The sequence below is a fragment of the Lissotriton vulgaris genome, chromosome 4_1 (genome assembly GCF_964263255.1).
Source record: "Lissotriton vulgaris chromosome 4_1, aLisVul1.2, whole genome shotgun sequence".
In the NCBI taxonomy this organism is placed as follows: Eukaryota; Metazoa; Chordata; class Amphibia; order Caudata; family Salamandridae; genus Lissotriton; species Lissotriton vulgaris.
Window position 1 is genome coordinate 76,344,656 of NC_141691.1, and position 72,089 is coordinate 76,416,744.

The following is a 72,089-nucleotide window of genomic DNA, read 5'->3' on the forward strand; positions in this document are numbered from 1 at the left end:
CCTTGATTCAGTTGGCTCCTGTGGACTGCCCCACGCTCTCGGGCAGTGGTTGGGATATCCGTCGTTGAGCAGTCATCTCCCTGAAGTATCAGGCACTGCTTGTCCTCTTTTAGCTGGCCATTTCCAGACACCAGGCAGATCCACAGTCCTCACAGCAAGGTGGTGCAGATTTCAGGTGATTTATGGATGTTAGGATACAAGCCTGGATATGAGCCCTGGTTCTTAGTAGTTCTTTAAACACTCAGTAGAGCAGCCCCTTTCCAGGTCATAAAGTAACTAGACCCAAGTGGGACAGCTTATAGTTGTCTTCCATACAGTGGAAATGCAGAGAGTTCTGCAACCAGCTTGAAGCAGTTCCCTTTCCAAAGTACCTTATCCTTCTGAATGGCACACACAGTCTTTGTTGAAGGTGGTGGCTTTCACAGCAGGTGTTGAGGGAGGCTGCCTCCCACATGGAACACCCAAAAAATAAGCACAATCATGTGCGAGGTCTCTGCCCCTGGCTGTCATCAGCTTATTGGAGTACCACTGAAGCCCGAAAACAACTGCACTGGCTCCCCGTTGAATACCGGATCCTTTTCAAATCCATGTGCCTGGTGTATAAAGCTCTTGCTAAACCCAGCCTTACAAGTATGGGATCCATTCTTTCTCGGCACAACCCTAGTAGGAATCTTCGTTCCGGTCACAAACTCCTCCTCTCTGTACCCCGTGTCAGAAAAGCAAGATGGGGAGGTAAGGCCTTTTCCTTTCTGGCACCCAAGTGGTGGAATGCCCTCCCTCTCGAAGTAAAATCTAGCCCCTCTCTGCAAACTTTCAGATCTGCGCTTAAAACTCATCTTTTCACACTTGCATACCCCTAGTGGCATTCTGTATTTTCTGTTTATTGATTTTGATAGGCGCCTTGATACCTTCGGGTTTAGTCTGCGCAATACAAGTTGCTTAATAAATAAATAAATAAATAAATACCACCCTGGGAAGAGATAAGGGGAAGGCCCTGCCTAGAAGAATACTACTCCACAAGAAAGTACAGCCCTCTCGCCATCTACCCACAGCCCCCATCAGACACATAACGGTGCTCAGGAAGGGATGGAGAGCAGGCCCTTGTTAACAAGAGGCAGTTGCTACATTTCTGATTCAGCCTGTAACCACCCTCCCAAACTTCAGGGGCTACAACCTTCTACTATGGATGGGAAGCAAAACACTTCCGCAGTCTGGGAAGTGGTACCACAGCCGCCATCTTGTGCTGTTTTACCATGGGCATCCCAAATGGACACACTGGTCCCTGCAACCATACATGCATGCATGCTAGCAGTCAGCAAACATAGCATATGCATGACATAGACACAGGGATGTTAGAGCTGGAACTAGCCATTACTTTCAAGGGAAACTTTTGTCAATTGGCCCTTATAGGAGCGCACCTAAACAGGACAAAGATCAATTCAGTGTTATAAGTCAGAAAAATTGTATGCTGCTACTTGTGCTTAACCCCTTCGGTGCTCATGACGAGCCCAGCTCGTCATGAGGCACAGTGCTCGTGTGCTCATGACGAGCTGAGCTTGTCAGGACCACACCCATTTCTATTATGGTCCAGCACAGCAGGGGAATATTTTAAGCAGCCAAGGTGTTAAGGTATGTCTCCCAGGGCGTGGATAGTAGTCTTATGTCAACAACCGTCTACTTTAAGCACCCCCTGCAGATGTTAGCTTGGCCCTGGGTCTCATGGCGTGTTACAAAGCCTAGGCTTTAGCGATATGCAGGATTATCATGAGTGCTGGGCAAATATCCCTGGATACCATCTGGGGTCACCTGGTGCAGAGGTACATTTAGCACCACTGGTCTGGAGCCCCCAACCATCTCTGGTAACTGCCAGCCTACTGGCTCAGCATGAAAACTGTCAAGCAGTGTGAAGAACAGTCCTTGTTTTTAACCACTGTGGTTTGCATTGGCAATCCTTCTGTTTCAATGACTTAGCAGAAATAAAGGAGGGACTGACGATCTGCTCTCCCTTGTATTTTGCAGACCAGGACAACACACAAGGTTCCAAAGGCACTTTCGTGTTTCTTGCCTTGAATTGCACTCTCAGAACAGAAGTGGGCCTGGCAGACACTGGGAGGTCAAATTTACTATTCTAATAAGAGTCCTACAATACTTGGGAAAATGCAACTTTCACCCACTTTTTCCAGGAGGCTTATTTACTACTTTAACCCGAGTCCTGGAATATTATAGGGAACGTAATAAATTCCCCAAGTATGTTTAGGAAGGGTTGGAAGGTAGACATTGTGAATCACGGGAAGTGCTGCCCAGTGGGCAAAAACTAGTATGACAGTGCCAAAGAGTTCCTGTCCCTTGAAAAAAGTGCCAGTGTTGCCCACTGGCACTCACCAGCACAAATTAAGCACTGGTAACAAGTGTCCACTCCACATGAGGCTAGCCCTGCATTCAGGAAAGAGCTAAGACCCTCATGTTCAGCATCTGTCTCCCATCTTCCATCCTGACTGCTCACACAGGCAAGTAGGTGAATATTGTTAAAATATATGGATGAATAGCAGCCGCGGGCCCTGCAGGTAACAGCAGTGGGTCGTTGGGGTCGCTGAAGGGGGTATTTCGAGGGACGATGCAGAGGGAAAATTAAATAAATAATGTATTTTCCCTCGGCCTCGTCCCTCGAAATATCCCCTTACCTCGCCCACCGCCCTACCGCTGTAACCTGCATGGCCCTCGGCTGAAGAATTTGTCTACGGAATGTTAACTCCATCTCACCCACTGTACTCCTGCTCCTCTTCTGTAATATTTCACTGTTCCGATGAACCTATCACTAGTCTACAGATGATCAAAATATGACATGTTCACTTTTATAAATGTACGACAGGGAACTATACCCAGTATTCTGAGTTCCCTGTGACTTGGTCAGCAATACTTAAGCACCCATAATAATTATATTAAAATTCATGACTCCATCAGCAGGATACCTGCATTGAGGTTTGTGGACATTGTCACCTGGACCAGTTTCCAGAGAACAAGGGTCACCAGCTTTGCAGTACTGAGGTGGGGTGGGAGGGGAGAGATCTGCATCTCAATTTCACACTCTTGGGCAAATTGCTCATATCGCAAAATACAGCTTCAATACCAGACAATCTTTCCCAGTGCCTGATAATAAATTGTATATAGCACAGGGGTAAGGTATCCCAGGTATAAAACATCATCTAGTTGGTTTGCCCTGATCAACAACTTGCCCAAGAGGGCATGACAGTGTCTACATATTTTTGCAGCTTAAGTCCCCATAGGTTCCGGATTAGAACACTTTGATGTCTCTCCCAGGTTTACTGACCTATGTGAAGGGTACTGTAATTTTTGTGGATGTACGCAAAGGTATGTATATGTACAAATACTAAATCAAATCAGATCACTGCTGTCGAAATCCCCAGAGATGACCTCTCCATCAACCCTGAGTCAGAAATATGTGGTCAGGCACGCCCTGCACTTGAGGCTACTGATTGACAAATTACAGGTGGGGTGGCACGTAACCAGGAAAAATTCGCAAACAGGAAAAAACAGATTAGTTCCACAGATAGGCAGTGACACTACAATGGTCCTGGAAGATTGGCCCCAATAAAATGCACATTGTCAGGGGTAGCGCGTTCCCAAAACACCATAAAGTTAGATTCTACATAAAATTAGGAATACTCAGCCATTCAGGACACAGCACACATTACACACGCAGTGATCACATGCTCCCCATGTGGGACATCTGGACATGTTATCCACTGGCCCTCATGGTGTCCAAGCAAGGTTGAGATTCACCTGGATTTGTCATCAGGTTGTTGTAATTTATGGCTTCATGACAAGACCCATATTTCACTCCCAAAGCAGGATCTATGAATTGTTCACAATGCTTCAAGAATTGTATATAAAGCAATTCAAAACGATTGTAGTTTGAGTCAGTCCTCAGACCCTTTTATGTATGCTGCAGTCCCAGCCATAGTGTTTGATTGAATCAACTGTTCCTGTTCTGCCAAATGCCCCTCGTCTTTGTTTTTTCAAGGTAAATTCATTTCCAAGCAACTTTTTGTTAAGCCAGCCAGGTGAGATTGGTTTTTCAAACCCAGCTGCAGCCGAGGGAAAGGACCCAGCTCAGACGGATTCACATAAGCAACGTAAGGAAGGTGAGCACACACCACCATTGATTGAAAGCTCTGCTGAATCCATGGGGTGGAGGTCCGTACTGAAGCCGCCATCAAATTGGGTAAGAGGCTACATCTGATCCTTAGTCCCCAGCATTTGGCGTATGACAAACTAGGAAGAAATACAAAAATGTAACCTGAGCACCCTGCCAATAACAAAATCTGACATATTGCCGACTTCATGTATCCGAACTGAGTAGTCGCAAAGCGGCCTCAGAGGCGATCCCGCTGAGGCTACCTTTCTTCGATGTTATGTTATGTTACAATTTTGTTGAATCGCGCAGCTGCCCCAGCTAAGGGGTGTCCCGGTGCTGACTGTCAATTGTACAAAATAACAGTATAGGCTGAAAAGATGAAAGCCCTAGATCAGTGAAAAGAGAGAGGTCTTAATAGCTTTCCGGAATAACAGTAAGTCATCAATGCTACGAATGGCGACAGGCAAAGAATTCCACAATTTAGCCGCCAGGAGCCGAAAAGAACGGCCTCCGGCACGACAAAGTCTGGTCCTGGGTATGATCACCAGATGTTGACCCAAGGAACGCAGGCTGCGTTGGGGAATATAGGGAGTTAAAAGAGGGCGAAGTAGCTCAGGACTAGTACCTTTTAAGATTTTAAACGCCAAACAAAGCGTCTTAAACTGGATTCTTGCTTGAATCGGCAACCAATGTAGAGCTCTGATTGTGGCTCTGGTGGAACATCTACGTGGGAGTCCCACAAGAGCACGGGCTGCCGAGTTTTTAACTCGTTGGAGCCACAAAATCTCAGCTTTATTTGCGCCTAGAAATAAAACACTGGCATAGTCCAGGCGTGATAGAACTGTGGCCTGGATGATGAGCTGCCGAACAGGCGCGTTAAAGAACTTCAGGATAGGACGGAGGCCTCTCAACAGGCCCACACACGTCGCTGCTACCTTCTTTGTGTGGGACTGAAAATTGAGATCCGCGTCCAGCCAAACTCCCAGGTTCTTAACCACTGGCTTAGATTATGGGATAATGCCTAGCGAAGCTGGCCACCAGTGCTCATTCCAGAGGGAGGTGTTTTTCCCTACCAGCATCACTTCCGTTTTAGTGGCATTCAGTTGTAAACAGTTGTTAGCCATCCACAAAGAACTGCAGTCATCCCATCTCTGAACCTGGTGGCTACTGCAGAGGGGCCTTCGGCTAAGGTGATAACCAGCTGAGTATCGTCAGCATACGATACCAGCGTTAGGCCCCAATCTCTTGCCACAACCGCAAGTGGTTGTACACAGAGATTGAACAAAGTCGGGCTCAACGCAGAGCCCTGCGGAACCTCTTGGCCGATGGAATGGGCTTGAGATAGGAAAGGCGGTGCCGACACCCGAAAGGATCTGTCCGACAGGAATGCACAGAACCATTCCAAGGCCGGGCCCGTAAGCCCTATTGCCTCCAGGCGATACAACAAGATGTCATGCGACACCGTATCAAAGGCAGCGCTAAGATCTAATAATATAAGCGCTGCACTCTGACCGGCGTCGAGAATAGTTCTTAAATACTCAGTGGAGGCTAACAGGGCAGATTTGCTACTGTGGCCCGATCTAAAACCGTTTTGCGACGGGTCCAGAATGTTGTTAAGGGTCATGTGCGGAGATAACACCTCGTTCACATGTGCCTCTGCCAAGCAAGGAAATCGGCCTAAAGCTCTCAGGCAAAGAGGGATCAAGTGTGGGCTTTTTAATAATCGGCAAGACCCGAGCCTGTTTCCAGGCCAGGGGTACTATGGCCGTGGTGAAAGATAGGTTCAGTATGTGACCTAGTGGCTTCTGAACAAGCTCCATAGATTCCATAAACTGTGCCGGCCTCATTGGGTCAGATGGGGATCCCGATTTGACCTTTTTGCAAAGTTACACAAGTTCGTCAGAGGGGATCTCGGGTATAACAGTCAAAGTAGAGACCCCCTCCCTGACCGTAACAGAGCTTGGAACAGAAGAGAGCTGTGGGAATGTGGCATAAATTTCAGCAGGCTAAGAAAGGTGAATATTGGTTGTCGCTTGGACCGCTGGGTGTGATACAGATGGTACACTTGGCCCCCGGTGTGATACAGGGTCACTTCTTGGAGCGCTGGGCGTGATACAGATGGTACGCATTGGCCTTGGGTGTGATTTAGGGCCAGCACCTTGATCTTATTTTTTACTCTAAAAGGGCTCTCAGAGCTACTGGTTTCTTAACACTGTTAGTATCTGAAAGAAGTGAGTGGTGCTAATTGCTTGGACCGCTGGGCGTGATACAGATGGTACGCATGACCCCTGGGTGTGATATAGAGTGTAATTTGGACATTATGGAAAATTTGGACCTTGGAGATAAGGTGTAGCTTGTGCTTGGCCAAGGAGGACCTGTGGTTGTGAAATTGTTCCTCATTTCTGAGTAAATTGTTGTCATCTTTGTCTCATGGCTGATATTGACTATTCTCATTCAGTCCTGTGTACCGCGCAAAGCCTCCCATCGTCATCGAGTAGCATGCGCTAAGGAGCAGGCTAAGGTATTTTTTGACAAAGTCATCATTTTTTTCCTCTATCAGTTTTTTCTCTTTTTTCATTTTAGTTATTAAATGATGCATTCCCAATCTTGTGGTGCTGGTAAATTGTAGCAATTGAATGTCTTGTCTTGAGTGTTGCGTTTTGTTAATGAGAATGTGCTTATGAAGGCGTCCCTAATACCTACAGTCGTTTTTCCATATATGCTGTTTTTCTGATTAATTCACACGTTTTGAACTAACCATAGCATTTTCTTCCAGGTTGTGATCCTTCACATTAATTTTTTGTTTGTGTTTAATGTCTATCCTAATGCAGCTGTGTAAATAGTATTGAACTCATAGAAGTAGATGAAACCAGCAATCCCCTTGTATTTATTTCCCCAACGATCAGAGTGTAATCTATTATTACTTGATCGCGAGAAGCTAGAGTGTATCAGTCCCTTAATAAGTTCCCAGCTATCATGGAGTCGCCGCTAAAACACATGCAAACTAGATTCCCCAAACAGATCTAAAAACATAGCAAGTATTGCCATGAATAGCACGAACACACTAAGGCACATGAGTTCCCCTGGCTAGAGGGGGGAACCTTCGACACCAACATGCCAACAAACATTCAGGCCAAATATGTATGACAAAAGAAGACTAGGAGAGAGGCACTGCTAGAACCAAGGGCCTTCTTTGAGCAGGCCCAGACTAATAATCCTATCCTAAAACCCGCAAGCAAGGCGTCCTATCCTCCCCCACTGTATGTAGGAATGGAGGCCTCTCTCCAATGCCTGCATTCCCCCATTAGGTTATATCAATCCTTGGTCGAGGGAGCCAGGTGGCACCCACTGAACATCAAACTACTAGATCTAGACAAGGGAGGCCAAATGGCCCACAAGCCCAAGTAATCCCAGCATCACCCCAGTTCAGTGTTAGAGCCCCCCGAAGTGCAACCCTCCCAACCATCACGCTCGACTCATCAAACTCCAGCGAACTAGAGAGCATGCACTCCCACTCACCCAAATAAACGCATTTGGGTGACAGGGAGATTCATAGCAGTACTGGACAGCAATACACCCAGTGGAGGCGAAGAGAGGACCACAGTCCTACGGGATCAGACGATGAAGGGGGAGCAGCAGGGTTTGCTCAGGCATGGTGATCCATAGCCTGTCTTGTGAAGTCTTCTTTAATAATAAATTGATGCCAGACAGGGAATTTCAGTGTAGGTCCATACACCACGATCACATGAAAGGAAATGAGTCTTTTAGGGGAAGGTTAAATACCAACACAGATAACCCCTTTCAGAAAATATGGGGCACTGAGATAGACAGGAAGGAAAGGGGCAACCCCTATTTGTATTGATTCGTACACTGTATTCCTTGTGTTTCAGAGGTACAGGAATAATTCCACTCAGCACTAATGAGAACTGTGGCGCAATACTGCACTTACCGGACCTGCAATGGGGCACATCCATGCTGATGGATGTATACTGCCTCAGCCATGTTAGTGTTGTTGGCCTTGTCTGCCGCCTACTGGCTAGGCTTAAGTGGGCGGGAGTGAAGGGGATGGCGCTCACCTGGATAAAGTCCTATCTCAGTGATCGCACGCTAAGGGTCACTCTTCACTCTTTAAAATCAAAAGCCAAACCCTTATTGTGTGGGGAACCTCATGGGTCGGCATTGAGCCCTTACTTTTTAATATTTATCTGGCTCCACTATTTTCGCTCATTGTGAAATGGGGAATTAAAACCATCTCTTACGCGGACGACACCCAGGCCAGCTGGTGTCCTCCTTTAAGGACCAATCAGCAAATTCCTTTGCGAGGTTCAGGGGATGCCTGAGGGTTATATCCAGCTGGAAGAACAATAATAAGCTAAAGCTGAATGCAGAGAAAACCGGGGTCCTGTTTTTTGGCAACGATCCTCCACCAACAGCTGGACTGTTGTAAAACAGGAGCCCAGATTACTACCGATGCCCAGGCCGCTGGCGCAAACCGCCTCTTAGTTCCCATGTTGAACAGTTACCAAATAAAGAGACGGGCGCTGGAAGCAGGAATCAAGAACAGAGTTTATTTCTCATGAGGAGAGCCAGTCATTTCGGACACGAAACACAGTGTCTTTCGGGAGTTGCTCTAACAAGTGAGCTGAGACTCCGTCTTTTATACTTTACAAAACACTTGGCATTACAATCATGATATTGTGTAACAAGGAAAATACAACCCCATGATCCTAGTGTCAATCCTACCCCACATGTGTTCACAATAGGGACCCTTGACCTGCTGATAAGAGGGGAGGGCAATCACGCAGCTGAGTGTTCCGTCAACAGTTTAGGATGTGTGCGCCTGATCATAGCCCAGGGGGTGGGGTGGCCAGGATCAATAGTGGGTCCTTTGAAGAGGAGTGACTTCATACAATAAGGGCAGTAAATGGTATCTCCTGGTTTAGGCGATGGCCTCGGACATGTGTGGTCAACCGGACTCGGGGGGAAGGAGGTCACAAAAGGAGTGCTATTCATGCCGTGTGGACAATCGAGCGCGGAGGGAAGGCTTGTCAACAGAGGGGCATTCATGGAAGGGAAGGAGGTGTTGGTCAGGCGCGGCCGTGACTCCCAAGGACAGGGTCTTGCAGAAGAAGAAGGTTTATGACTTGCCCATGTGAGGAGAAGGGAGGGGGAGCCAGGGTGGACACAGGGACAGAGTCGCATAGAGAGAGAGATCTTATGACCCATACATGAGAGATCGGGGGCGGTCAGGTGCAGCTGGGGAGGGCTATGTCAGTTAAGGCGAAGGATGCCTCTTCAAGAGGGAATGGGGGGGTTTGCGTGGGTCAAGCAGAAGGGCTGCCTTTCAGGGCAGGGTCGCGCAGAGGGAGAGGGTTTCATGGTTTATGCATGTGAGAGAGAGGGAGAGGGGGTTTCAAATACGCGCAGAAGGGAAGCCGGTGATTCTAATCTTAGGCGGGCAAAAGGGCCAGGGTGCCTAAAATGGCTGTCATGTACACATGGGTACAGGCCTTTGCTGGCAGTGGGATGTAGTTAATGCTTTACGGTATTCATGGTACGCGCAGGGAGGGGAGTGGGAAAAGGGAAATGAACGTTGCTTATGTACATCGATATTTCTAATTTTCTACAGTCGCCCCTTTTTACATAGCAAAAGTTCATTTTCGCAATCGACGATGGTACATATAAACAGGCGCGGTCGCAAAATTAGCATTGTCAATATTAGCATATGGCATATAATCATGGACAGTTGATGTGTTTGGCAGAATGCAGCACATAGGAAATTGCATTTCGTTGAGTTCCTAACAATTAAGCGCACTACATAGCATAAATGTTTCTGACTTAAAAATGTGACCAATGAACAGTTTTGACCAAGCAGTTGAGAGCGGAATTCAGTTCAATACACAAGATTTCTTCGTCACAGTGTCTTTTTATCAGTGAGCCATCACTGGTAGGCTCTAGTCCGTGTACTTTCGTTGGCGCTGTTGAGCACCGGCGGTGGAGCTATAGGTCCAGCTCGGTTCTATCCTTACGCGTTGCAGGGTGCGGTCAGTCCCCTGCTGTTAGACCACAGTCCTGTTCCCTAAACAATCCGTTTGGCGGCGCCTTATGCTCGGCACCTATATTTCCGTGGCAACACCCTATTCCCACTTGAATGCAGTTCTTCCCTTTGGCAAAAAGTCACGTGGAAAAGAGGGCGAGTGTGGTTCAAATAGTCGATAGGAGAGAGAGCGGAGTTGGGTCAGAGTTCCTGGGACACACAAAAGGGACCAAGGGAGCAAAGGATAACAAGCAGGCAGGCCCATCAATCGGGCCCAAAGAAAGGGGACAGAGACTCCAGGCACACGTGGGTTAGCAGACGAAGGGCTTCAAGGCGGCCCATCATTTTTCATTTTCCACGTTGAAATTGCGGTCTCGTCCCATATCTTGTTGCTCTGCAGCTCCACCTTTGGTCGAGGTCACACGTGTCTCAAGATCTGCAGCCAGGCTGTACGTCACGTCTGACCCTTCTCCTGGTGATCGTGAATCTTTGAATAGGTACAAAACAAGGTTTTAGAGAAATGGCAGAAGAAGATATCTACGTATTGTGAACTCCTCCCTCAATCCTACATACTTGGGAGATACGCTCATCGGTCACAGTCAGAGGTCTATTACCAGGCAGTGCATATGTCGGCATTCTTATTGAGTTCATGCCAAGTTTATTCATCATCTATATATGCCACATATAGTGAAGAGTCAGACTCTTATCAACTGTTCATTTCATCAAATTCAACATTTCGGAACTTCCAGGGAGACTCGTCTTTCTAACCTTAGCCTTAACAGTTCTAGCATTTTCCTTCAAGGCTGGCTAACCTTTTCAAACAGGGCGGGGGTGCCATCATCGAGAGTCAGGTAAAACAAGGTTTTCTCGAGGGACAACAGTTACCCATGGTCATCATGTTTATATCCGGGACAGCAGCTGGGGTCTATCAAAAATGGGGCGGGGATGCTTCGGGCGCTCGCGCTTGGGTGAAGAAGGGGGTGGGGCAATCTGGGCGTTTGGGGGTCAATCTAGACGTTGGCGTTCGTCTCTTGAAGAACAGGAATGAGGTGCCATTGACATACAGTTCCCCTATAAATGGCCAGATCTGGGGGACCTTAGTCGTCTTACCTGTCCTTTCCTTCTCAGCCAATTCAAGTTCATTCATTTTGCAGAAAGGAGAGGTAGTAATATGGCGAGATACAATCATTTTAGTTTCGGTCAATTTCGCTGAACACCTTTGCGTTCAATAAGTATCCAATCAAAACTGGTGCCGGTGGGGCACAATTTTACCACAAAGAGGGAGAGAAAATAGGGAGACTCTCATAGAGAGTGAGAGTCGTCCGCAACCTAAACGAGCCATTCGGTACACGTATGACATGTAGAGAGAGAGAGAGAGAGAGAGAGAGAGAGAGAGAGATAAGGGGGTGGTGAGAGAGAGAGAGAGAGTGAGAGAGGGACGTGTACGAAAATAGGTCATTTAGTGCGCTCACAATCACAGAACAGTAGAGGTCAGGTAACACGCAAATACAGACAGAGGGAAGACATAAATCCGTACATCACATACACACAAACTCAGACAAGGAAGACAGCACATGTATTTACATATATATAAGACATTCACGACAAAACAGAAAACAACAGGTGGCCAACAAAATCCATATTATATCCTACGTATCTTTACTATCCTATTTATCTACGTGCTTAGCTCTTTCTACCCTTCCCTCCTTTTCCTTCTCGCCTGTTATCTCTGCGAGCGTTCTCAATTGCCAATACTTACACCTCGGTTAGTCAATCAGAAATTAACCTGGTCGCGCTATTTACCCATGGTTGGATCTTAAACCATTTTTCAGTTCCTTCCTTTGGTGGGAAGTTCTCCAGGCTGAGGCAACGGCAAGTATTGATCGGGAGAACAGTCGGACAGCTTGGCTATATTTATAAGAGTGCGAGAAAAGGGGGCAGTGCATTGAACATCAGCAACATTTCTAACTTCCCAGACGGGTGGTGCCGTGGTAACCCTTACCCACACACTTTTCCTTGTCCTTTCCCTACCTAGTCAAACGTCTAGTTACATTGTCTAACGTGTTATTTCTAGTCAATTTTCGTCATACAGTACCCGTCAAGTTTCTATGTCAGTCCATCCTCCCAGTCGCTATGTTCTTAAGGAGGAACAGTCATGTTTAAGTCTACGTCTTTTTGAAAACTTATCGTCATAACGACTACGCACATATTCCCTCCTTCCCTTTTCGTCGGTGGTTTGACCATCGCTCTCCCACACTTCAGCCGACGTTCTGACGCGACCTGCAGAAGGGAGGAGAAAGAAGGGGTGGGGGGGCAGCATTCAAAGCACATCAGCATGCAGTAGTCCGAAAATGTTTTACCTACCACATACTCGACCTATCTCCACGTACTGCATTTCTTTACCATCTCGGCGTTTAAGCCCAGAGGGACCAGTAATGTCAGATAGATAATCATTGACGATCTGCGTATCTACATGAGTTACTTGGTCGCAACCCCTTTTGTTGGGTGCAAGGGTGGCGGTCAGGTGGCATTTCTGTGGTGTCGTTTTAAGGGCGTCTAAAACACTTTTCCGGCTGCCTGTGACACATAATGTAGCTGCTAAATATCTGGTCCTTTTTAACCTTCATCTTTCATCATACTTATTCTTCGCTTACAGTAGCAAAACATCCAAAACTCATTAATGCAACCGCTACAACCATGCTTTCTTTTTCAAAATACTTTTAATAAAAAGTGTTGATGTATAAATACAGGCCTACAACCCAGTGGACCGGCCACGGAGCAGGTCGAAAACTGTACATAAGAAGAACGAAGTTGGTGGCAGTTCATTGCATAAAGTGCAGCAGTGCAATAAAATCGTATTAAACTTCCCTACAGAGCAAGCATGATGCATGTCAAGAATTCAGTTTTAATTAATTCATAAATTCATTATCCAATGCTCATTCATTACCTAAATTACACCAATTCATTTTCCAAATCATAATCAGTACCCACCCTAAGTCAGTTCTTTGTCCGAGCACATACTCAATATCCTTCATATCTACTTTCATTATCCAAAAAACTGCATACATATCTCGGGACAAAAAGCTGTGCGGTCAGGATGCAACAAAGTTTATTCAAAAAGTCTCATTTTGTGTCGGCGCCATTTTGGGCGAGGTCAGGCTGGTTCCAGCATAGTCAGAATGTCTCCAATTACTCGTGGTTGGACCAGAATCTTCCGTTGGTAGTTCAAAAAGTTTTTGCACAATGTGGTAACAGTCTAACAATAGTCAAAGAGTGGGGAGGGCGGCAACAATTTTTCCTACCGGGTTATTCTGGTGTTCCTCCGGAAATGAACAAGTCTGTGCCGTGGCTGCATTTTAACCATTTCCAAATCGAGGCTGGCGCCGGCAGGAGTGCACCGATGTCGCGGTTCCCAGCGAGGGGGGCGGGGGCGCCCATGCGGAGGGATCGGGGTGCCCCCCGGCTCTCATAGAATCTTCAAAGTTGAGGAGAGAAGGCATGGGGCGTGTGCCCGTCCTGGGCAAAAGACCGCTTTTCGATGTTGACCCTCTTTAAGTAAGAGCATTGGGGTGTCGCTGGAAGCCTCCACCTGGAGGGAGGTGGGGGAGGCTCGTTCGCGTCACCTCCCCCTTCCAGCGACCCCGCGCCGTTCTCCGGCTCCAGCGCTTCGGTATGGGCCGTGCCAGCCATTGAAGATGGGGGGGGGGGTCGGTGGCTGAGGCAAGACATCCCCCCCTTGACATGTGGCGGGACTACCTGCAACTATCCAGGCGTTGGCATGTGGCGGGACTACCTGCAACTGTCAGGCGTTGGGTGTAGTTGCGGCCATTATAGCACAAAGAAATGCCGCCATCCTCGCTTTGGCTTCGGCCTTCGACGAAAGCCGGATCAGGTGAGAGAGAGGGGTGGTCGGCGGCCGAGGCAAGACAGCCCCCTCTCTCCCCGTGGCCTGCAGGGCGGCAGAAGAGGGAAAGGTGGAGAGGTCCTTATTATTCTTTGGGCCGCCTGCCCAACAGCGTCTCCTTCTGACCGCGGCCAGGCGAGCCCCGCATGCCTCGAGGCCTCGCCCTCCGGATGGGCGTTACCGCGGACCTGTTGCACTTCGGGAGCTTCTGGAATGGGGGTAGGTACCTATTGAATTGTTTCTATTTCATGTGACCGTTATTTGGGCGTGGTGGGCAATGAGGCAGACATGTTTGGAGCAGGAGTAGGCAGCGTAACCTAGCTACCGCGTGGCTGTCTTGCTGTCAAATCTCCGCCATTTCATATTTCTTATTACGAACTGTTTCTAATGTTTCTTATTTTTAGTGAAGTCGAAAGCTCATCAGGGGGTTACTGACTTAGCCCGATTTCTTTTTATTTTACCTTCTTTTCCTTAGCGTGTTTCGAGCTAAAGTTTCTGTTAGTAGGGGACGGTGATCACTTCATATTTTTATGTGTCCTTTTCACTAGGGGGTACTTCTGGACGGACCAGACGAGTTCCCTCCAATAAATGGTCCGGGGTGGAACGAGATTATCGATCAAAAGGGGAACATATATTCCTTCATTAGGGTATCATCCTGGACAGACCAAGCGATGTACTTCCACTTACTAGGGTAGCCTCCTGGACGGACCAGATGGTCTACTTCCACTAAATGGCCCATGAGCGGGGAGCATATGTCCTCCATAAGGGTAGTCTCCTGGGCGGACCATGCTAGCTACCCCCCAAATAACCAATCAGTGGGGAGTGGGTAGGACTGACGAATTCACAAAGGGGCATAACCTACCCTTTACTACTTGCAAAGACTAGATAGAATATTTCTACTCCACGTTGTTTGCAGGCAGAAAATACCTCAAACGAAACAATTCCCGGAACAACAATGTCCAGGCAACCAATCAATCTGTGGGGAGAAAAACAGGCATGACGGATTACAACGGGGACAAATGTCTGCATTACCTGCCCTTCGCTATCCATAAAGGAAACAGAATATTCCTATTCGTCTCTGTTTGTGGACAGGGAAGATCTCAAAGAGCAACAATCGATTATTAATCGATTTCAAACAATCAGTGGGGAGAAAAGTAGGCATGACGGATTACAACGGGGACAAAAGTCTGCATTACCTACCCTTCTCTATCTGCAAAGAGGGACGACGTTCCTGTTCGCCGCTGTTTGCAAACAGAGAATGTCTCGTTCTCCAGAAGAGAACCAATATGTCAAGTAGCATTCAAAGCTAAATGAACCAATACCAACAATATCAGTATACAAATACCGATTCCAATACAATCAATCAATCAATCAGGTGGATAGAACCACCCTACCAATCAGGCGTAAAAACACCCTACTTAATCTTACCCGGACCGGACCATACGGACAGTTCTTCGTGTTCCTCCTCCAGCGCCCGATCGTTCTCTTACTCCGTGTAGCATTCCTGTGGGATTCCAGTCAGGTCAATAGGTCACTCAAGAGAGGTCCGTTCAGAATTGGTGAAGTTCTTTTGATCGGCAGCCGGGCGAGGGCCCTCTCAAGGCAGGTATACTCCAATCATTTTAGATGTTCACTTCTTCGTCTGGATCTCTCTTACCGGACCTTATGTCACTGATGGGCCCCACGTTGGGCGCCAATTGTAAAACAGGAGCCCAGATTACTACCGATGCCCAGGCCGCTGGCGCAAACCGCCTCTTAGTTCCCATGTTGAACAGTTACCAAATAAAGAGACGGGCGCTGGAAGCAGGAATCAAGAACAGAGTTTATTTCTCATGAGGAGAGCCAGTCATTTCGGACACGAAACACAGTGTCTTTCGGGAGTTGCTCTAACAAGTGAGCTGAGACTCCGTCTTTTATACTTTACAAAACACTTGGCATTACAATCATGATATTGTGTAACAAGGAAAATACAACCCCATGATCCTAGTGTCAATCCTACCCCACATGTGTTCACAATAGGGACCCTTGACCTGCTGATAAGAGGGGAGGGCAATCACGCAGCTGAGTGTTCCGTCAACAGTTTAGGATGTGTGCGCCTGATCATAGCCCAGGGGGTGGGGTGGCCAGGATCAATAGTGGGTCCTTTGAAGAGGAGTGACTTCATACAATAAGGGCAGTAAATGGTATCTCCTGGTTTAGGCGATGGCCTCGGACATGTGTGGTCAGCCGGACTCGGGGGGAAGGAGGTCACAAAAGGAGTGCTATTCATGCCGTGTGGACAATCGAGCGCGGAGGGAAGGCTTGTCAACAGAGGGGCATTCATGGAAGGGAAGGAGGTGTTGGTCAGGCGCGGCCGTGACTCCCAAGGACAGGGTCTTGCAGAAGAAGAAGGTTTATGACTTGCCCATGTGAGGAGAAGGGAGGGGGAGCCAGGGTGGACACAGGGACAGAGTCGCATAGAGAGAGAGATCTTATGACCCATACATGAGAGATCGGGGGCGGTCAGGTGCAGCTGGGGAGGGCTATGTCAGTTAAGGCGAAGGATGCCTCTTCAAGAGGGAATGGGGGGGTTTGCGTGGGTCAAGCAGAAGGGCTGCCTTTCAGGGCAGGGTCGCGCAGAGGGAGAGGGTTTCATGGTTTATGCATGTGAGAGAGAGGGAGAGGGGGTTTCAAATACGCGCAGAAGGGAAGCCGGTGATTCTAATCTTAGGCGGGCAAAAGGGCCAGGGTGCCTAAAATGGCTGTCATGTACACATGGGTACAGGCCTTTGCTGGCAGTGGGATGTAGTTAATGCTTTACGGTATTCATGGTACGCGCAGGGAGGGGAGTGGGAAAAGGGAAATGAACGTTGCTTATGTACATCGATATTTCTAATTTTCTACACTTTGGTGGCTGGAGGAAATAGGTCTCCCCCCCTGCCCCTTAACCAGATCAAAAAATCTGGGTGTAAAATGGGAACGACCTGACGTTCTCAACTAAAAAATATGCTGTATTGCATCCCCCTGCTTCGGCATATTGAGAGGTTTGAGGAAATGTCTACACTTACTTCCTGAGAGCTGTCGAAGATCGGTTGCTCATGCTACAGTGACCTCAAGGCTGGACTATGCAAATAGTCTATACATGGGGCTGCCTGCATATCTGATTAAGAGATTGCATATGGTGAAGAATGCGACTGCGAGATCAATCAAAGAGTACCTTTTAGACAATACATCTCTCCACATATCAAACAGCTCCATTGGTTGCCGGTCGCTAAACGGATAGAATTCAAGACCCTGACAATAGCTTGGGCCCAAAGAGGTATCTGCCCCAGCTACATTAGGAAACGTATTCGCCCCTATCAACAAAAACGCCCTTTAAGATCGAATTCCCAGAATCTGTTGTGCAGACCCCAATTCTCGAAGTCCTGCAAAGGAGGTAGAACTTTTACGGTGGTAATGACCAGATAATGGAACTCCCTCCCTGAGAGACAGCGAATAATCCAATCTGAATTGGAGTTCAGGAAAGCAATAAAGACATGGCTATTCAGCCAATGCTAGTTCCCTCACCTTCTACCTGACCTGCTTGACTGCATTAGCGCTGGGACACCGCTGTTTGAGGTAGCTGTTGCGCTTTATAAAACGTATTATTATTATTATTACACTGGTACCGCAGTGAATTTGCCTTAACCCAGCTTGTCCCTGGATGGTGAGGCATGTGATCCCTGATCACCATACACATCCCTACCCTGGTCACTCCGAGAGAAGATCTGTCAGAGATGTACCAACATCCACTATAGAATAAAACAACTCTATTGCATCAGGCTTGAGAAAAAAAACTGCTGATTATTTTGGCTGGGCTCAGTTCAAGGACATTCCAGAAGAATTCAGACTGTTTTGTGATACACAACTCAATGCGGGATGGTCCATACCCTTCTTCACAGTGCAGACAAAAGTTAACACCCGCTAGTTGCAAATAACGAGATGGGAGATAAAAATGATGAACAATATTGAGCTCGGCCTTAATGCAATCAAGAAAGACTAAGAGCCATCCGCCTCATGGTACTGCAACATCAGTATGTGTTGGACTTGATGACCACAATGGAGGGAGGGGTATGTGCCAAGATCAGTGTGTCCTGTTGCACGTCCATCCCAGGCAATGATATGAACAATGGGATTCTAACTCATGTCATCCAAGCACTGCATTGTTTACAAACCAACGTGCGTAAGGAGGGAGGTGCCCCTAAGCAGGACTGCCACTTCGGCTGGTGTTACTAGCTCCCGCAGTGGGTGACAGGGCTCTGCATGTTTTTTATTTTTTATTTTTGATAAAGATGGTACATAGATGGACACATTTCAGCAATTATTACATACATGATAAGAATTTGATTAATATTTGATATATTTACATACATTTTTAATTACATCTTGTTAGCGGGAACGAGAAAGATAAATAGATAAATAGGGTTAGGAATCAGTTTCAATTAAATGGAGACGAACAACATTTGTATCCATTTCTCTGCATGTCCTCGCTGCCTATTCTCATGTTTGTAAAGCTTTTGTGTGGTTTCCTACAAGTGGGGGTTTCCTGCTGTAAAAACGCATTGAGTAGAATGCAAGTAACTAGGAAAGTAGTAATAATTAAATCTGAAACATGACAAGCCCCCAACAATGTGATTGTAATGAAGTATGGGGCAAATTATGTAGTAGGAAAGTAAAGGAAGGAATATTAATATTGATGTCAATGTGTGCAATCATACGTGTATGCACAAAAACAAAATGGAATCACTGTTGTCGAAATCCCCCATATACCTTTCATGAGTAAACCATACAAAAGTAGTTTTTAATACAGAATACACCTAAAATATATACATGGAACATTCTTTTATGCACATGTAGAGTTCATTCTGAAATTTATGAGAATTTTACTAACAGACTATATATCTTTCTTAAGATAAATCATTTCCATTAGTTTCTTTTATGATCACTTACTTTGATGTTCATACATGCACATAAATAGAGGTACCGTAATCACAAGTATTTGAATGTCCAATTTATAAATTACCAGGATTAATTCACTCCTACTCCTGGAAAAAACCTTTGTGAATCGGGCCCTGTATTTTTATGATGTGCTAGGGAGATCCTGGGAAACCCAAGCAGATGTCTCTGTGTTCACTTCACTTATGCTTTTGGGGGCAGAAGTGAGCAGGACAAAATACACAACATATTATAGCTTTAATGTTTTATAGGTGAAAGTAGGAACTTTGTCCAGGGTTCTCCATATATCTGTTGTTGATTCCTAGAAAGACAACTCTGATTCTAAGACATAACGTTTGAAAAAGAATTTGAATATTACTTCTGCCTTCTTAAAAATTACTTTGGCTGAATGCTTGATGAAGACGTCCTTTTCTACTGTCGGTGGGTAGTGCAGGTGAACATGCAGTAAGTTAAATAGCCATAGATTCCTGAGTCCTGCCTCCCATCATTCTACCGGGTTCAAAGGTATTCATTTCACTCAATTTACAAGGATGAAAAGATGAGTTAATTCTGCTGACATTAAACCTGTTGTCTATATGGGTGCACAGTCAAAATATCGATTCCTAATTATCGACCTATATTAATATCGAGTTGAAAATATTGAAGGTGAAGAATATCAAGGTCAAGAATATCGTTGGACAGAATATCGACCCTAAGGTAAGTAATATCGATTTTTTTAATATCGATGTAAGTAATATCGAAGTTAGTAATATCGATATCAATTATATCTATGTTACTAATTTTGATGTTACTAATATCGATATGTGTTTGTTGTTATGTATTTATTATGAATTTTATATGTATGTGTTATGTATTCTTTTTTTAAGTATTTTATTTGTTTTAAATTATATGTGTATTATTTTTTGTATATTAAAAATGTTATGTTTAATTTAAGTTATGTTTTAGTACTGGAGCGGGTTGTGGGTTTATAGAGGAATAGGGTGGGAAGTAATTTAATTATAGTAAATTAATTATAAATTTTTAGTAATTGTAAATTAATTTTAATTATATTTTGCGTTTAAGATCTGTAGTTGGTTGTGGGTTTATAGGGGAATTGGGTGGGAAGTAATTTAATTGTAGTTAAGTAATTATTTATTTTTTATTGGTATTGATATTTTATTATTTTTAATTAATTATTACTTGGTAATTAATTATTTTAATTACTAATTAATTTTATAATTGGTAATTAAGGTTTGTAATTGGTAATTACATTTTTTAATTGGCAATTAATTTTTTTAATTGGTAATTAATTGTTTACAATTGGTAATTGATATTTTTAATTGTTATTTACTTTTTATTAAATGGAAATTTATTTTAATAATTGGCAATTCATTTTTCATATAAAAAATTGATTTAAAAATAAATTTATTGTTTAACATTTTTTAATTGTTAATCACTTTTTAATTATCAATATGTTTTTGTTTTGAAAAATATTTTAGTGTTCCAAATTTATTATTTGGTGATTTATATGTATTAATTAATATTTATTGGTATTTATTGTTTATTAATTATTCAATTGTAATTATGTTTTTAGTAATTATTAATGGGTATTTGCAAATGATGTAGAGTTATTTAAAAATTAAATTTTTTTATTATTTTATTTACAACAATTATTTATAAGTATGTTATATTTAACTTCTAGGCTATCCAATGCTTTTCCTTCTGTTGCACTCTCTGGAGTGGGAATAGTAATTTTTACCCCTTCGCTATCCATCGCTTTCCCTACAGTTGCTCTCTCTGGAGTGGGAATAGTAATTTTTACCCCTACGCTATCCAACGTTTTCTCTACTGTTGCACTCTCTGGAGTTGGAATAGTACTTTTTACCCCTACGCTATCCAACGCTTTCCCTACTGTTGCACTTTTTGGAGTTTGAATAGTAATTTTTACCCCTACGCTATCCAACGTTTTCCCTCCTGTTTCACTCTCTGGAGTTGGAATAGTAATTTTTACCCCTACGCTATCCATCGCTTTCCCTACTGTTGCACTCTCTGGAGTGGGAATAGTAATTTTTACCCCTACGCTATCCAACGCTTTCCTTACTGTTGCACTCTCTGGAGTTGGAATAGTAATTTTTACCCCTACGCTATCCAACATTTTCCCTACTGTTGCACTCTCTGGAGTTGGAATAGTAATTTTTACCCCTAAGCTATCCAACGCTTTCCCTACTGTTGCACTTTTTGGAGTTGGAATAGTAATGTTTACCCCTACGCTATCGAACGCTTTCCCTACTGTTTCACTCTCTGGAGTTGGAATAGTAATTTTTACCCCTACGCTATCCAACGCTTTCCCTACTGTTGCACTCTCTGGAGTGGGAATAGTAATTTTTACCCCTACGCTATCCAACGCGTTCCCTACTGTTGCACTCTCTGGAGTTGGAATAGGAATTTTTACCCCTACGCTATCCAACGCTTTCCCTACTGTTGCACTTTTTGGAGTTGGAATAGTAATTTTTACCCCTACGCTATCCAACGCTTTCCCTACTGTTGCACTTTTTTAGGAGTTGGAGTAGTAATTTTTACCCCTACGCTATCCATCGCTTTCCCTACTGTTGCACTCTATGGAGTGGGAATAGTAATTTTTACCCCAACACTATCCAACGCTTTCCTTACTGTTGCACTCTCTGGAGTTGGAATAGTAATTTTTACCCCTATGCTATCCAACGTTTTCCCTACTGTTGCACTCTCTGGAGTTGGAATAGTAATTTTTAACCCTACGCTATCCAACGCTTTCCCCACTGTTGCACTTTTTGGAGTGGGAATAGTAATGTTTACCCCTACGCTATCCAACGTTTTCCCTACTGTTTCACTGTCTGGAGTTGGAATAGTAATTTTTACCCCTACGCTATCCAACGCTTTCCCTACTGTTGCACTCTCTGGAGTGGGAATAGTAATTTTTACCCCTACACTATCCAACGCTTTCCCTACTGTTGCACTCTCTGGAGTTGGAATAGTAATTTTTACCCCTACGCTATCCAACGCTTTCCCTACTGTTGCACTTTTTGGAGTTGGAATAGTAATTTTTACCCCTACGCTATCCAACGTTTTCTCTACTGTTGCACTCTCTGGAGTTGGAATAGTACTTTTTACCCCTACGCTATCCAACGCTTTCCCTACTGTTGCACTTTTTGGAGTTTGAATAGTAATTTTTACCCCTACGCTATCCAACGTTTTCCCTCCTGTTTCACTCTCTGGAGTTGGAATAGTAATTTTTACCCCTACGCTATCCATCGCTTTCCCTACTGTTGCACTCTCTGGAGTGGGAATAGTAATTTTTACCCCTACGCTATCCAACGCTTTCCTTACTGTTGCACTCTCTGGAGTTGGAATAGTAATTTTTACCCCTACGCTATCCAACATTTTCCCTACTGTTGCACTCTCTGGAGTTGGAATAGTAATTTTTACCCCTAAGCTATCCAACGCTTTCCCTACTGTTGCACTTTTTGGAGTTGGAATAGTAATGTTTACCCCTACGCTATCGAACGCTTTCCCTACTGTTTCACTCTCTGGAGTTGGAATAGTAATTTTTACCCCTACGCTATCCAACGCTTTCCCTACTGTTGCACTCTCTGGAGTGGGAATAGTAATTTTTACCCCTACGCTATCCAACGCGTTCCCTACTGTTGCACTCTCTGGAGTTGGAATAGGAATTTTTACCCCTACGCTATCCAACGCTTTCCCTACTGTTGCACTTTTTGGAGTTGGAATAGTAATTTTTACCCCTACGCTATCCAACGCTTTCCCTACTGTTGCACTTTTTTAGGAGTTGGAGTAGTAATTTTTACCCCTACGCTATCCATCGCTTTCCCTACTGTTGCACTCTATGGAGTGGGAATAGTAATTTTTACCCCAACACTATCCAACGCTTTCCTTACTGTTGCACTCTCTGGAGTTGGAATAGTAATTTTTACCCCTATGCTATCCAACGTTTTCCCTACTGTTGCACTCTCTGGAGTTGGAATAGTAATTTTTAACCCTACGCTATCCAACGCTTTCCCCACTGTTGCACTTTTTGGAGTGGGAATAGTAATGTTTACCCCTACGCTATCCAACGTTTTCCCTACTGTTTCACTGTCTGGAGTTGGAATAGTAATTTTTACCCCTACGCTATCCAACGCTTTCCCTACTGTTGCACTCTCTGGAGTGGGAATAGTAATTTTTACCCCTACACTATCCAACGCTTTCCCTACTGTTGCACTCTCTGGAGTTGGAATAGTAATTTTTACCCCTACGCTATCCAACGCTTTCCCTACTGTTGCACTTTTTGGAGTTGGAATAGTAATTTTTACCCCTACGCTATCCAACGCTTTCCCTACTGTTGCACTTTTTTAGGAGTTGGAGTAGTAATTTTTACCTCTACGCTACACAACGGTTTCTCTACTGTTGAGCTCTCTGGAGTGGGAATGGTAATTTTAAGTTCTATGCTATCCAACATTTTTATTACTGTATTTTTTTACTTATGGATTTTGAATAGTTTAAATTTAGATAATGGAGTATATAATTATTTTTACAATATTAAAGGTATATTTAATTTTTTTAATTTATAAAACGTAATTCTTTACTTTTTATTTATGTTTTTGTTTTATGTTTGTAAATGTATTTGTAATTTATAATATTTTTTATTAATTTATAAATTATTAAAATAATTATTACAATTTATTGTTCAGTATGTATATATCATATATTTTCTGTATATGTGTATTTAATGTATTATTATATATGTATTATTTATTAATTTTAACCATGATTAGATATTTTTAATTATGTTTATTTTATTCATTAGTGTTATTTACTTTATTTTACATTAATATTTTTACAGAGAAAAAAAACGATATTTTTAACATCGATATTTTTAACATCTATATATTTTTTCGATATTTTTGTACTTACCATGTGGTAGATAGGATGTCGATATTCTTGCCTTCGATATTTCTGCATCGATATTCCTGTAGATCGATATTTTCTAGGTCGATATTTTGTCAGTGATTCGTCTAAACGTTACATAGATCACAAGGATACTCAATGACTACTTGCCACTGATGTCACACTCTTCCATTCCTGGGCTTTTTTTAACAATCTAACACACTTTGGGGCTTTTAAGAGTGCCTTTAGTGATTTTCAAAATGAGCAAACAGTCTACTACCATCATTTGACACACCTCCAGTAATCGGTCATTGGTTCTGTTTCAGAGGTATCAGGATGACACAACATCTCATCCCACCCACAAATCCAATCCTTACCCCATTCCTCTAAGGTGACATCCAGTCCCCGTTTTAACTAGGTCCATACCTCCTTAATCCTACCGGTGAAGTTCCATCAATACACTGGCTTTCTTGATCTCTTGTGAAATTCTACATTTGTTCACACAGAGTCCTTGCATCTCAGAGACATCCGTGGTTTAGAAGGCCTTGTGGCACGTATGCCAAAAGAGGCCCCCAAATTCCATTGGATCCTGTGTGCTCTCCCTGTAGGTTATCTATTAGTCCTTCCATCACCAGTATGTACCAGAGCCTCTGATGCCACTGAGTCAATGAGGGATGTTATTATCTCTTCCAGATTCAGGCAATATCTAGTTTTGATGCTTCAAGGTATTGCCAGAACAGGTTTCAGTCTGATCTTCCAATCTGTTGAGGAGGTGCTTTAAGTTCCAATAATCAATCCCTGGATGGAATGGGAGAGAAGTATCCTAATGTCTCTTTGATGAGCGTTTTTGCCTCTTCTGTCCAAAAAGGAGCCACACTAGGGCACGCCAGCCATACATTCAGTACTTTTATTACCACATCCCCTCCAGAAATTCAGGCTTGCACCCTGGATCACATGATACAGATTGTAGGGCATATGGTACCCATCAAATATAAATGATAGTGTCCCTCCTCGTTTGTGATCCATAGCAAGTATTTTATGAGTCTCTTTCATAAGGGTTCCCCACTCCTGAGATGTCATTTCTTTGTTCAGATCTCGCCATGAGATCATCAACCAATGGGCCAGAGTCTAACAATACAGATTTGAGATTAACCCATATCCCTTCGGAGTTTACTATGGAGGAGAAAAGATCCTCGAAAAGAATTGTTTTCCCCCAGGACATTTTGCAAAATACAATTTATTTAATTAGTGAACTTACCTACCCTTAAAGTCAGACATAAGTGTGTTTTGCACTGGGTTAGGTAAACAGAAAGACCCCTGAGATAATCTCCTCCCGCCTCCCCTCCCACCTGCCTCCTTTCTAGCTATGAATCGAACAAATCAACATTTTATACGTACTTTACGTTACGCTACGTTAAAAATTATTTGTAACGCGCACTATCACCGTAGGTTTCTTGGCGCTCAATGACAAATAACGTGATCCAGAGTGAGAGGGTTATTCATATGCGGATTGGAAGAGCAGAGTTTTCAACAGTCTGCGGAAACAGTCATAATTTTGGCAGAGACGGAGGGAAGGTGGCATCGAGTTCCAGGTGGAAGGAGCCAGGACAGAAAAGCTCAGGCCACCGTGCTTTTTTCTTTTAAATTTGGGAACAACGAGGAGATTTTGTGATGCTGAGCGAAGGCCTCTAGAAGGGAGGTGACGGGATAGGACCGAAGAGATGAAAGCAGGGGCTGCATCCGAGAGGGCCTTATAGGTTGTGCATGCCAATTTGAAGGTGCAGCGTTTAGAAACAGGGAGCCAATGTAGACTACGGAGGAGGGGAGTGACGTGCTGATGTTTGGGCTGGCGGAAGATCAGGCGGGCGGCCTGATTTTGCACCAGCTGCAGTCGGTGGAGGTGACATGCAGGGATTCCTGCATACAGAGTGTTGGCATAATCGAGCCTAGAGGTGATAAGCGCAATAACAACTTGGATCAACTTTCCTCCATGAGGACATGATCACATTACCCTTTTGCTTTTTTGATAATAGGTCCAGAATTCCCTGTACACCCTTTTCCATCAGCTAGACAATCAAAGTGATCTGAGTGTTTAGGACGGCACTTAACATTGCCCTTGTCTATTAAGGATTCCACCAGGATTTGTGACTGACAATCACATTTATGGTTCATCTCATTAAGTCCCAATATCAACTTTTCCATGGCCAGCCACGTCCAAGGTCTACTTGCACATTCTTGCACTGGTGGAATGGAAAGGACGTATATCTCAGATCTAGGAGTTGTTTGGTTGCCAGGAGCATGTTACCTATTAGACCAGTCATATTAATGATTTCTAATTTACACACAATGATCCGGCACTTCACTCAGTAATATATACATTTAAAATAAACACATTTTCAGAGATAGATCAGCAGGTCGTTGTGTAACTTCTTTATTCAATGTTCTTTTCTTTCTTTTAAAAATTATGACATAACAAAGGACATAATAAGTATAATTTTGCCCTGAAGAAGTCCATAAGGACGAAACGCATTGGCTACTCCATGTTATAATTTTTAAAAGAAAGAAAAGAACATTGAATAAAGAAGTTACACAACAACCTGCTGATCTATCTCTGAAAATGTGTTTATTATAAACTAGCTGTACCCGGCCACGTGTTGCTGTAGCTCAGTCTGGGTAAATGGAAGAGAAAGAAAAGAGTAAGCGCACATTTCTAATATGTTGAATTTCACAATGCTTGTGGGTATACAATATGTTTTTGTCCATCCTAATATATGTAGACTATTGTCTATATGCGTCCCTGTATTTGTTGCACAGCAACCAAATCGATAGGGTCTGTTCAGCCTTTCGATTAAAAACACGCGCATATTGGACACACATGTATTCGATTCCAACGTTGTGTATATATAAACATGCGCTAATGTTGCAAAGTTAACCAACTCCTCCCCCCTCCCTCCACCCACTTTCCGGTCTACCATCCTGACACCAACTGTCCATCCTAATATATGTAGACTATTGTCTCTATGCGTCGTTTCTTAATGTTGCCAAGTGAACCAACTCCTCCCCCCTCCATCCGCCCACTTCCCGGTCTGACGCACTAATGTTGCAAAGTCAACCAACTCCTCCCCCCTCCCTCCACCCACTTCCAGGTCTGCCATCCTGACACCAACTGTCCATCCTAATCTATTTAGACTATTGTCTCTATGCGTCCTTTCTGAATGTTGCAAAGTGAACCAACTCCTCCCCCCTCCCTCCACCCACTTACCGGTCTGCCATCCTGACACCAACTGTCCATCCTAATATATGTAGACAATTGTCTCTATGCGTCTATTGTAGTTGTTGCGCAGCAACCCAATCGAAAAGGTCTGTTCGTCCTTTAGATTAAAAACACGCGCGTATTTGACACACGCGTATTCGATTCCAATGTTGTGTATATATAAACACGCGCTTATTCGAATTCAACGACGTTGTCTCAAAATTTCAAATCAATCGGTGAAGAACTTTTGTAGATTTAGGATTTTTATCAAACGCACATTGACATTTTTATGTGTCTGTTTGTGCTTTCGATTAAAAACACGGGCGTATTCGACACACGCGTATTCAAATCCAACGTTGTGTATATAAAAACATGCGCGTATTCGAATGCATCGTTGTGTCAAAATTTCAAAGCAATCGATGAAGAACTTTCGGAGATTTGAGATTTTGAACAAACAAACAGTTAAATTTTTATTTATATAGATGTATACATTACTGAGTGGAGTGCCGGATCATTGTGTGTAAATTATTGTTTTTGTGGAGTGTTCCATAGGGGACGTAAGGGTATTGCGTCTCTGGTCCCTGGCACCTGAATATATAACTGTAACCCAATTAGAGGATAGTTGCAGTCATCTTTACCCCATACCATGTGAGCCTTTGCATTGTCATATTTATGATTTCTGTTTATCTAAAGCCAAGGATGATAGTCAAAGGGTTAGGCCAAGGTGGATATCCCACCAGGTCCATAATGTAGCTTACAAGTTCTTTCCCAAAAAATGGTCAACCTAGGGCACGTCCAACAAACGTGCTCTCCATCCCCCTCCTGTCAACATGCTCTGAAGCAAAACCTGTCTGCATTTCCATACATTCATTTCAATGCACCACTGGTAACTAGCCATGTCACCAGAAGCTTGTCCACCTGTTCTGCGTTCTGCACGCTCTTCTATATCGTGGGAATGTCAGACTAGAGTTTCCGCCATTGCCTCATAGAAATGTGGAATGACAAATTTTCACCAAGAGTTTTATCACTTGTAGCTTCTTCCTTTAAGGTGGTTTGTAATACCCAGTGACTTACTCGCGCGTAATGTAAGCCCTGCATCTCAATACAGTGGAGATCAGTTTCGCATTGTGCGAAGGATTTAATAAAGCATCAGGAAAAAGTTAGATCTGAATCTGCACCTCTTGCTGGTACTTGAAACAAAATGATCAGATTACTGGATTGAAATATTTTGTGACGCAATGCAACACCCCAACACAACCAGCAAGTGGGATCTCCTAACCCATCATTACAGAGGTGCATCAAACAAGGCTAGAGGCGCCTTGTTAGAGCCTCACCCTTCTCAGTACCTGATGTATTAGTGATTGGTGTAAATTGTAGTAGAAGTGGACAGTAAGAACCTCTCTGGACGCTGCAGCACTGTGCAGCTGGGGTTGAGGTGCACCCTGGGACATCTGCGGATGTCTCATCTCTGATGGACAATGCACACCGCGTGCCTGGACAGATGTGCGTCATTCACTGGTCACAGACCCTGGATAGGTGCACTACAACACATCTGGAGAACTCTCAGCTCTGGTGCACTAGCACATGATGCACCTCTGGAGGGAGGTGGTTGTGTGAACTCTCAGACGTGGGAAAGCTCTGCTTGTTGCACTATAGAATAGATGTGCCTCCTAGGAGCCTTGCAGTTGTCACATTATAGGGCCGCGGGGCCAAACTAGAGGAGCATTGTGGGAGCTCTGTGGCAATCATGTAGTAGTGAGCATGGTGGAGGTGAGCACTGAGATGCATTGTAAGAGCCCTGTGAATTGTCCTTTAAAAAAGTAGCTAAAAAATCAGCTAGCATCATCTCAGCGATAGAAGACAAGAAAGACCTAGCTAATAGAGCTCATGGATGGCTAACGGTGGGTGCCTATGATAAACTGCGGCCACAAGCGTACTTCAGCATCGGCATGAAAATAAACGTTAAAGAAAAATTCCTAAAACTACGGCTCGGGGTAATTCCTATACTTCCACATCTTCCACCTTGGGAGAGAAATAACCCCTCACAACAGTGTCGCATGTGCAAAACCGGCAAGGAGGACATAATTCATGTGATTTGCATCTGCCCTAGCATAAAGGACTTGAGGATCAATCTCTTACGTCCTTTTTTTAACCTTCACGCCGTTCGGACCTGTAGACAGGCAGCCATACTGTGCTTTTCTACTAGCGACACTAAACTGAACTGTCAAGTTGTGAAATTCTTTGACCTAATAAGAAAGAGACTTAACCATGCTAGATGAACTTTTTAAATCCTTTGATGGTAACCATAAAACTGTTAATAACACTGTAATTTTATGCATCCCATTTTATTGTTATGTTTAAGTAACAACAACTATGGACGTTTTTCAATTTTGTAAAAGATTTTAATTAATCATAAACAAATAAACACTTACTTACTTACTTACTTACCCTGTGAATTTATGTATATACGGATATCAGGACTGATTAGACTAGAGGTGCATTCAGTGAGGTCCCTTGAGGCACTCATAGTGTGATACCTGTGTATCTTGCAAGTAAGCTCAGGTGTTCATTGCATATTACATGAGGGGCCTGTGGGTGTCTCACTACTGGGATATCAGTGCAAGGAGCTGATTAGAATAGAAGTGCACGGTCATTAGTGAGACAGCCTGGCTCAGATGTTCATTACATATTACATGAGAGGGCTGTGGGGCTGCAGGAAGCTGAGCAGAATAGAGTGCCAGCGGCGGCACGTGCCCGCTGACGGAACGCAGGACTGCTAGGGCCACTGATTCCACCTCTCTGCAGCGAGGTGGCAAGAGTGCGTCACTAATTTATTCACCGCAAGGGCTTCGCCACACGGTCGCAGATGGTCATGTGTGCACCTAATGATGCGCAGCAGAACGAACATCTTTTCTTGCTTAATCAAGATGTGGTCATCCTTAACTTTTAATGGGAAAACCACAGTGTCAAATGCTAACTCTTACAAAGAGGAGCGCCTCATGGCAGCTACAAAATGCTTTTGGAGCTTAGATAAATGCTTCGATGCCGCATTTTATGAAAATAGCTACAGTGGGATGTGATGCACTACTTCTGAGCTCCTCTTGAAGGGATTGTGGGGGAGGTGAAACATACTATTTATATTCAAACAGTAAAAACAAATACATCAATATCTGTTTAACTGTTGAAATCTCATCTTAATAAGGTCGACATCTTTGCCCACTTTTAGAACCTCAATTGCCTCCCATTTGCTGATAAGGGGTCAACAGTGAGGGAAAAGGAGTGGGCGCCGCTCTGTACCTTCCACTAATCACATTCAGGGAATAATGTCTTTCATTGTCATTCAGCGCTGAATTAGAGCGCATAATGCCCATTTTATCAAATATACTTCACTGGAATTACGCTCATTGGCGCCCAAGGCCGATATGGGGATCAAGCCCAATATTAAACATAAACTAGAACGATATGGACTCCTAAACCTTTACCTGGTTGCACCTTTGCCCTTAATCGTATCTGAAACTGCGCATACCACGCAGCATGGACTGGTAGCCACTAAAATAAAGACCCCTGATACCAGAGCTTAATGTAGTTTACTTAAACACACGCTCCATGGTTAAGCACCAGTTAGAGATCTTATACCTTTTAGACACTGATGCCCCTGATATACTTCTGGTCACAGAAACATAGTTGATTAAGAAAATGGAGGTGCACTAAACATAAGATATAAAGTCCAAAGTCTTTCTTTTGACTTTTATTTCATAGATGATATAGATACAACGACAGCCAATAGCGTTTCGTTCCTGTATAAACAATTAACAGAACTTCTTCAGGGCTTTTTTAAAATAGTAATAAATTCAGAGCTCAAATGTTAAATCTTGATTATAACTTGGATGTCTTCTCGTATATAAGAGTCAGCTGACTCTAAAGATAAGTTAATGACTATTCGAAATTCAAGTAAGGCATCTTTTCATGAAGAGTCATTATCGCCATATAGCTCAGCAATCAGAAAATGTGTGGTTCAAAAGCGAATATGGCCTATTTGCAGTCCCACTAAAATTAATTTCAACACAGGTTTTCCATCAAAGATATATAGAGCCAAATTCCCGCATCCCCATACCATTCGAAAAGAGATTTATTACAATCTATATGTGGAATATAACAAGGCCATATTTAGATCTTTTCAAGCTAAGTCTTATGGCATAGGTAGGCCGATCATCACCGGCTCTATTCCGCAAGTAAATCTGGATAGAATGAATTTAGGTTGGTCGTCAGTCCAGTTTATGAGCACTTTAAGTGTCGAACGGCCACCTTAGTAAGTGGCTCCATCTGCCTCACTTGATCGGCAAAGAAACATGGTGGACCCTGGAATCCATGCCCGACATCTTAGCGGCCCTCCCAGGTAATTATTAATGATGATGGCCAATAGACCTCCTTTGAAATGAGCTCAGTGGATAGTCTCACATTAAAACTAACATTTCCCAAGTTACGTTAGTGTGTATACTGATCTATAGACCCCCTATCGCTATAGGAGGATTCGTCACTGATTTAGCTGACTATTTGACACCACTTACCATAGATCATGCAAAAATATTGCTAATTGGCAACTTGAATTGGTGGCCATCAGAGGAAGGGGAGAGTTGGGGTTTCAAAGAGCTTCCTTACCTAATAACCAATCTGAATCTAGAAGGACATATAATGGAGCCCACCCACATTAAAGGACACACATTAGATCAATTACAAACCTCTAACCTCCCAGTCCACAACCTATTGGTTCAGCCTTGCACGTCTCATTTATTTTTCTATAAATGGTCTATTTATAGTTAAATCACTGAGTGACACAAAACTATTGACCAGAAATTGGAACCGTGGTCCACTACCTGAGTTCCTCCACACGTTGCAAACTACTCTTCTGCCCATAACGAACAATGTTAACAAGCATGTGAGGTGCATGCCCCATTACAGAGGAAAGAAAGGTCCCTGAAGCGGCATGAAACCTCTAATTGGTTCACTGAGGAGTTACAACTTGTAAAACTTAAAACGCGCCAGGCGGAACGGAATTAACTGAGGTAGGCAATTCTACATGGTCCAAGTTCCACTGTGCCCCAAGTACAGCCCACATATGCCCTCATTGTGGGAGGCCTGTAATACCAGGTAATGTTTGTAACCCCGTTACCTCCAAATCAGGAAATATGAGGACAACCAAGGATTTGTCATATTTCATATTTCCACCAGGACTTTCAGCTGCCAGGAGCAGCTAAAATTCCGGGTGGTGATATTGGGGAATGAGAAATTACTACTGGAATCGTACCTGGTATTAGCCACCCCTGTACTTTCTCATTACCCTAGTGGTTTTCAAGACTCCTTCCTAAATGTGCATTAATTCTGGGGAGAAGTTATTCTCCTACAAAAAGGAAAATTTATGAAAAAGCGCTTACTGACTACAAGGCTGCTATAGTGGAGGCAAAAAAGGTTTTTTATTCTACCTGGGTACTTAGCTCCAGTAACAAATCCAAAGATATTTTTTTTAATTGTCAGAGAGCTTTCTAGCCCTGACTAAATTACTCTGGCCATTACCCCCTCCCAGGTCTTATGTGACGAGCTGAACACTTTCTTTATTGAAAAAATCAAGGCCATCCAGAACTCTATCTCCACTAGCCACCTGGAATGTAAATCACATAAGCAATACGATGTCCAGCTTTCAAAATATTACCTTAGATCGGCTGGAAGAACTCAGAAACAAAATACAATCTGGTTCCCCCAATGACCACTGTCCTGCAAGGATACAAAAATAACTGCTTTCTCATTTCCCAGCTACCTTTCTCTTCTAAACACCTCCTAGAGCAAGGGGTAGTCCCACGCGCCTTCAAAGAGACACTGTTAGCCCCATTACAAAAGAAGGTTGGAGTAGACCCCAGCCTCCTGAGCAATTACCGACCTATCTCGCTCCTCCCTTACCCGGCTAAATTGCTGGAGGCACATGTTGCAAAACTTCTTTGCCCCTTCATCAAAGAATCTAATTTCCTGGATTCTCATCAGGCAGGCTTCAGACCATCGCACTCTTCCGACTCAGTTATCTTGAGTGTCATGGACGATCTGAAGGAAGGAAGGAGCAGACAGGGATTGTATACAGGCCTTGGTACTACTAGACCTGTCCGCTGCATTCGATACCGTGGATCACCCCATCTTAGCGGACAGAATGGCGGCAGCAAGTCTGAGGGGCACGGCTCTGGATTGGATGCTCTAATTTTTTAGGGGAGCGCACCCAGTCTGTTAGACTGGCACCCTTCAATTCATCTCGGGTCAATACAACTTGTGGGGTACCTCAAGGGTCATCCCTTTCCCCCCATCTGTTCAATATATATATCTGTCCGCTGATTCGAGCCCTTCAAAAAAGGGGAGTGAAGGTATATAATTACGCAGATGACATGCAGCTGATTTTCCCGATTGATGAAACAAATGACTCCAATGATTTCTTCCAACACACTATGCTCTTCATCAAAAAGTGGATGACTCATAATTATCTAAAACTAAACTCTGACAAAACAGAGATAATTATCTCTGACAACAGAATAGAACAGTGGGCACCTGCACACTGGCCAGCGGCACTGGGTACCCCACATATACCCAAAAATTCTTTCAAAAGTCTCGGCATTAAGATTAATGCTAATCTATCCATGCAGGAACAGATTACCCTGGTTTCGTCCTTATGCGTTTATCAATTGAGGACCTTTAAGAAAATTAGGAAATTGTTCTCTAGGGAGGCAAGCATAGCTATCATGCTTGCCTCGATAATGTCCAGGCTGGACTATGCCAACACCGTCTACTTAGGGCTCCCTGCTAATGAAACTCATAGGTTACAGCTGATCCAAAATCAAGTGGTTAGGCTAGTCTTTCAGCAACCGAGACACTGCCACACTAAGCCACTAATGAAGCAGCTACATTGGCTTCCTGTGACTCAGCGGTCCATGTTTAAAACTGGGTGCATGTTTTTTAACACACTTCATGAAACAGGGCCCAAATTCATATCCACTCAGATTTCAAGATACTTATCCAAACGGAATCTCAGATCAGCCACTATGAATATGCTGACTATTCCGAGATTCAAGCGAAAGAGAATAGGTGGCTCTCGCTTTTCGGTACTTGGCCCCATACTCTGGAATTCCTCGCCAATAGAAATCAGATTAACACCTGAGTATACCAATTTTAGGAAAAAACTGAAAACAGGGTTATTCACTCTAGCCTACTGATAGAGCCCCGGAGGACAGCTCTCCCTCTCCTCATAGTGCCAAGAGACCGTTGGCATACACACGCTTAACCCTATCCATGCTGACGACGGAACCGCTCCGTCATCAGCCGCGGTGGCGCTATGCTGATGACGGAGCGATTCCGTCATGGCCTGCGCGGCGCGTTCTATTGAGCTGGCAGGGCCATGACGGAACCGCTCCGTCATGAGCACAGCTCAACTGCGGCTGGAGACGGAGCGGTTCCGTCACCAGCATGCGCCCGCCGCGCAGCCGCCCCGCCCCCTTACCACTGCGGCAGAATAGCCGCCGCAGTGAAGGGGTTAATAAATTCCCAAAACATAAACATAAACATGTGTTTTCTTGCTCTCTCTCTTGTATGCTGCTTCCCCCATAAACACCCATCCCAGCACTCCATGTTGCTCCCTCTGTGCTAGCCTGCCCATTGTTTCTCTAAACCCATCCATGTCATGAGTTTTTATCTTTTTTACCTCCTGTGCCCCGTTTCAAGCTCTATTCCATTGCTTCCCCACCCATACCAATGCAGTCTTTAAAAAAAATGTTTTTGACCCACCCTCCTTGCATTAATTACTTCCCCACCCACTTCTCCATTGCTTTTCAGCCCCTACCATCACCAGAGGAGTAGCTTGGTTAGTAAGATTGAGGGGGAGGTGAGCGTCAGATTTTCCAACAATCAGGCAGGCATATAATGTTAAGATACATTTTAAGATGAGCAGGGTTCATGAGAGGGGAACTAAGGGGCAGTGAAAAGGGAGAGGAATACAGATTGGTAGGACTATTAAGAGAGAAAACACAATGGGGCATATTACCAAGCAATAGCGATAGTTATCGCTATTGCTTGGCTAGAGACAAAAATTTACCGCTGAGCTGCGGCGATTTTTACCGCAAATAAACCTTGGTATCACCAAGGTTTATCGCAATAAAAATCGCCGCAATGCATGAATATCGCTGAAAAGTCAGCGATATTCATGCATTACCGAGCTAATGCTCTTAGCCATGTTATCCACCTCCCATTGGATAACATGGCTAAGAACTGCTCAGGGCAGGTGTTAGCTTTTGGAGATATTCGCGCTTAGCGCGAATATCTCCAAAAGTTGGTAATAGGAGATAGCGATGTTAGCGACTGTTTCCAGTCGCTAACATCTTGGCACGCCCACTTTGCATGTCATTAGTGATAAATATCACTGACATGCAAAGTGGGGCCCAAGATGGTCGCTATCTCCTACTAGCTGTCGCTAACTGGTGTTAGCGACAGCTAGGTAATAGGGAGATAATTTTATCTCCGCTTTCTTGGCTTTTAAAGCCAAAATAGCGGAGATAAACCCCCTTGAAAATATGCCCCAATGTTTTGTAAAATAACCAATATTTTTGGAGGATTTTCAAAACAGAGAGTAATAGAATTAGTGTTTTCTGTATGTAAAAATTATTGGTGAAATCTGACGACACATCGCCGTACCCGACCGAAAGTTTCTGTACCCAACTATTTATCAGAACATACATTTATTGGGGAGGGCGTAACACCCCAAACACCTATGCCCCTGCCCATCACAGTATTATTTTTAAAAGGCTTCTTTTAAATTTTTTAGAGGGCCTGGAAGCCACACTTTGCTCAGGCTCTGCTCCTTTGGAAAACTGTGCTTTCAGACTCTTTTAAATTAGGAATATTTTTTATTTACCACTCTAAGGTAGGCGTACACATCTCCTAATGATAATGGGGTGGGGGATACTGTCAGGGTTCAGGCTAGATGACAAACACACAGGGTCTGGAGGTGCTGGAGAACGGTTCGATGAAATCTGAAACGGGCAGGAACGCTAGACCGCTAACTGTCAGTGACTCACATGTACTCACATTCTGGGTTGGGTTTATTTCTGTGGTCAAGAGAGAGATCCTAGTTTAGAACTCATAGGAACTTATGCCAGATGTACAAATAAATCACGCAGCACAGTGCAGCAACTAAAGTTACTACTCAGCATGGCGTAAACGGGAGAGAAGGGGGCCATATCTACAAAGAAATAATGCTCTTCTGCCATGTCACTGTGCTAGTGCACTGTATGCTGCCATGTGCAAACACAGACAACTTTGCACCTAAGTGCACAGGTGTCTGTGTTGTGGTCAAGATAGTTTCTGTGTAGGTAGGGGTACTTTCCTGGATGAAAACTATATTGAAAGGCAGAATGCCGCACAAATGTAAAGACGAAAAAAAAGACATATACAAATATTTCTCCTTGTTATGCCAGCCTCAGGGAGGCACAAGATTTTGGCAGAAATCTGTGTCTCCAAGTCTTTGTTGATAGGGATTGTATGCACAGGAACGCCCATGCACCACCCATGCAAGTCCTCCTCAATGCAAAGTAACAAGGCTGTGCATTGCACTGTATTACATTACTGTGGGTTACAATCCAGCGCAAACAACAGCCCAACACTTTGCAACAGGTCTACATTTAAAAAGTAATGCAAACCCGATGCAAAGTGTTTATAAAGCTGGGCACTAGCCCTGCACATGCCAGCATGCTGCATTTGTTTTCCGATCCTCGTCTTTGTTCTCACCCATTTCGCATCACCTCACTGTTGTTTTTTTCCTTTAGAGTTCCCTTATACTTTATTAGTTCTCTTCTCTACTTTTTAGGTTTCGCCTGGCGTTACTGCGTAAGCAGTTCGCGCAGGCGAAATCTAATGTTTACTATATGGGCTATAGGAACGTCCCCCGGCTCCCATTGGCTAGCTCCATAAATGGAGGCTAGCCATTGGAAGCCGGATCTGTCCGTCAAGGCCGGACCAGATTCGGAGGCGTTCCCGTGATTTTTTCCCTCTGCCTTGTCATCGCGGCCGTGGGTGGGGTTTATTTTTTCTGACGTCGAAGTTTCATTTGGTCATTCCGCCGCCGGAGGAAGTCCAGGTGAGTGCCTTTCATTGTCGTTCCCTCCCCCCTCTCGCTGTCCGTGTGCCTGCCCGCCCCCCTCCTGCTGTCCGTGTGCTTGCCCGCCTCCTCCCTCTGTCCGTGTGCCTGCCCGCCCCCTCCCGCTGTCCGTGTGCCGTTAACCCACCCCCCTCCCGCTGTCCGTGTGTAATGCTTGTTTGGAGAGGTTTTCGGCTACAGAAGCACAAAGGGAACTCTGAAAAGAACTGAATCTATTTTTTTTTGTGCCAAGTGAATTTGGAAAGCTCTTCGTGATGGACTGTGTCCATTTTTGGAGAGCTACATTAGCTGCTGCTAGGGCATTGTTTTTGTTGACGCAGTGTATAGGTTGTGAGGCCGTGCAGCTGCCACCGCAGTGGGCGAGCAGAGGAAGGAAGAGTTCTGGCCTCCGTTTCCTGGCTGTGGCATTCGTGCCCTGGGAGCCTTTCTCCTGATAGCGACTATCGGAAGCTGGAGACGGCAGAGTCCCCATGTCTGAAAGGCTCGGTGGTTTCTGAAGCTGTCCAGAAGGCTCTCTCTTCTCAAAGTTTACTGAAAGGTGTACTCACGGTAGGTGGGCAATGCTTCTTAAACTGCCACCGCAGTGGGCGAGCAGAGGAAGGAAGAGTTCTGGCCTCCGTTTCCTGGCAGTGCCTTTCACACTCATGCTTCCTCGCAGCATCTCAACAGTACTTAGCAGGGCTGAAAGAATGTTAAAAGTGAATGGGAAAGGGAGAAGTGCTTATTTTGTGTGTGTGATTCTCTTCTTCCCCCCACCTCCTAAAGTTCAAGGGCTCAAAGATTGTTTGTAATGGCACAACTTCCAAATGCTGTGATTTTCGAAAAACAAGGCTGTGCAAACTCCATTCGACCCCATTCTAACACCTTGCAATTCCTTCATCTCACTTTTGCAGGTTCTGCCTCTTCATCACTGCTTTCTCCTTTTTATCACCATTTTCAGTTTTTCTCTGACCCCCCCGCCCCCTTCTATGTTTCTTTGATGTCTGTTTCTTTCTGTCGTTCAAGGCCGTCAATGAAAAGTAAGTCACAGTCCCTAAAATGACTGCCACTTTGCACGACAGTTTAGGCAATTCTGAATTGGTTTTAAGTAAGGCGATGTCTTTATTTATTTGTATTTTTCTGGAGCTACACCTTTACCGTGGAGTACCCTGGCACTCACTGGTTTTATAGACAATACATCTGCTGAAATCTTTTTAAAAATGGATAGACGAAACATGTTGTTGTTAACAAAAAAGACACCTGTTTAGAGATTTAGTGCAATTGGGGTGAAATGACGTTTGAGTGTTTTGTGGCTAGATAAGAAAAGAAGATCTTTCATGTCAAGTGACAGAAAGTCGCATTTGAAAAGGTTCTGTGTTAAGTGAGCAGGGAAAGGTGCTTTTGACACATTTTCAATAACTTCACACCCGAGGCCAGGCCTGATATTGGTATTCAGTTGGGCAGAGAGACTCTTTCTGATACGGACCTCTGCAGCTTGAAAATGTTTAGGGAACACATCGTCGCAATAGTGTTGATGAAGATGTGCATGAGGGCTTGCATATGTCAGTTTTAAACTGGTGAATTCGGTAGGGGAGGTATTTGTGCCAAGTGTTGATTATGCCACAAAACAAAATGAAGGTAGGTAGGTACAACGTAGTATAGTTTAAACCACACGAAAAATGGTGGAGGGAGGGGAAGAACTCTTTGTAGATTACTAAGAGTTCTTTGGTCTAGTTATTTATAAAGTTTTGTTGGCCTGTAAGATGTAGTAGCTAGAAGTTGAAGCCTGATTTGTTAATCAGTTGTGGACATGATTGTATATATGCACAGTAGTGGTTAAAGGGAGCAGTGGGCGTGTGTGTGACTGTTCCAGTGTGTGTGTATGTGACTGCTCCAGTATGTGTGTGTATGACTGCTCCAGTGTGTGTGTGTGTGTGTATGTGACTGCTCCAGAGTGTGTGTGTGACTGCTCCAGTGTGTGTGACTGCTCCAGTGTGTGTATGTGTGTGTGTATGTGACTGCTCCAGAATGTGTGCGTGTGTGACTGCTCCAGTGTGTGTGTGTATGTGACTGCTCCAAAGTGTGTGCGTGTGTCACTGCTCCAGTGTGTGTGTACGTCACTGCTCCAGTGTGTGTGTGTGCATGTGACTGCTCCAGAGTGTGTGTGTGTGTGTGTGTGCGACTGCTCCAGGGTGTGTGTGTATGTGACTGCTCCAGAGTGTGTGTGTATGTGACTGTAGATTACTAATAGTTCTTTGGTCTAGTTATTTATAAAGTTTTGTTGGCCTGTAAGATGTAGTAGCTAGAAGTTGAAGCCTGATTTGTTAATCAGATGTGGACATGATTGTATATATGCACAGTAGTGGTTAAAGGGAGCAGTGGGCGTGTGTGTGACTGTTCCAGTGTGTGTGTATGTGACTGCTCCAGTATGTGTGTGTATGACTGCTCCAGTGTGTGTGTGTGTGTGTATGTGACTGCTCCAGAGTGTGTGTGTGACTGCTCCAGTGTGTGTGACTGCTCCAGTGTGTGTATGTGTGTGTGTATGTGACTGCTCCAGAATGTGTGCGTGTGTGACTGCTCCAGTGTGTGTGTGTATGTGACTGCTCCAAAGTGTGTGCGTGTGTCACTGCTCCAGTGTGTGTGTACATCACTGCTCCAGTGTGTGTGTGTGCATGTGACTGCTCCAGAGTGTGTGTGTGTGTGTGTGTGCGACTGCTCCAGGGTGTGTGTGTATGTGACTGCTCCAGAGTGTGTGTGTATGTGACTGCTCCAGAGTGTGTGTATGTGACTGCTTCAGAGTGTGTGTGTGTGACTGCTCCAGTGTGTGTGTGGCTCTGGGTGTGGCTGGCTCTGGGTGTGTGTGGCTGGCTCTGGGTGTGTGTGTGTGGCTCTGGGTGTGTGTGTGTGTGTGTGGTAGTAATTGCTGTCTGCTGAGCTCGTCCGTAGGGTACAATAGGTCTCACATTTGCGAGAGATTAAGCTATTGGCAATGTAAATGACACTGCCATTTATTTATCTGTTTTCAAAACCAACACATAAATACAAATTTTGTCATTTACAATGCCAATAGCTCTAACTTTTCCAAAGGCGAAACCGTTGCATTGTAAATGCTTGTTAGTTTTGGTTGTTTCCCCTGTTGTTCTGTTTCTTGCAGATTCTTATCTGAGAGTAGTCGGCAACATCCAGGGGTCGAGGACAGATTCTATCTGATGCAGGAAACAGTAAGCCTTGTTTCAGTTGTTGTTTGTTTCTTGATGCTCAGATCCAGTAAGTTTAAATGTGATAGTATTACTAATATATGTCATCTGAGTGGCTGCGAGACTGTGTCAATCTGTTTGTGAATGTCCCTGTATTAGAGAGTGGCTGTGTGAGTGGCAGTATTTGAGAGAGCGCAAGTGTGTGAGTAGATGTATGGTGAGTGGATGTGTGAGTGGCTGTATTGAAGAGTGGACAGGTGTGTGAGTGGCTTTATAGGTGAATCAGTGGCCCTGCAAGTGTCTGCATGGGTGTGTGAGTGTGTGTGTGTTTGAGTAGCTGTATGGGTAACTTTCTGGCCGTCTGAGTGGCTGTATGGGTAAGGGACTGGGTATGTGAGTTGCTGTATAGGTTACTGATTAGTTGTTTTAATGTGTGTTTGGGTAAGTTAGTGGGTGTCAGTGCCTGTATTGGAGAGTTAATCTCTATGTGAGTGGGTATATGAGTGACTGGGTGGGTGTGTGAGTGGTTGTATGGATGTGTGAATGAGTATGTAAGTGGTTGTTTGAGTGAGTGAGCCGCTGCTTGAGTGTCTGTATTGATGAGTGTAAGGGTACGTGAATAGCTGAATGGTTGAATGAGTGGCTGTATGAGTGAGTGGGTGTGTGAGTGCCTCTATGGATGAGTGATAGGGTGTGTGACTGGCTGTATGATTGCCTGAGTGTGAGAGATGGTCTATCGGAGAGCATATGATTGTCTCAGTGACTGTTTAGGTTACTGAGTGCATGTGTTAGTATCTGTATGAGTAAGTGAGTGGTTGTGGGAGTATATGTATGGGTGAGTGCTCGCTCCCCTGCCCCCTTGTTGCTTGTGCTTGCTCCCCTGCCCCCTCGTTGCTTGTGCTTGCTGTCCTGCCCCCGCGTTGCTTGTGCTTGCTACCCTGCCCCCTCGTTGCTTGTACTTGCTCCCCTGCCCCCTCATTGCTTGTGCTTGCTGTCCTGCCCCCTCGTTGCTTGTGCTTGCTCCCCTGCCCCCTCGTTGCTTGTGCTTGCTGTCCTGCCCCCTGGTTGCTTGTGCTTGCTGTCCTGCCCCCTCATTGCTTGAGCTTTCTGTCCTGCCCCCTCGTTGCTTGTGCTTGCTGTCCTGCCCCCTCATTGCTTGTGCTTGCTGTCCTGCCCCCTCGTCGCTTGTGCTTGCTCCCCTGCCCCCCCTTGTTGGTTGTGCTTACTGTCCTGCCCACCCCTCATTGCTTGTGCTTGCTGTCCTGCCCACCCCTCGTTGCTTGTGCTTGCTGTCCTGCCCCCTCGTTGCTTGTGCTTGCTGGCCTGCCCCCTCGTTCGTTGTGCTTGCTGTCCTGCCCCCTCGTTCATTGTGCTTGCTCTCCTGCCCTGCTATTGACATTGTAAATGACAATGCAATTTATTTATGTTTTAAAAACAAAAACATAAATAAAAATAATGTCATGAGCAATGCCAATAGCTCTAACTTTAAGAATGCCGAGACCATTGCATTGTAAATGCTTGTTTAAATGTTGTTTCCTAACTACAACATCCCTGTAACATTTGGTTTTTTTATGTGAATTCTTTATTTCGTAACTGACACCCCAAACTCTTGGGGGCTGCTGGCCATTTGGAGCCTAGCACAGTAAGGGCTGCTGAGACCTTCACTCTTGGGAGCTGCTGACCAAATGGATCCTAGTGCAGTCAGAGTTACTAAGACTCTCACTCTCAGTGACCACTCACCGAATGAAGACTGTTGCACACAGAGCTGCCTAGAACATCCCTCTCAGGGCCTGCTTGCCTGTTACTTGCTATCTGCTTTACTGTAGAGTTAGAGACGTCAAATCTGACTCCCAGGAGCAGCGCTTACTCTCTGATGTGCATCCTCAAACCAAGCTGTCAACAGATTAAAGAGAATATGATGGCATTTCTAAGAGTTAATGCTACCAGGCACTTTACACTCAAACAACTATAATAGTACAGCTATTGCGTGTGTTTCCTGGAAACAATGGCAACTCAAAATAATTATTAGAATTGCAGAATTTCAAGGAAGACAGGCAACATCGAAAGAATAAACCCTGGAGCCTTATTTTGTGTTACTTCCTACTTCTCCATTTTACAAGCTGGAAAAGGTACCTCATTTCCTTATATCTTGGCTAACAAGATTTCAGACACTGCCTAAGTGTTAAAAAATAAAACAGCATATCATCTAGTAATTAACTATATGAAGATTTAACTTCTATACTGTAGCTACGCCGTGCAATCTGATCACAGTTGCCAATGTGGATATGGCCGTACTTGTGATTTTTCCTCTTGTTGTCTATAAAAGGCTCAAAGCACACACAGATGATTGACGGAATGCAGAGCAAAACAAACATTCTCACCCAGTCAATAGATCTGGGTTAAATCCATTGTTCTTTTGCTCACCATGCCACACAGTTTAGACCCAGCCATATGCAAATCAGTCTTGACCCAGTGGTGTAACAAAACTTGAGGGGGCCTCCCTGCAAAGTACATTCTATGCATCAGTCAAGAGTTCTCAGGCCAGCGACCTGCCATACTGCAGGGGCTCACCCTAGCCATAAAAAAGGATTCTGGTTCCTCCATTGGTCACATCAGCCCTTTCATCTGGCAATTTACATACATCAGTAAATACTGCTGCTGCGCCCTCCAGCAAAGTTACATACACTGCCTCCAGCCGTCCCACCAAACACATCCTCCTACTTGATGGGCCACCTTTAAGCTAAGCCCACTCAGTTAACCACCTCCAAACACAGACCACTGTCTTCGTGCCTGCTACTAACACATCCATTAACTCCACTCTCACCCCTACATAACCCGCAGTTATGTTTTTCCGCCTGCCTTGAAAACCACCCCTCGTATGTCACTGCGAACACGTGACCGCCGCCCACTGCTCCCCAGTCCACCACAGACAGAAAGACTGATGGCCGGTCCCCATCTAACCACTGCCTACCAGCAGGGACAGAGCCTTTCAGCTGCTGCCCTTCCCAATGCCACTGTAGTAGTTTAATCCATGTTAAACAATCTCTTCAACTGACCACCCCAAAACAGTTCTTCCTGCTAGCCTCTACAGCATCAAAGCTGTTCCTACTACTTTTCATCCAATGCATGTTGCACACAATAATATTAAATGTACAAAGGGGCTGAGTTTTTGTTTCCCCACACCAACATTAATTTACACTATGTACCCCACTAAACCATACCTCCTGTCAAAGGCAAACCTGATCCCATGTGTAGCACCAGTCAGCAAGAACCCCAAGGACAAACACCAGAGAGAATGCGCGATTCATGTAATTAAACCTAAAGTGACAACGTAGCATTTCCTCAACCACTGTCAGCCCAGCGAAGTATGCAACCGCACAGTAGCCATCTTTATGTTTGAGTTTGCTTCTCTCAGGAATTCAAGCAGGTCATCCCATGCATACTCAACACAACTGAATGTCAGAAACTAAGTAGGTGCTCCTAGGTTTCTCAACATGCATTTCAGCTCACCATGCTGACCCTGGATTTATTAGCAGCCTGCTTGTCAGTTACACTCCCTCTCGTGCTCTCCGCTCAGGTCAAAAGAACTTGTTAGTGGTGCCTCGGATCAGGAAACAACGCCAGGGAGGCGGATCTTTCCACTTCTTGGCCTCCTCCCTGTGGAACTCTCTGCCACTGACGCTAAGGCTTCATGAAGATCTGTTAGCCTTTAGACAGGCTTTTAAAACTTGGCTCTTTAAGCAAGCTTATCCTTAGTTAACTCCGTTTTTTTCTGTCACATGTTATGTTTTGCCAGTCTTCCACAGCGCCATGAAGCCTACGGGCGTACGTGCGCTTAATAAATTTAATTAAAAAAAAAAAATACAAATACTTGTAGGTACCACGTTGACACACCCTTAGATTTATCAAGTTGTATTTCACATTTTCATCTTTTCCTTGAACTTTATCAACATATTCCCTTGCTGTGAGATTTTTCAACTTCTGTCCTGTCTTGAGAATATGGTTTACTGCATAAGATAGGCCTGACACGCCGCTTTCGAATAGTAGATGAAATATGTAGGAAATACACTGGCCAAATCGAGGATCTTCTAATATAGTCTAGTTATCTGCACTCTGCTGCTGGTATTTGTTCAGGCCAGTCATCATATCTACCACCTCCTCCAGGAGGGAACAGATGCAGGGAACAGCGAGCTTCTAAACTTTTCTTCTGAATGCATAAAGGATCTCCTTCTGCTTTTTTAATTTGAAATATCATCACCAAGAATCTCTTTAGAATTGAGAGGATCAATACTGTAGTGTTCATACATTTCTTCTGATCGGGATTGATCCACCATTTCAATCTGACCTCTTGATGATGATGTGTCACCCTTCATATGTGTCCTATCTTGAAGAGTATGTACATTTTTATAACAGTATTATTTTGTACCAGATATAATGTTGCCTTCTTTACTTTACTAACATCTACTAATCCTTGCCATATTTGTGTACTCTTGGTAGGAAACCATTGACTAAAATAATAAGTGCTTCTTCCAAATCTCTCTGCACCCCAGCAGTTTCTATATTGTGCTTGAAATCTAATGTCAAGTGCACAACTCTACCTGTAATATCTTTTTGTAACTCTGTTGGAGGAACTTCCCTGTCTTTGGCTCCATATGGACTAATGCTTGGAATGGATGTATACACTGTATAAGAGTTGACTCACACATTTAGATCTTGGAAGTTGTTGGGGGATTGCAACTAATTCTAACTTGTTGTGGACTGCTCTAGCTGGCAATGTATTATCCTCCAAATTACATACAATTTGAAGTGTGGTACAATAAAAGCATTCCTCTACAAATAAAGAGGGGGCAATTTCTAAACACACACCTCTATTATCATTTTCGGTTTTTATAGACACAATAACATAATGAGTTACTGACTTGTAATGAATTTATCAACAACATATACAAACACAGTTCGGTTTCTCTGAACAGACTGTATTAAACTTTAAAATCTCTTTTTGAAAGTTATCAAGAGTAATACCTGTCTCTTGTTCTGATACACCTGTAGATACCAAGTAATAATTTTCAGTGATCTCTTCAGTACAAAAGAAACAAAACTAGACATCATCACAAACCTTCTCTACCGCTACTACTGTACCATGCAGAACAACTATATTCATTTCTTCTAAACAGAGTTTCAACATAGTAAATCCTCCTAACAAACATTTGAATTATAAAGTGGTTAACAGCTAGCATTCTGAAGTGATAAAAGGTGCTTTGGCACACTTTCTTTGCTAGGCATTCGAGGGAATGTCCCTGTGAATTAGAATTTTTCCTTACTTTGCATGGATCTAATCCTTGCAAAATTGCTATCTTCCGTTTCACACTTGAATAAAAAAATGTTGTTAAAAACTTCTCAATATACTACAGTTCCATTTGTATACAGGGGCTTGTCTACACCATCCCTGTACCTCTTCAGCTATCACTGCCTTAACATTTTTAACAACCATCTCCTTTTTTGCAATTGGAGTACACTACCATCCTTTAACTCATAACATCGCCCAGTAGTTTCTACTGCATGCACTAATGTGTTCTCTTGAAAGTAGATCTCTTAAATGAAGAAAGGCTCAGTACTGGAAGTATGCTTCCATTCACCACTAAATATTTTACAAATGTTTGTTTTATTGACACATATTTTTTCAGGATGTTTCTTCTCATAGACAGCACTGTTTTATCCATTGTTCTAATTCTTTTCAGAATTAAAAGAAATAGCTTTCGCTTCAGGGCAAGTGCCTTATCAACCACAGCCTCAACATGCTCATTTTTTTGTGTGTCTCATCTTCTTTTATACTGTTTCATAATTTGTAGAAGATTCTGAATTACTCTACTCCGAAACATTCTCACTCTTATTAACTTAAACTGCTTTTGTCTTCTTGTTAAAGTAATGCGTTTTTCAGATGATTTTATTTTATTTGTAAGTAGAAGTAGATATTTATCTGAAAAGAAAAAACAAATAAACCCATTTAGGTTTTCATACTATACTAACAAATAGCACATTTTAAACATTTAACTACATTTAAAAACAGTTTAGGTATTATATTACACCATGTCTAAGTTAGTAACTTTTCATAATTACACACCTATGCCCCTGCCTATATCAGCATACACATTACTGTATAACTTGGTTTATCACTATATCCATCAATGTATACCTGGGAGTATACCCACATAGATCAGTGTTTGACTGAAAATATTTGTATATGCAGAAGTGTCTGCCCGGTTGTCCTAGTGAATGTGTTAGTGAGTATTAGAGTATGCAACGGTGTGTGCACAAATGGCTCCAGGAGGCCTAGATTTATATGATGCATCTCTATAGCTGAGTGAATAGTTAGGTGTTATTGTGAATGTGTGTCTGGCTAAATAAGTGCTTGTATCATTTTGTAGATGGTGTTTGCGTTGCAGAATAGGTATGAGACTTCATGTAATGCTGGGCATGTGAGCCTGTAAGTGCACAAGAAAGACACCACAACTTGAAAGTATATGTTTTATGTTTCAAGCACAAATCTCATTGCCTGTGGCCTACTTACAACCTATCTTAGGGGTGACGTATATGTAGTAGAAGAGGGCTATTTAGACTTGAAAACATGTTGTAAATGTCAAGTCTGGCTAGTAGTAACACTGCACACATAGGCTGTCCATGACCAGGCCAGAGACATGTTGAAAGGAAAAGTGGTCATCATGGCTGATATTTTACTTTCAGTTTTGTCAGTACTTATCTGAATGAATGTGTCAGTCCCTACTTGGTTCTGTCTTTGCAAATTGAAGGAAATATGTTAGTATATGACTGCCTCTCTTACTGACTCTATGGCTCTGTAAACATGCATGGAGGAAGCTGCATGGATATGTTACTGGGTTACAGAGCATTTGGGTATGTAAGTCTGTCTGCAACTGCCTCCATTCAGCCTACTTACGTTAGAGCTGTGTGTGTCTGGGAGAAAATGTTACACCACTCCGATCTGCGCCACTTCACTCCACTCTGCGCCACTCCACTCTATGCAACTGCAATCTACTCTGCACCACTCTACTCTATGCCACTGCAATCTGCGCTACTCTATGTCACTGCACTCCACACCAATGCAGTCTACATTACTTTATTCAGAACCAATGCACTCTATGCCACCGCACTCAACGCCAATCTACTCTGCACCACTCTGCTTTACGCCAATTCACTCTAGGCCACTCACCCACACTACACTCTATGACACTCCACGATACTCCATTCTGTGATGCTTTGCTCCATCAAACTCTGCTCCAGTGACAATCTACTCCACTCCATGCTACTCCACTCTACAGCACTCTACTCCACTCTATTCCATTCTGCAACACTGCTTTACTCTACGCAACTCCTTCTATGCTACTCCATGCCACTTTACTCTAGAACACACTACTCAACTCTGTGCCACTCTACTCTATGACAATCTACTCTGCTGTGCACTACCCTACTCTACAACACTCTACTCCACTCTATGCAACACTCTCTATGCCACGAAACTCAACACCCGCTCCGCCACTCCACTGTGCTCTACACCACTCCACGACACTCTATGCAACTCCACTCTATGAAACTCTGTTCAACTCTGACCTCCATTCTGCGCCACTCAACTCTATTCCCTTCCACTCTACAACACTCTACTCCCTCCATGACACTTCACAATGCTGTATGCTACTCCGTGACACCCCACTTCACTCCACTTCATGCCATTCAACTCTACTGTACACCACTCCACGCCACTCTTCCCCACTCCATAATATTCCACTTTACTCCTCTTTACGACACTCCGCTACACACCACTGTCCTTTTCCCTACTAACATTCAGCCATGCTAAACAGCAGCAACTCTGGTATGCAACATTGCTGAAACATATTGGAAAAGCCAATAGCTCTTGCATAGGCGATACCTATTGGCTTTGCCAGTGCTTGTTGTCCTTCCTACCTCTATGTGTTGGCTCTTTTGATAGCAAAGTGGTGCAAAATCACACAGATTGATATGGTTTCACAATGTGTTTTTGTGATTATACAGTACTGCTTTTTCCGTTGTACGGATGCACCTCAACTTTTGGTTTGAGGACTACAAAAGTGAGCTCCATGGATTCCTTGTTTGCTGATGTGCTCCTCGCTATCACAGTTGTATTGCTGTGTTTCTGTTCAACTAAGCTGTTAATATCCAAGAACTGATGGCATAGGCACTGCCACCTAAGATGTGAGGAATAAATTAACAGATCAGTTTTGAGAAGTTGGTTGCACAATGGGCTGTCTTAGTAGGTGCAGGTCAAACTTGCCAAGTACCCACCCATCTCCAAGATCGCCTCTGCCAAAGCAGACATGCGGATTGCTGTGGGACATAAAATACATCTATTTCAGGAAATCGAGGCAAAAGCTTGCGAGAAGTAGGTAAAAAATGAGTGAAACAACAGAAAATAGGAGTGATTTCTCAAAAACCAGAACAGGATGGATGGAAAAGATTGCTACCAGGCATCTGGAGGCCGAAGAAGCAGAACGGGAGGTGAGGTCATGTTAGAGACAAGTGGAGGTTCAATAGGAAAAGATGAAGAGCTTGGTCAGCACTTCTGACCTAGCTTGAGAAGAGTGAGCAGCAGAAAACGTTGATCTGTAACTTCTTTCGCTGCAAGGTTTCCCACTGCAGATCGTTTCTTCACTTATTGGTATTTTCTTACTTTTTAGTTGTGTCTACCTTCTCTATCTTTCATGTCCTTTCCCTTTTCTCATCTTGTGACCTTTTACCTTTTTGAACTGTCCTTCCTTTGTTAACCACCAATCCAGTTGGTGTTCTGCAATGATGTCCACTACTGCTCCTCTCAAGTCTGTGGAGGATTGCTGGCACTCTCTGGGACCATCATCTGCTCCTTCCCAGGAACATCAGGTGAGTGTGAGATGTGATCTACTGCTTTGCTAAATGGGCCCTAGAGTGTGTGGCAAATGTTTAATGTTTGTTCCCTGTTTCTGTCCTAGAGCTGCCTATGTGAGAAGCCAATAGATAGCACGAGCCAATGGAGGAGGAGATTCATGGATGAATGCAGAGATAAGACAGACCAGACCAGTGGGGTCACCTTGAGTGTGCTCTCTGTCTCTTCCAATAGGCCAGTGGTTGATTTGCTTTGGCGGAAGTGCCATAATTTTGATCATCCAGCCGGGCTCACACATGGTGTAGCTCAAACAACAGATGTGGCATGGACCCTAAAGTTAATCAAATACCTTCTATGGCCCAAACATTAAGAAATGGGGTTTCTAGTTGGCAGTGGTTTTTAACCTGTGCAAGTAGGGACCCTCGCTCTAGTCAGGGTAAGTAAGTTACACCCTCAGAATAACCCATGCTCAACCCCTTGGTAGCTTGGCAAGAGCAGTCAGGCTTATCTCAGAGGTAATGTATTAAGTATTTGTACACAGACACAGTAACACTGTGAAGACACCACAAAATGACTCCACACTAGTTAGGAAAAATTGCCAGTATTTATCTGATTGAAACAAGACGTAATGACAAAAATCCAACATACACAAGTCAAAATCTGAATTTTCAAAAATTAAATAAAGTTCCAGTTCTTAAAAATCAAAGGTTGGGCTTGACCAGGTCAAAGTACCTTAGATACATTAAAAATTAAGGATGATGCTTGTCACAGGGGAGATGAGGCATCTGTTCCTTACAGCTGGGCAGGTTGTTGGCATGGGGATGTTGGGGGACAGTGCACTGCACAGAAGAGGTAATGTCTTGCTATAAACAGGGATGTGTTGGTTCCTTAATGTGGTTCAGGGTTGTTGAGCAGTTAACGCCCGGGATGTTGCAAGGTGCAGGGGAGGTGATGCGTCGTTGGCAGGCACAATACCTCGGTTCCTCACTGCAGTGCACTGCAGTGCTGTGGATAAACTCAGCACCCAAAGGTGATACGTTGATGCTGCTTTGAAAGTCAAGTCGCACTTCGCCGATTCCACAGCGTTGGAGCAGGCGCTATGTCGGAGTTAGAGCGGTGTGTCACAGACTTCGGTGATACGGGCCTCGGGACTCACATAGCTCTTGTTCTTCTGAGTTGCTGCGACAAAAACCTGGGGCCTGAATTGTAATCCACAGTCATTGTGCCACCCGAAGGACCACGTCCTGGTGCAGGCAGTGGTGATGGGTCGAGTTTCACAATGATGCACCGGTTCCGAGCGGACTCTTTGAATTGATACATGGAATTTCTTCTTTGTATCATGAGAACTCACTTCCAAGGGCCCAGGAACTGGACTTGACACCAATTGGCAGAGGTGGACTCTCAGCAGCAGAGTCCAGGGGACTGCAGGTGAAGTCTTTCATGGCCCTGAGACTTCTTAAGAGGAGGCAAGCTCGACTCAAGCCCTTGGAGAACCTTGGAAGTAGGAGGTAGAAAACAAAGTCCAATCCTTTCACTCCCAGGACAAGCAGCAAGCCAACACAGCAAAGCAAACAGTAAAGGTGCAGTCCCTCCTGACAGCAAAGCATGTTTTATCCTGGCAGAATGTCCTAAGTCCAGAGTGTTCTGAGTATCTGATGTCACAGGTCCAGTACTTATACCCAATTCAGCTACTAGGCAAACATTAAAGAAAGGACTTTGTATTGCAAAGACCCTACCCTGGCACCAGACACATTACAAGGGGGTGGAGACTTCTTTTTGTGGGATCAGACACAGCCCTATTCAGGTGTCAGTGTCAACTCATCCCACCACTCTAGCTCAGCCTGGTGAGGGGCCATCAGGATATGCAGGGCACACCTCAGCTCCATTTGTGTGACTGTCTAGAGTGAATGTACAAGAGCCCAACTGTCACCCTGCCCCAGTGTGCATTCAGAGGCAGGCAGGGGCACAGAATGGTTAAAGTAAGAAAATGCTGACTTTCTAAAAGTGATTCAAAGAGAGTGAGCAACCCAGTTAAACCCTTGAGGGCTTGGGTAGTTAAGTGAAAGGGTAGAGAGGCCTTCAAGGGATATAATTCAGGAAAGAAATCAGTTGTTCAATATACTTTTAGGATAAAGTTAATTAACCTAATGTATGAATCATATAGTTAAATACACAAAATCAATTTATAAAACACATAAAAACATGTAAACATATAAACAACAAAACACAAAGGTGTATCAAAAAAGAATTTTATCAAAAAGTTCATTGAGTCAGCAATAAATCAAAGAAGCAGGTAAGGAGATGCTGGTATGAATAGCCTGATAGCAAATGTTCAATAATACAGCAAAACCTAGAAAAAACATCTATCTCAGAAAACAAAGTGAATCAAACACTGTAGAGATAAGATGAAGGTCGACGTTTCGGTCTCTCTACAACAAAATTATCGAGACCATCCTCAGGACTGTTGTCATTAAAACACTGCTGTGAGCTGTGCTGTAATCTGTAACATAAATGTTAACAATTACAAATCTATTCTAAATAATTTGTAATTGTTAACATTTATGTTACAGATTACAGCACAGCTCACAGCAGTGTTTTAATGACAACAGTCCTGAGGATGGTCTCGATAATTTTGTTGTAGAGAGACCGAAACGTCGACCTTCATCTTATCTCTACAGTGTTTGATTCACTTTGTTTTCTGAGATAGATGTTTTTTCTAGGTTTTGCTGTATTATTGATCATTTGCTATCAGGCTATTCATACCAGCATCTCCTTACCTGCTTCTTTGATTTATTGCTGACTCAATGTTAATTAACTTTATCCTAAAAGTATATTGAACAACTGATTTCTTTCCTGAATTAACTTTATCCTAAAAGTATATTGAACAACTGATTTCTTTCCTGAATTATATCCCTTGAAGGCCTCTCTACCCTTCGACTTTCTAAAAGTGGCATTTTTAGACCTGCAATTTAAAAACCACCTTTACTAAAAGATGTACTTTTAAATTATGAGTCCAAAGACCTCAAACTTGAACTTTCTATCATTTCACAATTGGATGATACACTTTTAAGATGTTACAAGGCAGCTTCAATGTTAACCTATGGGTGAGATAGGCTTGCTGTAGTGAAAAAACACATTTAGAAGTTTTTGATTACCTGGACATGTAGAACACAACTGTACATGCCCTGCCTTTAAATACACAGCACCCTGCCCATGAGGCTAACTAGGGGTGCCTGTAAAAAAGTAAAGTTTGGGCCTGCCAATTGGGTGTACTTGCCAAGTTGAATTGACAGTTTAAAACTGCACACCTAGACACAGCTGTGGCAGGCCTGAGACAGGTTTGCAGGGCTACTCATACCTTCATGGGGTCCACAAATGACTTAATACAGGTCAGAAATATACAAAACAGATTCTATCTAACACGACTTAGACTAGGCATGCTCCACTACTTAACAGCCCTCCCCAAAAAAGGAAATGTGCTGCCATAAACTCCCGAACTGCCCATGTGATTGTAAAACACCACAATCCACAATGCATTTTATTCTCTTTTGTAGTTTTTATACGGACATCCGAAAATCAATTTTAAAACCTCAGTTTTTATCTAATATGCTTTTCCACTACAAAAATGCTTTTACTTTATATGTAGCTTGGGCAATGAAAAAGTTATTAATGCTTTTATCCTGTTTATACAATTGGCAATGAGGAGAAGAAAGGCCTATGCACTCCTGGATGCTCTGCAATATGAAAACCCTAATGATTAAATGTAGCGTGTTCTATACCGTTTTTTGATCAATGGCACTTTATTTATCTGTGTGAAACAGGTTATTTTGTTTTCATCCTGTCAGGATTCCGCACTTTACACTTTAACATTTATCTGATAATTTAGCTTTTAGCAATTTAGGCATCCATTGGTCATTTTGTTGTATGCATTATATAAACGTGTGCTATGTTGTGTTATATTGGTGGTCATGAAATATGTTCTTAGCTTTTTATTGTCTAAATTCGATAATTAACTGCAGCTTGTATCTGCTCCCCTCTGATTAGCATGCTTTTATGGTGACATAATCTCACCGAATAAAGTTGTTTTGACTTGACTGGACTACTCATGAGGGTGGCACAATCAGTGCTGGAGGCCCATGAGCAGCATTTGACTTACAGGCCATGGCACCTCTTGTGCACTGTACTGGGGACTTATTAGTAATGTCAAATAGGCCAATCATGGAGAAACCAGATACCAATACATATTAGACAGGTGGCACTTGCACTTTAACACTGGTCAGCAGTGGTAAAGTGCCCAGAGTCCTAACACCAGCAAAAACGGAATGCAGCACACAGTCAAAAACAGGAGGTCAGAGGCTAAAGGACAGGGGAAACCACACCAAAAGATGCCTGGCCTAACACAAGCCATTAGGATGATACAAGAAAATCAACTGGAGCATGCCATTTTGCACAATAGAGTAACCCAATTGTGGAACAGTGTTTCCCACACCTGCGGTGGCTTTACTGGATACAAATACCCCCTCTTTTAGTAGAGTGATAACTCCAGTTACTGTAGCAACTATGGGCTCCCCAGAGAAATATTCAGGAGAAGCTCTGTAGTTTCAGGCAGCTGCCTTGCCCTTCATGAAAAATATAATTAAAGGACTGCAGGAGGGATGTATGACATTACAACGCATGCTTTTACCACGCATGCTTTTACAACGCAAGTATTACAACGCAAACCTTTACAACACATAGCGCTTTGGGGTGCTGGATAGTGAATAGTTTAATTTACTATTCCAACTCCAGTCCCCGTGGACACTAGGGAAGGTGTTGGATAGTAAATTAAATCTATTCCCTATTCTAGAGCGCCCCCCAGTGCAATGCGTTGTAATGGTTTGCATTGTAATAGTTGCGACGTAAAGGCACTGCGTGGTAAAAGTGGCGTTGTAAAGGATGTTCCCCCTGCAGGAGTGATGGTGAGGGCCAGAGAGGAGTGGGTGAGGGTGCACAGGAAGGAAAAAACAGGAAGTGGGCGTGGTGTGAGAGCAAAGGAGCCCTGGGGAGGAACAAAGACTATTAAAAAGAAATCCAGGGAGGGGGAATAGAAAGTAATGCACAAGCTTGGTGGGGATGAGAGAGAAACACAAACTAAGGGGTCGATTTGGATGGCGGACGGACAAAGTCTGTCCGCCACCCCCGAGGTGGAGGGACCGTCCGCAGAGGCAGCGGCGGCTCCTCCATTGGAATTAGGATGTGACCGCCACCCTGGCAGTCACATCCTCTATATGTAACATTATGGCGTGTGCTGCTTTGAACAGCACCCGCCACAAAGTGAAAAATGCATGTTTTCCTTTGACATGCACAATGTGGCGGGCACCGCGTGGTACCTGCCAACTTGTGCATGCCAAAGCAGGGGTGCAACCCCCACCCCCAACACCCTGGGGGCCCGCAAGGGGCCCCCAGAGAAGCAAGGGTCCACATGCTTTTCCACGGCGGAAAAACCGCAGCGGAAAAGCATGTTTCCGCACCCATCCTAATGTGGCTGGCGGTGTCTTGCAGATACCGCCACCATATTGCGGTCCACACCCCGTGGTTCAGCGGCGGACGGACCTGCTGTCCGTCGATGATCCAACTGCCATCATAATCTGGCGGTGGGTGTTTTCTATGCCGCGGCGGTGAATCTGCATCCTCCGGGTCGGCGGTGGCTTCCACCGACCCGGAGGATGCGGATTCACCGCCATCGTAATCGACCCCTAAGTACGGAATGCAGGAGTTTGGCAGGGGGGATACGCAGCACTTACGAAGGAGACAGCCACAAAACACATGTACTCTCATGAAGTTCCGAAAGAAAACGAACAATAAAAGTGTGTTCCCTGAATGTGAACAGCGGAAGAATACAAATCATCCAATAAAAAGGCTATGATCCATGGGAGCGACAAACACGAGAGGAGAAAGGCAAGCTATTGAATAAAAAGCAAGCAAATGAGAGTGTCAAAGTGACAAACCCAACCAATTGTAAGCAACAGTACGTTTTTGGTATGGTCCACAGGGGCCTTTGCATATAGGCAAGACCGAAACTGGAGAATCTTCTGTGCTAAAACACTAGATAAAAGAGCCCCCAGATTAACAGATTGCTACAATGCTACATTAATAAAAAGTGGTATCAAAAATTGGCAACATAAGACATTCTGACATTTTCATCACTTTCAGAGAAAGTTGCTTTCTGAATTGGCTGGGAGGTAGCATGAGTGCTTGCTAAAATTCCGTTTAAATCCTTGATGATTTTCAAAGACGAATCTATATGCAGTTGACTTTTTGTAGGATTCTTAAAGGAAGTGGTATACATCCAGTTATCCTCTTAGATTAAATGTATGTGCCTCGTGTATCCCTGTGCAAGCTCAGGAGATCAGGCTTTCATAGTTTCTAGAGTCAGGCTATGAAATTTGCTACCTCATCATCTGTGGACCCAACCTTTCCCTAGAGTATTTAGGAAACATCTAAAGATCTTGCTATAGAACCTAGTGTCATCTTTTCCTTTCTAGCAGTAGACAATTAGCATTGACTCCACAGCGCCTTGAAGCTTTGGCGATAGATTACTCATTGAATAAATTAAAAGAGAACATTTTAAAGTAATATACAAGTTGGTGCATTGATAAATAAAGACATCAGTTTAATATGAGCTAATAGCCAGATGTGCCTCACTGGATTCTTCAGTCTTCCATAAGTGAGCGGGAACATCTCCCTTTAAATGAAGAGACATCTTGAGCTTTTTATAGAGGACACTCACCAGACAAATAGTAACAGGGCACACATGTAGGGAGGCAGAGTGACATCTAGTACTAATGGTCAAAAGCCTGAAATGGGTTTGTTTTAGATAATCAACAGAGACCCATAAAGCTTTTACAAAGGGTTACAGGCTTGCAGTACAAAACATCTTCTGAGAGAGTCTTTGAACAGCTAAACAGATATTCCATTAAGACTGCTACAAGTGAACTCAGAGTTCCCTAACAAATACACATTCAAATCAGATTAAGACAGAGGGGTCAGAGTGCTCAAGCCTGGGGCTTCACAAGTGTGAACTGGTGGAGGAGAGATAGTGCTAAGATGCAAACTTGTAGGGGCAGATTTACAAGCCCCGTGTGCCACTTTTGCGCTGCAGTTGCATCACTTCTGTGACGCAGCGGCGGCGTAAAGCTAGCGCCATGCTGCAACGGATTATAACGTGATGCATCTAGGGAGGTGCATCACATTGTAAAGCCCTGCGCCACATGATGCCTGCATCAGGTTTCATGTGGGCGTTCCGGCGCAGGGTGGGCGTTCCAGCGCAGGAACGCCCTGGAAAAGTGAAATCAACAAGATTTCACTCAGTCACTTTTCCAAGGCAGCTGCGTCAAAACCTTGCGCCTGCCTGAAGCAGGTGTAAGGATTGATGCACCACGTTGTGTATGGGCAGGCCATAGCAATGCGGCGCATTTGTGGTGGTGCAAGGGTAAACTTACATGACGCATCTTATCTGGAGCATCTCTGCTGATTTGCAGGGATGTGTCAGGCATCATAAATCTGCCCCCTAGTTTCTATCACATGCCGAAAAAGAGATTGAAATTCGGGGATGTATGGCGTAGGATATGCGATTTGCAGGTATTTCACACTAGTGACCTTATAACAAGAGGGGAACTAGAAATAAGGGGTAGATGTCTTTATACTTTTCCAAATCCCATTCCTCTATTCCCAACCTGCACTTTGTAATATGTTTAGTAGGACTTCAGTAGTACTACTCAAGTACTACAATATATTATTTACAAACTTGCCTGAACGGTTTTGTGGCAAACGTGGGAGGAACAGGGGTAGGTACTCGAAAATGGGGAATACTTACTCTCAATGGAAGAGGATTAGGAATGAGTGAAACGGGGTTAGGGAGGGACAAATAACCACCCACAAAAGAATGAGCCTGTTGCTATCACAAACTTCACTTCTAAAAGTACTACAGGCAATAATGGCCCAAAGCAAGAGTAAATGTTCACTAGCTCAACCTTGGAGTAAGTGCCACATGTAGCTATCCATTTGTACTGCAACACGCCCCTATATTAAAAATGGAGCAACCAAATAACAATAGAAATATACTGGAAAGTAAAGTAACAGTTTGTTTTGTATAATACAATTTTTTTCGTAAAGAACATCCTGCTGAATTTTATAACAAGGCTTTTAAACTTCCCTAGTCTTTTTTTCCTTTCAAACAAATCCTGTCGAATTTTATAACAAGGCTTACACCACTTGCAACACATCTGGTAGAACAAGGAGTACTTGTTCTGAACGCCACTACCCATGTACTGTTGAAACTCATTTCAACAAAAGCCAAATACATTCAGACTGACAACATAAAAGTTAACTCCAACACAGGACAACTTTTTCTGCCTCCAATATGTTGTTGAATGTGTTTATTGATTTGCCCTTCATTTTGAGGAATAACTCTTTGAGGCAGAGAGAAAGGGTTTAGTGGCATAACAAGTGCCCCCCTGTGTGCACGCACACCAGTTCCTGCACGGCATGGGCTTCCGAGTCCATGCCGTTTAGGAACCTTGTTGTGCGGTCCTCTTGCGGTGCTTTTTACAAAGACACCACCGCCTTTGAAAGAGGCACTGCCGCGGGACCACCACTCTGCCACTTTTAAGTCGTAATCTGTTGGGCGGCAATGAGTCTCGGCAGTGCAGGGTGCGGCGGTGTGGTACCGCCTGCTCCTGCACCACCAAATTTTGTAAATGGGCCCTTAGTCTTTCACGTCCCAGCCAACAACTGGAGTATACTTGTAGAGCCCACCTAGTATATCAAAAGAGGCCAAGTTGTCAGGCAGAGGCCCACAGCAGGGTCCAGTTCAGGTCCAGAAGCCACTGGTCAGGTGGGTACTTACAGAAAAAGGCCTCTTGTGTCTTGTTGTCTCTCCATAGACACAAAGAAGGTCAGCCAACAGACCCATGGAGTTCACTTCTCTGTCCTGGGTATGAGGGAGTAGTGCCAGACTTCCAGGGCTTCTCTCAGGTCTCAGACAGCAGATCCAGTCCTGTTCTGATCTTGCACAGGTTCAGAAAGTGCTGTGAAGTGGGTGTCTGGAGATGTCATATTCATGCCTGGCACTAACAATTGGGTGGGGGTGACTCATGCCCCTTCCTAACCAATGGGTAAAGGTTCACAAAGCCAGCCCTACCCACTTCATCAATAGCTCCTGTTTGCCTTACTTGAAACAGGCCAGAAATTAGGCCATCCGAATTTAGCATAATTTGCATTCGTATAATTATGCAAAATTACAGCAACAATACATGAAATGCGAATCCATCATTTTGCGCTATAATGTAGAGTGAGAATCATACTCCTGTGAAAATTTTTGCCGGAACATGCATTGAAACAATTGCACAGCAATTGGCACTATTTGTGGTCAATGTTTACTGCGAATGGTGCGTAAGTAAGCAAAGTAACATAACAGCATATCTTGTGGATTTTTGTGTACAAAGCGAAACACAAAAATCACAAAATTACACCGCTGTAATTGAAATTTTACCCAGACGAACCCAAAAATGCTATGTGTCAGGGCATTTTCAAAATGTGGAAACTCTTTAGCCACACTAAACTGGAGCTATGAGGCTGGATGTGTGAGTGGAGATTGTACTATGGTAATCTTTGTGTCCTAAAATCCACTAAACATGAACATCCAGCTTGAGGCAGGCACTATACCCACAACAAACCCAGAGACTGAAATCTGGTAGGACAAATGTTGTGTCCTTCAGCAGACAGACAGGGGATCCACAAGTATTGTCTTGGCATCTTATTCTCTCCCTTTTAAGTGTGCCCCAAGTGTTACATGTAGCTCAACAGGCCTCTCAAACATGATTTGCCACTGTGGCACGCAGCCACCACCCTGCATTTTCCGTTGAACTCTGAGATCTCTTCCCATTTGTTGGAACCGGGACCTCCGGCCCACTTAGGGTAGCATGGCTCCGAGTAGAACGGCTAAATCTTGAAGGCAATTATGTTGTGCTTGCACCACACACACTACAACACCCCAGCGCAGACCCACCAAAAATGACACCACACCGTAGTAGTTGAGTTGGAAATGATGTATCTTTATCTCTTTGTTTTGTAAGAAAAACAAAAGGAAGGAATTGAAGGTTCCAATGCTTATTAGATTAACTCGTTGGACATTTCACCTTTATATCTCAATGCATTTACTAAACAGTGCTTTACAATTTTCCACACTAGCCAATACAGTATATTTTAGATACACTTAGCTAGGCCCGCAACAGGTAGCACATCACACATGGGCCTCTTTGAAAACAGGCTGCCGATGAAATCAATTAAGTAGGTACATCATAAATCTCTACTATAAAGATACAAGTCTGTTTGGAGCAAGCATAGACAATTGAAATTCTATTATGGCAGTTCTCCCGCAATAAATTGGGTCACATTGAAAAAGGCAATTGGTGTGAATCACATCGGTTTCTCTTTCAAGTTGGGCTGTCTCTCCCTCACTCCTGCGTAGGAAAATATGCTGTGAGAAGTCTTATCCCCGAGAGGGAATGGAAGTCTGACACCCACTCTTAGAATTTGAGTTAATCACTTTACTGTCAGGGTGTGGTTCTCCTTTGAGAATTATCATTTGGCACTCCTACATCTGTTTAGCTCTCCTCCTCCCCTCCCGGTACAGCTTCTCTCCTACCGTTCCACCCTCCGCTGTGTGATCCCAAATACCTCTGCGTTCGTTCAGGGCCGGTGACTCAACATCCTTGGAGCGTATTTGCGGCTCGGTCCTCCCCCTTCCTCCCACTCAGGTCTCGATACTTCTCCTGATGCGGGCAGGGGTCTCTGTCAAACCACGACGTCTTGAAACGCAAGGACCTCCTTGCGCTCTTACTCCCGCTACACTGGGGAGTCAACTGTGATTCACCTCGGCCTTCCAGATGATCGCGGCCGCGTCTGTCACAGCAGGAAGCTCCGGCTCGTCGGAGAGAGAGGCAACGCGCTAGGCGGGAGTCTGGTTGTAAGCGACCCCACCTGAAGAACCGGGTTCTAGAACCCAGCGGCGCCAGGGGCACGCCCAAAGTCTTCGGGTTCACCTGTCTTAGAATACAGAGACACAGGATACTTCTTGGTGACGTCAAAGATCAAATTTATTGGCTGCAACCAGGAACAGAAGTCTACGAAGTACGACACGAGTAGGTTCGTCAGAGACTGCTCAATTTTCGTATAGCGAGACATCGTCTTTTATGCCAAAAATCACATTCCGGACAAACACCCACTAGTTAAAATTTGTCCAATCATAGGCATCATTACAAGAGGTATCGCATGACGACAAACCCACTTTTCAGTTGTCCAGCCCACCATCAATTACACGGGAAAGCCCAACATTCTTTCTCGAACAGGCCGAACAAACCCATAATAAAGGACCACAACCCATATCATAAAGAAGCCATAAAAGAAGGAACAGAAACAGATGAGAAGTAGGATAAGGGGTGTGTGCGTGCATACCAAACTTTACAATCTCCTGTGCTCTGATCCTTAATCTTGATCAGCTACCGGACAAGGAACTGGCTTAGCAAGGTCAGCTTCAGGCAACGAGGTCAGTTCACTCGGGTCATCTAGGAGTCAGCACAAACTCAAGCTAACGTGTACGTGTACTAAAGACTCGTTCGGCAGAAGTCATCGGCCTATGTGAGGGCAATCACAAAATGGCTGCCATGCACAAAATGGAACCCGAGGGTTCAGAACGAAATCCCTACATACGTAGTGAATCCATCAGTCTAACATGACGAAAACACTCGTACTTGCCGCACTCACTAGTTACGGTTCGCTACTATCAAATTCGTAACAAAATCATGACCTTTATGAAACGGGTTCAGAATTCACAGAACCTCACACCCAGTGTCTCTCTCCGAGCCGGCGTCGCCTCACCTCTCCTCACGCCTGACGCGGAAACCACCCTGCTTTTCTCCTCACTCAGGCCAACGAAATGACTGGAGTTTTACATCAGCCTCGGCACAAAGAGTCTCAGTGAGGGTACGAAGAGCGAAACAAAATGGGGGGAAAGGAAGGTACCACCCATTGTAGCTGTGGGGGAAACTAGGTAATAAGCGCTCCCAACCAGGTTTGCTCTCATCAATTGGGAAAAGCAGTAAGCACGAGCAAAAATGAAGATCCTGCTTCACCTCAGGGGTCGTAGTTGAAGTTGCCTTAATGACCCACAGCTCCCCTCCTTTCTGAAGTTCTCTGGGGCTGTGGTGAATCCACTCTCACCAACTGAGGCAATTAGATAAACCTCTTAATGAGTGGCCAAATGGGGATGTAAATCTCGCAGTTCTTCCCTCAGGTAGGGTCAGGTAAACAGGGAAGGAGGTCAGCACCCACAACCAATTCGCAACCCCTAGGAGCAGTCAGATCAGCCAGTGATACCATCCCCCGAACTCTATCGCCTGCACTCCAGCAAGCCCAGTAAAGACAAAATGGCCGCCCAGTGTCCTCCCTTATATAGCCTAGGCCTGGGTCACTAGAGTGGACTGGAAGGTTCTGGAACCCTCTAATGTAATCCTATGGGCCAGAGCTCTGAGGTAATTCCTATCAGGCGTCCATCTTAGGAAGTCTCTCTATCCACCATTTTAGGAAGGCGCACCTGTACCTCAGCACTGGTTAGCAGTGGTGGGGCACCCGGAGACCTAAGGCTACATAAAAAAGGTTGGTGGAAAAAATAATGAGAGGCAGAAAGGGACAAAAATAAGGGGAGACCATCCAAAAAGCTGACAGGTCTGACACCATTCAGGTCAGCTCATTGTTTGCTCTTGGGAGGCATTTCACACCTATTGATGTTATTCACTGGCTGGGAGTTGGCAGAGGCGTATGCTAATAAGCCTTCTGACAATTTAGGTAAGTAAATCATGCAGTTATAAAAGTATTATTTTCTTAACATACATTAAAAATACGATTTAACCATTGAATTGGATTCTTAATACTTATTAAAAAGTATTCTTTAATAATATTTTGAGCTAGTACCTTCCCTGATTTAGCAGTATTAGTATTTTAAGCTGCACTCTGAATTCTAGATAGGACAGCTAGCCATGTCGCAGTGAAAATAGGTTTTTGGGCCTTGTCATTGTAGGGACATGGTAATATTAATTTTCTACATGCCCCATTTTTAAATACCATGCACCTACCTTGTGGGCTATCAAGGCCACATAAAAGTGACTTGTTAATATTTAAAAGAGACCTTTTCTGAATCAATCAATAAACTTTTATTCGATTTTCAAGGAAAAGTGTACAGTTAAAAATGTGTCCCTTTAAAACATACAAGATAAAAATAATTAACTATCAATTTGACACATAAAATGTATACAAACATCAATCATGTTAATACAGTAGATTTTTACAAGCACTAAAAACCTGCGTAGGATCCTGGAACAAAATGCAGTACTGGCGAGATGCACATAGGACCCCAGATAAACAAAATGGGAAACAAAAAAACAGTTTGTGGTGACTAGGAGTTACTGATATAGATAGGCCAGCTAATTTGTCTAAATCCTTGCACGGCTAAAATGGGCCTTAAAGATTTCTATCACATGGGTGAGATTTTAGGGCAAAGCAAAACTATATGCCAAGAAAAGAAAATAGAGGCATTGTCACAGGTACAAGGGGGTAAACCAAACACCCTTTGGGTTTAACAACTGATGAAAGATGCCCAGTCTCAGGAATGTTAAGAGATGCCCAGTGATAACTAGATATATCCAGAAAAGGGTAGGGATCCATTCCCGAGACTGATTTAACCAGGACATAGCCTCAGAATGACTGTTTTGCTAAGGCAGAATTCTACCTCTCAGAAGCCACTCTCTGGGCAAAAGCCTGCTTCACTCAGGTTAGGTCTTTTACTGTATAACTGGGGGATCAAGAAGCAGTTCTGGGTGGCTCAGTTCGAAGAAAGATTTCTTGATGTATGAGATCCACGGGATCTGAGTGGAATTGTCCAGTGTGAGACAGACCTGGAGGATAAATCTGTTTAGATTATGATCCTCTTTATTCAAGACAAAACACCAGGGCCCTTATTTATGAGGCCTTGCGTCAGTTTTGCGCCGCCTGTGCGTCACTTTTTGTGACGCACCAGCGGCGTAAAATATGCGCCTTGTTGCGCCATATTTAAAAAGTGACCATCTAGGTAGATGCGTCACTTTTTAAACCCCTGCACCACATTATACCTGCGTCAGGTATAATGTATGCAGAGGGGGCGTTCCCCCGCAAAAAGCCTCGTAATAGTGACGCAGTGAAATCTATGAGATTTCACTGCGTCACTTTTAGGATGCTGTTGCGTCAAAATCTTGCGCCTGCCTCACAGCAGGCGTAAGACTGATGCAAGCCCTTTCACATGGGGCTTTCCACATGTGAAAGGACGCATTGCTGGAGTTGCGTTACTTTTGTGACACACTCCAGCAATGCGTCACTTTTGCGCTTACAGATACGTCAGAAATACTGACGTATCTGTAAGTCCTTGCGACATGATGCGTCATACATTAAATATGACGCATCATTGGTGTCGCAAGGAGTGCGCAGTGAAAAGTGACGCATCGCTGTTATCACGCAGCGATGCGTCACTTTTCATAAATGAGGCCCCAGATGAGCAATGGACGGATGCGGATTAAAACAGAGATAAAGTCCAAACCGAGTTCCTCATGGACAATATCCGCAGAGGTGCACTGGTTGACAGCCAGAAGATTTCTCAGAAACCTATTTTCGATTACCTGGATGGAATACATTTCGACATGGCCCCAGATTTCACTCCCAAAAGTGGCCATCAGGATACATTTAGTCTTGTAGACTTCTAGGACAAGTTTAGTGGGCTTGTGCCCGATTGACCTGGCAAAATCGTGCACACCAGATACAGCTCTTTGCAATGCATTCCCATTTTTCTTTATTAATACGGTCCAGCTAAGGCCAGAGTACAAAAGAAGGCCCGAGTAAGTAAAATAATCCATCCTGGATAAAACCTGGGGGCATATTACCAAGCAATAGCGATAATTATCGCTATTGCTTGGTTAGAGGCAAAAATTTACCGCTGAGCTGCGGCGATTGTTACCGCAAATAAACCTTGGTATTACCAAGGTATATCGCAAATGCGATAAAAATCGCCGCAATGTATGAATATCGCTGAAAAGTCAACGATATTCATGCATTACCGAGCTAATGCTCTTAGCCATGTTATCCACCTCCCATTGGATAACATGGCTAAGAACTGCTCAGGGCAGGTGTTAGCTTTTGGAGATATTCGTGCTTAGCGCGAATATCTCCAAAAGTTGGTAATAGGAGATAGCGATGTTAGAGACTGTTTTCAGTCGCTAACATCTCGGCACGCCCACTTTGCATGTCATTAGTGATAAATATCACTGACATGCAAAGTGGGGCCCAAGATGGTCGCTATCTCCTACAAGCTGTTGCTAACTGGTGTTAGCGACAGCTAGGTAATAGGGAGATAATTTTATCTCCGCTTTCTTGGCTTTTAAAGCCAAAAAAGCGGAGATAAACCCCCTTGATAATATGCCCCCTGGACCTTTTCCCATTTCAAAAAGGGCTATTTGGACAGGTCTGGCTGCAGGTTACACTGCAGCAGTCAGAATACACAAGATAGGCCTGAAGCCATGTTAGCACTTCTACTGTAGCGAATGGCACAATAGGTGCTGCAGTCCCAAACAGGAGGCATTTTAATTTCCAGACCCGGGTGATCTTTCTACGCCATATACTAGGGACTTATAGGTAAGATAAAGGTCCCCTTTAGGAATAAGTCAGTTTAACCATGTTTAAAGTGGGGACGCGGGCACTTTACTACTAGTTAGCAGGGTTAAAGTGCACAGAGTTCTAAAGCCAGCAAAAATATAGAGCCCAGCTAAAGGTTAAAAATCTGGGGTGACCACACAGAAAAGGTAGATTTACAATAGTGAGCTACCTACAAATATTTTAGTTTTACTGTCACTTCCTGCTGATTTGTGACTCTCCTAGTAGGCCATACTACCTCACACAAGATTATTTTGCATAGCCCTAGACTTTGCAACTTCCTGAATTATTTTATTAGCTCAGCAGACTGAAAAACAGATGGCGTAAAAAAAGAGTCCCCCAACTGCAGGTGGAGTCTTCTTGCTGCCACACAGGGCTGGGAGTGCACCACAGGGCAGCTGCTTACATGTTTGCCTCTGTCTGCTGCACAACTGCATCTCCTTTCCTGCTGCCGAAAGTTCCAGGGCGGGACTTCCTGTAATAGAAATAATGCAGCTGAATATTGTTTGTGTTTCCACGCTGCCACTCAGGTGACAGCAAGGAAGAATATCTCCCTGCAGCATGATGTTCCATCAGTGTTGGGCAGTACATCCTGATGCAGATCAGAAATGAGACGGATCATGTAACTTCTTCTCAAGGTGCAAAATTTCCTGACTTTGCCCGATTACGCCCATGCAGGAAATTAGTTTGCCAAGCTTAGCAAGCACCACATGAAGTGCCCTTTTAGCATTCCCTTTTAGCCTTTTCCTACTCTTCGCTACTACCTTTGTCGCCCTGCCTGTTTTTACCTGACTTTGTTACCATGATCTATCCAGTTGTAATTGCTAACTGGCCAATGTTATGGTCAAGTCCAATTTGTCACTGCTGTAACTGATGTAGACTGACCTAAAGTGATCCCATAGCGTTCGATCTATGTCTCCAGCAACCCTTATGTAAAGCACTCCGATACCCTCCTGGGTCATGTTCGCGCCGTACAACACTTTAAATAAATAAATATTAAATATTGTTCTTGTAAGAATCCCTTAGCAAGTCATAAGGAATAGTTTTGGAATCACTTTGGAAAGTTCTTACAGCTTCCTTATGAGGTTTCTGCAATAATTCATATCTAGCAACTGCATCTAAGGCTGCCTACTGGTCCAGGAACCAATGTACACACCTCTCTTCTTCGTTGTAGAGTAGGAGACCACAGATGCGTACAGACAGGATCAATGCTCCACTGTACACAGCCCGTCAACAAACAACCCGAAGTTCAGAACAGATGTGTTGCCCAAGCTACTCAGTTGTTCAAGCAATGTAAGAGTATATATGTCTTATTTACTCAAAATATCTGGTATTGGGTATCATCACAGGGGCAATAAATATCAAACCTGAGCAGTCCCTTCCCCGACCAGACTAAGGTAGGGCAAATATAATTTACAAACCAAAATGTCCCTTTTCATTCGCCATTCCCTAAATGGCCTTTCTCCTCCCTGGGGCTCTCTCACAGATGGAGCTTTCTTGGCACAAAAAGTAGCTGTCTCATCCGTATATCTGAATATCATCACACTACATCTGAGTACACCCTAGGGAGAAGAGGAAAGAATGAGGAGAAAGGAGTCATTTTGGGGTGAAGTTATGAGTTGTCCTTTAAGAGGACTATTAGGGGACCAGCAGACTGGTCTGACTTGGGTGTGTGGTGTTTGGAGAGGGCTGTAGATCACTAATTTTCTTTTTGGCATTGCTGAATTAATGATAGTGTTTTCTTCAGTGTTACATGTCTCTTTTGTCTGCCCAGTGTGTGTGTGTAACATAACGTGTATTTGTAAAGCTTGCATTCACCCATTGGCATCTTGGTGCTGAATAATGGTACTCTTTTTATGGACCTCAGAAATATGAAAGGCTGAGTGGACTGCCAGGATTTTAACCTGTGACCATTAGGCTAAACACAGGCCTCTACAGTGGACGCATTAGTCCACTAAGCAACGAGACCCGGCATGTTTACTTGCCATAAGCCAGCATTTGTCTTTGTTCTTCATGCCACGTGGTCAGGGGCCATTGTGTGTAGGTAGTGTCCATGTGTGTACAAAAAACCAGCCCATGCTCGGTGGAAGAAGGGGTAGGACCAATGCCTACTGCACGGAGAGCAGTAGCCTACTAACCAGAGGGTTCTCTTTTGATGTACAACCCGCCGAGTATTGATGGGGCAAATAAATACTGACCTTTAGGCAAGGAACAACATAATTGAGGTAAAAAAAATTCCAATTATTTAAAATAAGCAACACTTTTTGACATAAGGTTTCTTACTTTTTGTAGACCATACCATATAGGTCCTGACGAATCGCAAGTCATTGCTACACAGCGAGAAACATGTCGACCGTTTTTATACTCCCTAGCCTAGTCTAGAATATGGAAACATTATTTTCCGGTTAAGTCTAGTCTAGCTCCACCTTTGAATTGTAACGAGGGACCACCCGAATAAAATAGTCTTAGGTACCCTGCGCTACATTTTAACTCACACCCAGGTCTGCAAACCCCTTGGCCCCACACTTCACCCATAGGCAGTTGGATTCAAAAGATCTCCGCTAAAGAGCCCCTCTCTGAGGTGAGCCCGTTGGGAATTGCACCGCCTACCGGACGAGGAGCAACGCCTATGATGAAGCATGACACCTGCAAGGGTGTGTGAGGGAAACATATCTAACACAATGGATACCCAGTGGGAGGTGAACATTGTTTAAACCACCACTTTTCCCTTGACCAGTGCACCTCACTTCCCGTTCATCCCCAAGGAACAGCCTTGCCAACTTTTGATCAATAGGTAGTGTCCATGCCATGTCCTTGTCATGAGGTAAAAGAGTATTACTTCTAAGTTTAGGTTATGTATTGTATGAAGGAACGTGGGTAAGAAGTCAGGATGGATGACATAAGTCACCTGTGAACGGACTCCAAGCATGGAATGTATGAGGTCTCTTCTTTGGATCAATGCCTCTCACGTTAGCAATTTATTATACAGCAGCCATATTGGAAAACGGTGTGAGCCATCGCATGGGATCAACAATTATAAAATTGACATTATACAAATACGTAAGTGGTAAACATATACAATAACAGTATTCAGACATCATAAAATGCACACCATTGATCAGAGATGGTGCCAAAACAGTATTAATCAACCTTATTAACAACAATAGTGAAATATCATTGTGCTGTCAATAAAAGTTGGTTTGGCTTGGCCTTACTTTTACAATCCTATTTTTATGTTTAAAAAACTCTGCAAACTCCGTGATGATCAGTAGGGTTTCAAACGGTTTTAGAAAATATTCAGAAAGATTGAGCAGATGAAGATTCACAAATTTACCCACCCATCTCTGTGGGGTGAAGAGCAGAATGTATCTTCAGCCCTTACTTTTGACCCTTACTTTTGACCCTTACTTGTGACCCGCCCTGATCCCCTCAGAAGCGGTCGCTCCTCACGCTGCTCCCTGACCTGCCTACCGCTTGTGGTATCATAGCGCTAGAGTCCCTGATTGCTCTCTGCTCCCTCGCATTGCTCCCACAAGCATCTGTGCCTGAGTGCATTTTACATTTATACCGTAGAGCTTTTAATCGTACCTGACTGCATATTGATTTGTTATTGTAGCGCTATAGCGAAAGTGAGCTTTGAAGTCATTTAAATTGTGCTGCGCTGCCTTTTGCCTGTATACCTGAGCTGTGCTTGCCTGTGCGGTGCATTTGACATTATCAGCGCGTTCATTTTGATTGTGCCCCAATCGTGTTTCGCTTTTGGCTTCCTGCCATTTTGCTGATTGTTGTTTTGCATCCCTGGCCGGCCCTCCACCCCGATCCCGCCTCCCAGCTGACCCTCCCTCCCACAGATAGGTTAGGCTCCGCTCTCGTGTTGTTGCGCTGTGACCCGCCCTGATCCCCTCAGAAGCGTTCGCTCCTCACGCTGCTCCCTGACCTGCCTACCACTTGTGGTATCATAGCGCTAGAGTCCCTGATTGCTCTCTGCTCCCTCGCATTGCTCCCACAAGCATCTGTGCCTGACTGCAGTTTACATTTATATCATAGCGCTTTTAATCGTACCTGACTGCATATTAATTTGTTATTGTAGCGCTATAGCGAAAGTGAGCTTTGAAGTGATTTAAATTGTGCTGCGCTGCCTTTTGCCTGTATACCTGAGCTGTGCTTGCCTGTGCGGTGCATTTGACATTATCAGCGTGTTCATTTTGATTGTGCCCCAATCGTGTTTCGCTTTTGGCTTCCTGCCATTTTGTTGATTGTTGTTTTGCATCCCTGGCCGGCCCTCCACCCCGATCCCGCCTCCCAGCTGACCCTCCCTCGCCCCCGCCCCCTCCACTATCTACATATGACAGATGCCTTTGCGCGCAGTGTTTACGCGCAGCGGTCGCGCCCCATGCGCGCCGAAGGTGCGCCAAAGGTAAGCCCGTCTACGCCCATCCGCGCCTGGACCGCGCCCAGCGCCAGTCCCCTTGGTCCTCGCAGAACCCACCCCACCCGCATAACATATGTAGCCGCTACCCTCCTTGCCCTTAACCCCGGACGCACACCACAATGCTGCGAAGCTGCCCCAGGACACACCCATGGACCCTTCACCTGCCACTCCTGCAAGTTCGCCTGCAACAGGACCCTCACCAAACCCACTAACTCCATACACAGCTCCGACTCTAACCACCTGAAGTGCATCCTGCTGAACACCCGCTCGGTCCACAGACACGCCACTGAACTCTGGGACCTACTCGACACTGCATCGCCGGACGTCGCCTTCCTTACAGAAACCTGGATGAACGCCTCATCAGCGCCCGACATCACCATAGCCATCCCGGACACTTACAAGATCATCCGAAAAGACCGCACCAACCAAACAGGAGGAGGCATTGCAATCGTCCATAAGAACACCATCCGAATCACGACCAGCGAACACCTTCACTTCCAGATCCACACCGACCCCAGGACCACACTTAGAGGCACCCTCATCTACAGACCACCAGGAACCCACACACAATTCAACAAAGACATCACTGACTTCATCAGCCCACACGCCCTCCCCTCCGAGGACTACATCCTACTGGGAGACCTCAACTTCCACCTGGAAAAGAAAAACGACAGAAACACCACTACACTCCTGGACAACCTGAACAATCTCGGACTGAAACAACTTGTTGACACCCCCATCCACCTTGCCGGACACACGCTCAACCCTATCTTCACCTCCAGCAAACACATCTCCTTCGATCACACCACAGCTCTCCATTGGACGGACCACAGCTGCGTTCACTTCAGTTACAAAAAGACCTCGACCCACAACCCCCCACAACCTATTCCTCGAAGAAACTGGAACAAAATCACCACGACCAACTCTTCACTTCGCTTAACCAATACCCTCCTACCATGTCATCGGACCCAAACCAAGCCGCCACCAAACTCACACAATGGATCACCCACAGCGCTAACGAATTAGCACCCTTGAAAAACCACCAGATCAAACAAGGTAGCAAAAAGGCCCCCTGGTTCAACGACGACCTTAAGAAATCCAAGAAGTTATGTCGTACTCTCGAGAAAACCTGGAGAAAAAACCCAACCACTGACAACCTGACCACCTTCAAAGACGCCACCCGCAAACACCACCAATTGATCCGATCCACCAAGAAATCAGCATTCAAGGATCGACTCGACAACAGCGCCCACAACAGCAAGGAACTATTCAACATCGTCAAAGAATTTACCAACCCCACCGCCGGCACCAACGACATCACTCCCTCACAAGACCTCTGCGACTCTTTATCCTCTTTCTTCCACAACAAAATCGCCGACATACATAACAGCTTTGAAAACCAGTCCGAAGAACAGTCCACTCCACCCACCTTCGAACCAAAACAGCACCCTCACAACCTTTGCGCCTGGAACCCAATCACTACTGAAGACACCATCCGCCTGATGAACTCCATCCACTCAGGATCGCCAACCGACCCATGCCCCCACCACATTTTCAACAAAGCAGACTCCATCATCGCACCCCATCTCCGCGATGTCATCAACTGTTCCTTCAACTCCGCTACCTTCCCAGAAAGCTGGAAACATGCCGAACTCAGCGCCCTTCTGTAGAAACCCACAGCAGACCCCTCTGAACTCAAGAACTATCGCCCCATCTCACTCCTCCCATTCCCTGCCAAAGTCATTGAGAAAGCCGTCAATAGCCAGCTCGCCGCCTTCCTTGAAGCCAACAATTCCGTCGACCCCTCACAGTCCAGCTTCCGAGCCAAACACAGCACCGAAACCGCCCTCATCGCAGCTACAGACGACATCCGAACGCTACTGGACAACGGAGAAACAGTTGCCCTCATCCTACTTGACCTCTCGGCCGCCTTCGACACAGTCTGTCATAGCACCCTTATTCAACGCCTCAACAACGTCAGAATACAAGGAAAAGCTCTGGACTGGATCATCTCGTTCCTCGCCGGGAGAACCCAGAGAGTCCGCCTCCCCTCATTCAAATCAGAGGCCACCAAAGTCATCTGCTGCGTACCACAAGGATCAATACTCAGTCCCACCCTCTTCAATGTTTACATGAGTCCCCTCGCATCCATCGCGCGACAACACAACCTCAACATCATCTCCTACGCAGACGACACCCAACTGATCCTCTCCCTCACCAAAGACCCAAACACCGCCAAAACCAATCTACACGAAGGAATGAAAGAAGTAGCCGAATGGATGAAGAACAGTCGTCTAAAACTAAACTCGGACAAAACGGAAGTCCTCATCTTAGGATCATCCCGCTCTGCCTGGGACGACTCATGGTGGCCACCGGCCCTGGGTACAGCACCCATACCTACAGAT